Genomic DNA, 72,089 nt, shown 5'->3' with positions numbered 1-72,089 from the left:
GATCAATACATGAATATATGTAACGACCCTGGGTTTTTTTTTTTTACAACCAGTACGTCATGTGATGACCTAAAAGTTGACCCAGTAACGGATCTGAAATGCTGAAGCGAAAGATAAAACAAAGGTTTCTAGAGATATAAATCATCTCTAAGACTCTAAAGTAACCTTCCATGAAGTCACGGAACATAAGGAGAACGAAAGAGAAAATGAGAGTCAAAACGGGTAAAAACCGTTAATCAAGGGCAAAATGGTCAATTTACAAATAAAAAGAGAAACTTGACTCTAAACAAGTCAAATGAGGTGAATACAACCTGACCTAGTCATTTCACAACATTCCAAGATGTTCTAAAAATTTTGACTAAGAATCCCTTGAAACACTCATTTCCAGTGTAAGCAAAATTTGACACTATGTCACTAAAACATTAATCACTCCTACTGGGATTTGAATATGAGAATGGCATTGGTACCATTGGAAAGCTGACTCAAAATCCTTGAATTTAGGCTTAAGAATCACCCCATTTGGATTACAAATGAATGAGATATGACCATTTGAAGTCAAAGAAACAGTGCCGCTACACAATCTGAAAGGCTGGTGTGCATGAGGCATTTAGGTTGACCGAAATGGCATTTCGGTCGACTAAAATGAACCTAGAATGGCCAAAAATCTGAAAAATGAAATAAAATCACTTAGGTCAACCAAAATGAAGAACCGGTCGACCAGTGTGACCCAAACAATGCGAAAGTTACTGGAAAATGATTTTTACTACTCACATGAATCCCAAAAGCTATCGATCAACCGAAATGACTCGAGAAGGTGCTGAAAGACCTGTTATACACCATAATCAATGAGGCTTCACCCAAACCTTAAACCCCAACATGAAATGGTCCAAAAACAAAGTTTAAAGCTGTGTAAAACATGCCAACAAACGTGCTTTACATATAAAAATGTGTTACAATGGCCGATGGCCTCATTACGTATCATTTACTCCAAATCACTTGCCAAACCTCCAAAGTTAGAAAAATTACATTTCAAAGGCAAAACATGAAATCTAATTACATACACTTGAACTTTAAAGTTTGTGGCCTTTGGCCTCGTGTCATATATATCAAATAGGTTCCAAATAGTGCATCTAAGTACACTTTACATACCATAAGGCAAAAATGACATATTGAACCTAGCTAAGCATTACATCTTTATAAGCAAAACTTAAACATGTTAACACTTGCATGTGAACAAGAATACATTAAAAGTACTTCAATTTAATGAATCAACCTAGGGATGTTGTGCACCCCAAACCAAGGTATCCGTACCTGAAAAAACAATAACCCGATAACTTTGGGGTGAGTAAACAAGTTACTTGTGGGGAATGAACATGCAAAGACCTAATGTCCTACAAATTTATTAAGTTGATAATATCAATTCATATGGTCATGCCACCTAGCGTCTATGTCAGGGGTGAGACTCAAGGAGCATCTTACGCTACTTTAAATCATTTCTAGCATGAACCACATTATTCATGCAATTTAAACAACATAGAAACATGCGGTACAACACAACGAAATTTTTAATATACAAGTATACTTGGCAAGAATGAATCATGCAATTCAACAAAATTAGTACTTCCAATACATTACAATGATATATATAAATTCTCAAATTTATCAACTTGAAGTTTAAAGCTCAAAACCACAAAATGATACAATGCAACATAGTTGTAGTTTCCAACATAGCACATCAAAGTATAGATTATCAAAGTTACTAACTTGTAATCAAAATTGCAAAGTTAACCAAACTGCTATAATTAAACATAATTGGAACCTCCAATATAAAATATCAAGTTATAAATACTCAAAGTTATCAACTTGAAACTGAAATTGCGAAATCAAACAAAAGTGGATACTCGGATATCACGCCAGATCAGACCGACAACGTGGTTACTTTAGGGTTACTAGCTCACAGGTAACCGCCCTATGTGCGCACTAGACTTGTAGGGGGACAATCCCCCGTACTAGAACCATGCCCTAGCCGTAGTCATATAACGACGTCCCAAGTTTCCAAAATCAATAAATTGTGCAATAACGTAAATAACATCATGTATATACAAGGTAATAAACTATCTACCATGCACAACGAAATTTAGAAACGCATACAATACATACTCTAAGTTCACAACAATTATAGCATGAAAAATGTCAAATACTAAGTGTGCAACTCATCACACACGACAACAACATATTCAATAAGGGAAACATATTCTCATGAATATAAATATAACAACAATATTATCCAATGCTCAAAACATAACCAAGTGAATATACAACAAGTCCTAGTCCATGATTTAAACATAGAATCAACTTCTAAAACATAATTGAATCCATAGAACAATTATATAGAATTTATTTAAATAAAATAATTAAATTCTCTATATTTCAAATCAATCCCAAATAGCCTCAAATTAATATATGTTAAAGGACATAGCATGGTTATCACATATATCACATCAAATATCTAATTAAGTGATTAGAAAACTTAAAATTAAATTAATTAAGCTAATTAATTAATTTTCTCTAGATTTTTAAACAACTCCAAATGTCCTCAATTTAACATAGATTAAGGAACATACCACGGCCTATTTTAATATCACATTACAAGTTGATTTAATGCTAGTTACAACCATGTGAATTAAACTTTCATAAAAGAAAATTATTAAATAAAAGTTACAATACTTATTCAAATACTCCCAAATTAATATATGTTAATGAACATATCAAGGCCTAATTTAATAACATGCCACAATTTAATTCTAAGCTATATGCTTCCATGTAAATTAAATCTTATATAAAGAAATAATTAAGTTAATTTTTTAGATTTAATACAAAGGAATGTATACAAGTTGTATAAACATCAATAGCATGCAAGATAACAAAAATATAAACCTATAACATCCCCTACCTCAATTTGAGATGAAATCTCAAATCCCCACCAAAAGGAAACCGCTCTGAATTCGATGATACTCCTAGGTTATATCAAGGACAACAAGGTGAACATTAAACACTAAGGAGGTACCACCAAAATCCAAATCTAAACTCAAAAATGGTCGAAAACAAATTCTAATAAGGGGGAAAGGAAGATCTCACCAAGGCCTACAATAAACGCTAAGGCACTACAGCATTATCATGAGAGAATAGGCCAAAAAAAGAAGAAAAAGGGTGGCAGCCACTTGGCTGCCATGGCTACCAGCCAAGAGAGCAGAAAAAGATGAGAAAGTTTGACTTTTTCTTATGACACCCTTTATTTATAGGAAAACCCTAAAAGTGTCCCGAACAGATCCTACCAGGTCTAGAAAAGTGAAATTTGCGCAGACGCGCTCAAACGGTAAAACACTGTGAACAAAAGAGAACTAAAATGAGAAAAAATGAATAACGGAAGAAACGGCATTGAAAATCGAGTCTCGAGCAGAAAGATATGCTCCGAATAAGTTCGGCGGCAACTGGGGTCAGAAACCCTAAAACTAGGGAAAACGACCAGAAGACAATTTTAAGAGTACACGACTCAAGGAAAAGTGAAAATAAATCCCGTACGAGGATCCAGGCTCAAAACGAGGCATTTAACAATAACTTTCATTAATTGCACAATGGAACCTATAAAAAGTGATAATTGCAAAACTGGCCCCGAATGAAGATATTTTCTTAAAGACCCCTGAAATAAATATCTTCAAAAGATATTTATGAAAAATACCCAAAGAAACAAAAATGTTTCTGAAGAATCCTTTCATCCACGCCCCTACGAGAAAAGGAATCAACCGACGAACTTTTCTCCAAAAGTAAAGCTACGCGTTTCGAGAAAATCAACTGGAATGAAAACTTATGAAGTCAAAACTTAATTTCGAACACAAAAGTGAGGTTGTGCCGACAAAGTGCCAAATGGGAAAAAGACGAAAGTGTTGTGTCCAAAAAATAAAAATTTAGAAATGACTCTATAATGACCCAGTCTTTTTCCTCTTTTTCCATTATCGGTGGTTTTCTTTTTTTCGTCTTTATCCTATTTTGTCTTTTTACCGTTTATCAATTTTCCTTGCATAACCTCACTTGTTGTGCTCGAATTTGATTCCGGTTTTGCATGCATCCATGATACTTGGTTTCCATGATATTTGTATTTTCACTTTTGTAGGAATCATGCTAGTTGCTTTCATTTTCGTAAAAGGGCATGGATGCATACTTTATTGTAATTATTCTTGATTTTGGAATTTTAGTGTAATTATGTAAAATAATTATTTTTCATTTTAGGGACCATTTTATAATTTATTTTGGAAGATATTTTCAAAAAGGACCTTTTTGCAATTTTTGGAAAGTGTGACAAGTGTCACACTCTCATGGTGCCACTTGTTGGCAATTGGGTAAGGAGACTTGGAAGCATAACCTCTTAACATTTGGAGGGTGAAGATTCACCCACTTGTTGGCCTAGGATTGGTGCACATGTTGGCTTTGATTGTTGACAAGTGTGGGCTTAAGATTAAGCCTAAGAAGGAGCATTGGATTAGTGACAAGTGTAGGCTCATGGTTTAGTCTTGCATTGTGTGTGAGAGAGGTAGTGTAAGAGCACATAGTGTGTAGAGGATTACTAAACCCTCCACTCACCATTTTCACCTTCATCCTCTTCATTTTCACTTGTTCTTCAAAACCCTAACAAAGACACCATTGGAGAAAAGCTTGGTTAATAGCTTTCTTCTTCATTTTGGCTTCCCTCCATTCACCTTAGACCATAAACCTTGGGAGAGAAAAGTTTCTTCTCACTATCCTCTTCAATAACCCTAAACTTGTTTTACATTTTGAGCTTAGTTGCTTGGATTATAGAGATTCAATTCTCTATTGAGGTATGGGTGGTAGTATGTTTATATTTTAAGTGTTTTATAATCCTTAGAGTTTAATATATATTGTATACATGCTTTTAATATAATAGTCTTGCATATTATAGGAAACCCTCACAACTTGACATAGGTTTATTGATTTAAGCATGTATGATATGTATAAACCATGTGTAGAAGGATTATATACCTTAGTAGTATGCTAAATTCTTGTATTTTCACATGTAGTGATAATATAGAACTCTTGTAGAATTATTAATGTTATATGCAATTTCCATTGACTTGAATTGTTATATTTGTTAAGATGATAATTCTATATTCTTGTGGATTACTAATTGTAGTTACCTTAAAAGCTTATTACTATGATGTTGAGATTTAATATATAAAGCTTATTGTTGAGGCATGATTTAAATTGATAAGTTGGTGGTATTGTATTGTGCATAATAGCATGATGAGAACTTGTCATTTCGTATGCCAAATTAGACTTGGAACCCTAAGACATGGTTTGTGTGGTTTCAGAATACTTGTGTATGGAAGGTGGTTTATATGCCTTAATTATAGTGTATGAGATTTGAACTTGATTATGATTTTGGATTCTCTTGGGACATTATTACAATTACATGGCTAAAGTTTGACTTTATAGCGGGAGGTATGAGTTCTCCCCAATTGAGATAGTGCGCACTAAGGTGGTCTCCCCAGCGGGTTAATGCCCAAAATAACCATTTTGATCTTGGTTTAGTCCGAGATATGATGTCCAAGTCTTCCACTAATTGATTTCGCATTAAATTCCAAGTTGACAACTAATGTTTAATTATAACTTGTAATTCTTGTTATTAGCGAATTGATGTTGTTAAGTGCGTTGATGTTATTATGTGTTATTAAAGAATCATTTAAGTTAGTTTAAGATGATCCCTTAGAACATCTTAAACATAGACGTTAAGTGGAATGATCCCTTGTATTCGTCTATATTGATTTTGCAATGATATTGAAATTTTAGGGTATACGCATATGCTTCTTCCTATGAGTAACTTGATTACTCACCCTAGTGGTTTGGGTTGTTTTTCAGGTAAAGAGACTATGTTCTTGGATGCTCATCATCCTTAAAGGCTTATGAGCTATTTAAAACATTTTTGTGTATTGACATGCAAATGTTTAGCATGTCTTTCTTTTGATGTCACATTTTGTATACCATGGGTATATGGTACTTTAGAAGCTTATGTAGCTTTTTTGATGTGTAATGATACTTTAATATCTACTTTTGACATTATAAGCATGTATGTAAAGAGGCCAAGGGTCAAGCATGTGTACTTTTGTACTCGTACTCTTTTGATATCAAACTTTTGCTTCAAAATTTATTTGAATTTATTTTGGAGGTTTGACATATGAAAATCTTGGAATTGATATGTATGAGGCCATGGGCCATTGTTTTACATTCAAATATTCATATCAAAGTTGTTGACATGTTCACATACTCAAATCTCATTGAAAAATCAGTTTTCGACATTTATTTTGAACCAATTCATCCTAGGTTTCAAAGCATATGTTGAATCTTAACACCTTTGGCAATTAGCAGGTTTTCCAGTAGCATTTCGTGGTGTTTCGGTTGACCAATGGCAAATGGAATCATTAACGCACAGTAATTCATCATTCTAGTAGCCAATTCTACTGTTCAGGGCCTATTTCGGTCTACCGAAACTTTATTTCGATCTACTAAAACAACCAGCACTTAAATTCATGTTTCAGCAAAAATTTTGGTCATTTCAGTCGACCGAAACTCCATTTCGGTGGACCTAAATAGCTTTCATACTCCAGCTTTTTCAGTTTAATTTCAGCACTGCTGTTCCGACTTTGAATGGCCATATCTCCTTCATTTCTTATCCAAATGGGGTGATTATTGAGCCTAAATTCATGAATTTTGAGTCCGCTTTCCAATGGTACCAATTCCATTCTCAGATTCCAATCACAGTGGGAGTTATTCATGTTTTAGTGAGGTAGTGTGAGTTTTCGCTTAAACCGGAAAAGGGCATTTTGCGGGATTCTTGGCCAATGTTCTTATAATCTCTTGGAATGTTGTGAAATGACTAGATTAGGTTTTACTCACCTTGTTTAACTTATTTAGAGTCAATTTTCTCCTTTTAATTGTGAATTGACCATTTTGCCCTTTATTGACGAATTTTGCCCGTTTTAGCTCTAGTTTCCTCTTTTGCTCACTTTAACTTCTGTGACCTCATGGAATGTCACATTGATGTCTTAGAGATGGTTTTTATCTCAAGGGACTATGGTTTCATCTTTTACTTCCGCATTTCGGATCCGTTATCGGGTTAACTTTCGGGTCGTCACTAACGCATCGGGTTGAAAAACTTGGGCCGTCACAGACTCGGTCCTTAAAAGAAGTTGTCAATCCAAATGAAAGAGTCTCGGAAATTATTTCCGAGCACTTAAGACTACACCAAGTGACGAAAAACCAAATTTAGAAAAGAAAAGACAACAAAAAAAATTTATCCATAAAATTCGAGGAAAAAGGAAAGAAAAGAAAATGACCAGGTCATTACAATATAAATAGTAATCATAAATTGTTCATAGTCAGTAATTATGTACGGACTCATTTTTAACTAAGAGTTGAACTGGATCCACGTTAGGTTGAAATATATTGTGAGAGCCATCGTATACAATTGCTCCCTATCACTGTTATGGCATTTGACTCTTAAGCATGAGAGAAGTATACTCTTTTATTAATTAGTAATTACTTTGATTTGTTCAGCGGATTCTTCAAAATCCATAGACCGACACTTTGGGTAATTATGTAATTAATAGTTAGAGGGTTATAATTTCAATATTTGCATCACTGTTACTTGTACTTATTTTGTATTGATTATGGTTGATCACAAAATAAATTCGAAGGCCTTCGTGTGTTTTTAGACAAAATGATTTATTATATATTTATTTATTTAAATTATTATTTTTGTCAAACTAATGTTTTATTGTGATCGAGTCGAAAATAATCAAAGGTACCAAAATAAATATATTAATTAAGTAGTTGGATTGATGGCTTTATTTATCCGATAACTAATTATGCATAGAGGAGTCAAAGTACAACATTAACTTGGGGGTTATTTATTATTTAATTAGATTTCAATTAATTTCTTTTAGTGGAGTAGAAATTAATTAATGAATTAATTTAATTAGGTCCGTCGACCAAGCCAATTATTAATTCATTGTAGCCAAGAAAATAATAAGTCCAAAGAATTCTCACTCATAGCCCAACTTGATATTGAAGACCTATTAGATTTGAGATATCATGTTAGTTTTAGAGATTGAGAAAAATATAATGTCTTTAATTATTATTTTTATGTTGCCTATATATACATGGAGTCCATACATATTTAAGGTTACACTTGGTAAAATAATTTTAGAAGACAAGAAAATATTTTCTCTCTCTAGAATTTTAGGGTTAGTGTTCTCATCTAATGGAGGCTCCCACAAGATTAACTTTCCAAGGTCATTCATAGAAGCTTATGGGTGATTCCTAAAGGCAAGACCATTACCAAGAAGATGGAGATCCAAGGAGAAGGCATCTAGTAAAGGGATCTACAATAAGTGAAATCATTCATTTTAGAGGAGAGATTTAAGGTTTACTCAAACATTGATATAAGTTTTCTATCCCTAAATTGAATATATCATCATGTTCTTCATGCATAAAACTTGTCTGTACACATAAATTAAGATCTTTATTTGAAAATACCTCATAAAGTTTTAAAAACTTCCGTTTCCCCAACATAAATATCACGAACCACAGCCTGCCAATAAGCTACATTTCTAGCATAACAATTTCTAAAACTTTTGTATATACATACACACATACATACTTGACCACCTTTAAAATTCTATACCCAGCTTTCTTCTTCATCTCAAATTTCAGTATATTATTTTTCAATCAAAACCAAACCAACTTCTGACTCTTGTTTTTTTTTCTCTCTCTACAATCTTTCTCTACACAAATTTTAAAAAAGAGTGATTGCAGAGTATACTCATCAATCTAAAGCAACATCAGAGCTTTTTCAAGCTTCATGACATACACAACACAAGTTTATTGACAGTAGTGTCTAAAGAGAGATGCAGCTTACGATGCAAATAAATTTGAGATACTTAGGGATGTACGTCAGGAAAATGTTAAAATATAGATTAGGAAAATATTGGGTTGTACGTTAGAAAAATGTTGAGACAGTAGATATGTTCTAGCCGGTGAAGATACTTTGGGATATACGTTAGGAAAATATTAGATGTACATTAGGAAAATGTTAGGATGCTGGTAAAGAGAAAATTGGGATGTACATTAAGAAAATGTTGTGATGCAAGGCTAACGTCCCAACATTTTCCTAACATATATCCCAAACAAAAGAAAGAGATGAATAGTTGATCTTGGTACAAACTGATATATGTATAGATCTATTCTAGCTGGCGAGGATACTTTGGGATGTACATCAGAAAAATGTTAGGATGTACGTTAGGAAAATGTTGGGATTCTGGTAAGGAGAAAGTTAGGATGTACATTAGTAAAATGTTGTGATGCAAGGCCAACATTCTAACATTTTCCTAACATGTATCCCAAACAAGAGAAATAGATGAATAGTAGATATTGGTACAAACCGATATATGTATATCAATATGTGTTCATATATATATATATATATATATACACACACACATATATATGTATAAAAGGTTTTGTCATGCTCGGTAAAATCTTGTTACTAAAAATTTGTCTTTTCTTATTTAAGTGACGTGGCACAAGGAGGAACACATGTTCCTCACCGGCTGGCACCAGTTTTCCTGTAGCGTAGGAGAAGATTTTGTTCCTAAAATGTCGGGAATTTGCACGTAAATATATTAAGAGTGATGCATCAAATTTTATTCACATAATGGATAGTACATCAGGGAACAACAGATCAATTCGAACACATAAGAATTTTAATAAAATGAATAACACATCAAAGAATAATATATCAACATGAATTAATAAAACTTTCATTAACATGAATAATACGTCAAATTGAATATCATGGATAGAACAAAGAATCATATAATTTTAACCTAATAGAAATAATATCAACAATAGAAATTAAGATAGGAAAACAATGATACTAAAATAGTATGAAAGAACTGGTCTGGATATTTAAAGGCATGCGAGCACTATCCTAAAGTCGTAAATTTGTTTAGCCTCCCTACGTGTAGGTGATAATGGTCCAATACGACTCCAAGATACAATACATATCCGCCAATGCTCTTCTACATGCACGTCCAGACAAGTTTATACCAGCCTTGTCTTCAAAGTTGCTCCAAAAATAATACAAAATACTCTCTCTTAAGTATAGTAGTATCTCAACAAAACTCAAGGAAGAGGGAGATAGAATGATTTTTCTCAAAGATACTTCTCACACCCACATTGTCACACTTAAGTATATCATCTCATAGAATGATAGAAAACTCCCTTTTGTAAAGTTAAAACATGTAACATTTATGTATCATAAACATAGAATTAAGTGTGAAGTAATAATAAGAATAAACAAAATAATTATCACAATAATAATAATAATTTAATGATAATTATGATTTTTATAAAATAGTAGTAACACAAAATGTGTTAACCAATACTAAGAATTAGCGATACTTATAGTAAGTATAAACATAACCTTTGATATTACTTGCATAAAATATGTATGGCTTAATTAAACCCACATTATCGGTAAATATTCTCAAACTCTATTACTACAATAAAGTATCTTTAGGCTCTTAAACTTTACAATTTAATTTTCTATTACTAAAATAAATAAAATGATGACATACTGATGCTTCGTTTGGTTGGAGGGTTGGAAAAATAGATGGAAAAAATAGGGGGAGGGATGGATGAGGTATCCTAGGAAAGGGATTGTGTCACCCCCACTTTTTGTTTGGTCGAATGAAATAGATAGTAGAAAGGATGGATATGGTGATACTTTTTTGTTTGGTTGGAAAGAAGGGAAATAGAGTTTTTATATTCTTTTTACCAATATAGGACTTTATAAAATTATAAAAGGTAGATATCTATTTTAATTTTTTGAAAATGTTGAATTTGGAAATTAATATTTGTGGGTAGTTAATATTTTTCACTCTCCTCTCATCCCCCCAAAATTGGGCGGATAGAAAAACATAAAGAAATGAGGGATGAATCATCCCTCCTTAGTTCTTCTTTCTCATCCCTTTCCTCCAACCAAACACAAAAAAGTTCATCCATCCCTCCTTAATCATTCCCTCCAACCAAACATAGCATAAGAGAGAGAGACCTTCATTATCTTGTGTTCTCTCTTATTGAACTCTATTTCTTAAATTCTCAAACAAAGAAACAACTTTATTTCCATTTTTCCTTCTTCCTTTTGGGTTAAAAATCAAACAACTTAGGGTGAAATTGGACCAAGTATCGTTCATTTGCCAAAGCCCACTTCAATTTCTTTATAATCTATTATTGATGGCTATGAATAGTGATGACATTAATGCCTTTAGCATATATATATGCAAAAAATATTTAAGGCATATAGAACAACCAATAATATAAGTGTATAAATGATTGAGGTATTCTGATCAAATTTTAAATTTTGTTGCTTTCAAACTTACTGCTTCCATTTTGTGTGATTTAGGCCCATTTGGCATGCGATGTGTTTTTGTCATTGTGTTTTTAGTCAATATCAAAACAACCGTTTTATTGTATGAGTGTTTTGGGTAGTAATCAGAACTGTTTTGTTGTACGGTGTTTCGCCGGAATATCACTTGGTGGGTGGCCAAAAACAATGATGTTTCGCCGAAATATCATTAAGTGGGTCGTCGGAGAGAGTGTTAGAGAGATAAAGAGAGAAATAGGTAATAGGAAACTTTTTAAAAGGTAGAGGTAATTTTGCCCTAATTGTATTAGTATTTGTATGATTTTGTATAGATTTTGTATAAGTTGTTGTAATAGTAATTACATTATGTTAAATGGTTTTATACACCCATTCTTCTTTAATACCGTCACTTCTTGAATTATAGCCTAAAAAGTTGTCATTTATAAAATTTTCCCTATAATGATCTTCTTTAATGTACAATATTTAATTCTTTAATGCATTGTATCATAAAAACACATGTGAGTATTGGGGTTTTAGATCTAACAATGCTTGTAAACATGGTACAAAATGTTGGAACAAAATCCTCTCCTGCGCTAAAGGAGAACCAGTCCCATCCGGTGAGTTACAATGGTAAAGATTAAAAATTGAAAAAGTAAACCTTTTTTTTCCCCTAAATGACGGAAATTTTATAAATTTATAAAGTAAAAATACAATTACACACGAGGAAAAACCTCACAATATCCCACAGATAGAGGGATACACTAAGAGAAACCCTAGAAAACAAAAGAAAATTCAAGACACTATAATATCCTGGAGGCATATCCCTAAGACATCTATAGCATCCTAAATAATACATTTAACCAAGACCATGGGATCTCTAGAGCCCTCATCATGTAACCTACGATTCATTTCATTCCAAATGAAATACAAAGTGGCAGAAAACACCATCCTAAGCAATTTATTCCTAAAAGAATTTGTCTTCAAATGTTGCACCAAAACTATCTTGAATCTCTCGAAAGAAAGCCAATCTCAGTGTCCCAACTCAAAAGCTCCCCCAAACCATCTTAGTAAGCACACATTGACAAAAAACATGCAAAGTACTCTCCATATTCACCAAACATAAAGCATATCTAAAAGCTAACTGAACTCCTCTTCTTTTTAGATTTGAATGAGTTAAAACCCCTTCCTAAAGTGTTAACACTGCAAGTGTTGACCATCTAGGTCACATCTAGAAGTTAACTGAACTCCTCTTCTTTTTAGATTTGAATGAGTTAAAACCCCTTCCTAAAGTGTTAACACTGTATGTGTTGACCATCTAGGTATTCCCCCATTGCAACACAAATTAACCCAACTAACTTCTGGTTTAGAGACCCATCAAACCTCCCATGCAGCTCTGAAAGTAAAATCAACCTTCTGCCATAACACTTTATCTGAACCACCAAGAATTTTAAACTGACGACAGAACTGAAACACCTCCTGAAGATTAGCAGAAAATTTAGACTCATCCCATGAGTTTTTAGAAATTAAATAACTTAGGGTTATGTTTTTCACATGATTCAAAACTCTCAACAGCCTATAACTAAATCTCTTAAACAAAAAACCTTCACACCAAGGATCTAAGAACCATTTAATAGAAGAACCATCACCAATTTTGTAACTACATCCCACCAACATCATCTCCCTTATTGCAACAATATTCTTCTAGGTTGATGAGTAAATATCACGAACCACAGTCTGCCAATAAGCTGCATTTCTAGCATAACAATTTCTATAACTTTTGTATATATATACACACATACATACTGAACCACCTTTAAAATTCCATATCCTGCTTTCTTCTTCATCTCAAATTTCAGTCTACTATTTTTTCAATCAAAACCATATCGACTTCTGACTCTTTTTTTTTTTTTTTTTTCTCTCTCTCTACGATCTTTCTCTACACAAACTTTAAAGAAGAGTGATTACAGAGTATACTCATCGATCTAAAGCAAAACCAGAGCTTTTCCAAGCTTCATGACAAACACAACAAAAGTTTATTGACAGTAGTGTCTAAAAAGATATGCAACTTACGACGCAAATAAATTTGAGACACTTTGGGTTGTACGTTAGAAAAATGTTGGAATGTACATTAGGAAAATATTGGGATATACATTAGGAAAATGTTGGAATGTACATTAGGAAAATATTGGGATATACGTTAGGAAAATGTTGGAACAGTAGATTTGTTCTAGCCAGTAAGGATACTTTAGGATATACGTTAGGAAAATATTAGAATGTACGTTAGGAAAATGTTAAGATACTGGTAAAGAGAAAGTTGGGATGTATATTAAGAAAATGTTGTGATGCAAGGCTAACGTCCCAACATTTTTGTAACATATATCCGAAACAAGAGAAAGAGATGAATAGTCAATCTTGGTACAAACTGATATATGTATAGATCTGTTATAGCTGGTAAGGATACTTTGGGATGTACGTTGGAAAAATGTTGGGATGTACATTACAAAAATATTAGGATACTGGTAAGGAGAAAGTTGGGATGTACGTTAGGAAAATGTTGTGATGCAAGGCCAACGTCCCAACATTTTCCTAACATATATCCCAAACAAGAGAAAAAGATGAAGAGTAGATCTTGGTACAAACCGATATATGTATATCAATATGTGTTTATGTATATATATATATATATATATATGTATGCATATATAAAAGGTTTTGTCATGCACAGTAAAATTTTGTTACTAAAAATTTGTCTTTTTTCATTTAAGTGACATGGCACAAGGAGGAACACATGTTCCTCACCGGCCGACACCGGCTCTCCTATAGCGCAAGAGAAGATTTTGTTCCCAAAATGTTGGGAATTTTCACATAAATATATTAAGAGTGATACATCAAATTTTATTCACATAATGGATAGTACATCAGGGAACAACAAATCAATGCGAATACATAATGATTTCAATAAAAATAATAATACATCAAAGAATAATATATCAACGTGAATTAATAAAACTTTCATTAACATAAATAATACGTCAAATTGAATATCATGGATAGAACAACAAATCATAGAATTTTAACCTAATAGAAATAACATCAACAATAGAAATTAAGATAGGAAAACAATGATAATAAAATAGTATGAAAGAACTGGGCTTTTTTTTTTTTAGGGAAAAAAAAAAACTAGTCTGGATATTGAAAGGCATGCGAGCATTGTCTTAAAGTCGTAAAGTCGTTTAGCCGCCCTACTTGTAGGTGATAATGGTCCAATATGACTCCAAGATACAACACATATCCACCAATGGTCTTCTACAGGCACGTCCAAAGAGAGAAAAGTTTGTACCAGCCTTGTCTTCAAAGTTGCTCCTGAAATAATATAAAATACTCTCTCTTAAGTATAGTAGTATCTCAACAAAACTCAAGGAGGAGGGAGATAGAATGATTTTTCTCAAAGATACTTCTCACACCCACATTGTCACACTTACGTATATCATCTCATAGAATGATAAATATAAAAAAAAAAATAATTAAAAAAAAAAAACTCCCTTTTATAAAGTTAAAACTTATAACGTTTATATATCTTAAACATAGAATTAAGTGTTAAGTAATAATAAGAATAAACAAAATAATTATCACAATAATAATAATAATTTAATGATAATTATGATTTTTATAAAATAGTAGTAACACAAAATGTGTTAATCAATACCAAAAATTAGCGATACTTATAGTAAGTATAAACCTAACCTTTGATAGTACTGGCATAAAATATGTATGGCTTAATTAAACTCTCATTATTGGTAAATATTCTCAAACTCTATTACTACGGTAAAGTATCTTTAGGCTCTTAAACTTTACAATTTAATTTTCTATTACTAAAATAAATAAAATGATGACATATTGATGCTTCGTCTGGTTGGAGGGTTTGAAAAATAAATGAAAAAAATAGGGAGAGAAATGAATGAGGAATCCTAGGGAAGGGACTGTGTCCCCCCTCATTTCTTTATGTTTCCCGTGCATTTTTAATATACATTTTTAAGAAAAAAATATATAAATGATATGAGAAAAATATATATTTTAAAAATATATATAAACAATAATAAAGTTGTCATTGTCCAGTATTTTATTTATTTTTCCTTCTCTTTAAATCATAACAAATAATTTATATATTTTTATACAAAGAGAGACAGAGAGAGGCGGGGTGGGGGAGAGAGTATTAATACATTTTAACAAGGCTTATAAAATAAGAACATGTGGGTCTGTCTCTAAGAATGTATTTTTAATTTAGCTAGGCCGACCTCGTTGCCATGTCTAAATTAAGAGAGCGGTTACCCCTAAACTAGGGCTTAGGGCGAGTACCCCTAAACGAGTTGGCCCGCCACAAGCTTAGTTCAGGTCAAAAGTTCAAAACCCTCGGTTGGGCTTCAGGCCTTGGGCCTTTTTTATTACTAGTAAAAAGAAAAACACACCCACAAAAGATTAGCTATATAAACCATGTTGAGTAGGTTTGAATAAAATTGACGACATATTGTGAGTGAGTTTGAATTGAAACTGGAAACAAGGCCCAAGTGAACGTCTCTCTATCAAATCTCTCACGCAAACACATTGCCATTTATTTCTTCACCTTTGCATCATCCCAACACCAATTGATTTTTTTTTTTTTTTAACCCGTAAATAAAAAAAGGTTCGGTAAATGTCGTAACACCGAACTTTGTTTAGAAGGATTGGGTAATTGTACTAAATAATTTATGCTCCTTTTAACTAACTGCTTCTTTTAAATAATTTATGCTTCTTTTAACTAACTGCTTCTTTTAAATAATTTATGCTTCTTTTAACTAACTGCTTCTTTTAAATAATTTATGCTTCTTTTAACTAACTGCTTCTTTTAGTAAGTGGGGGAAGTCGATGTCAAAAAGGTAGCGTAGTAACAACTTTCAAAAATAATGGGATCATGAACGATACTTTTAAGAGGAAAAAAAAGGCATAGAACATAAGCAAAAGACCCACAGTTTTACATGGTTCGTCACAATGAGTGACTACGTCCATGGGCAAAAATAATTTCAAAGCTTCCATTAAGTATAAAAGAAATCTGTATCTCCCTATTCTCTACCCTTTCCTCGGTGCTTCACTTCTCTTATCTCGAGCTCAAAAATCAGAAATACAAAAGAGGGGGCGATTACGTCCACCATAATTTTTCACCAAGTACAATTTGGTGTACAACAGAAATCCATATCTACGGATTTCTGTTGTACACACCAAATTGTACTTAGGGGAAGCTTTCAAATGAAATACAAATGAAAACCAATTGGAAAGCAAGCTGATGTATTCATGGTGCTTCTATCTTGAGCTCAAAATTCAGAAATACAGAGAGGTCGTGTTTAGACGTTTAATGAAAAACCAGTTGGATACAAGCCGCCGTATTCACCATCTATCTGCAAGAAAATTAGAAAAGATGTGTTAGTCAACAATAACATAGTCTCTCTTTTATGCAGAATTGCAAAAGTCTAGAAGATATATGGTTTACCTGCAACTAGTTTAGTTTGAGAATAATACGAGATTACGTTTGCCATCATCATACAAAACATTAATGATCTTCAACGAATTCGGTTTAAGTGAGCTGGTTCCAGGTTTGCCTCGTGACTTTAATATACAATGATCTTGTGTATGTCTCCTCAACCAAATCTTTTCCAATGACACTCAACGAATCCGGTTAAAGCGAGCAAATGGCTCCGGGTTTGCCTTTGGTGCAGGTTTTGCCACTTCAGGAGTCCCAAAAACATTCCAAAATCTCAGTGTTTCATCCCCTGCTGCAGAAGCAACTGTACATCCATCCGGGCTCTGAATTATTAAACAAGAGAAATCAGAATATGATATACAACAAAAGAAGAAAAAAAAATGCTAACTGTTAAAAACAAACTTTCTGAAAAATAAAAATTTCAGATTAAGTTATTACTTGAGCCATGAAAAGAACTCTGGATGTATGACCAGTAAGCTCTGCTACTTTCACCATTGATGGGTATTTCCAAAGAGTGAGCTGATTCTGAGTAAAACCATGAGAACTAAGCAGCTCACGCTCTTTCTTATTCCACAACAGAGAGCAGACCTGAGAGCCTGTGTCAACCGAATTCAAGCATGCTCCAGTGTGGGTGTTCCAAAATTTTATACACCTGTCACCTCCTCCTCCACCAGAGGCCAGCAAGTTAACCTGGAATGGGCACCAAGCAAGTGCTTTCACGGCAGATGTGTGGTCTTCGAGCCTGTGAAGCCACTGTGTTGGGGAATTAGACGAAGCCACTGATCTGTCCCATATATGGAGGAGATTGTCATTTCCCCCACTTGCTAATTTCTGGCCTGAGGCTGACCATTTTAACCCACAAACTTCTTGATGGTGTCCCCTATAGGTTTCAACTATATGTGATCTGACTCTTACATCATTGTTGATGATTTGACCATCCATTCCTCCGGTTGTCAAAATATGATTGTTCCAATCCAGGGACCCAACTCGTGATTGATGACCACCTCTCAAAGTTCTCAACTGCAGAAGTTACACCATAGTTAAACATAGTATTAGCAAAACAGAATTTTAAAAAAGAGCTAAAAAGAATAGGTAACAAGAAAATATGTAAAAAGAGTATAAACCTGTCGATTGGCTGTAGAATCCCAAAGATGTACTTCAGAATTGTTTAAGCCAACAGCTATGTGTCGGCCATCAGGAGCCCATTTTACGCTTGTCACTGGTCCATTTTCATCATCAAGGGCGACAAGTTCTGAGGTAGAACCATCAGAAGCATCCCATAGATATACCGTGTTTCCAAGAGCAATGGCAAGAACATTGCTGCTACCCCAATCTAATAAATTCAAGTAGTAATCATCAACCAGATCGGGAGCATCTAATGTCCTCTCAGAAGTCTGCAAAACCACATTAACACCATTCAAAATCAATTATAAGAATTATGCCTAAGAACATCCATTCAATAAATCCTAATTGCAAAAACAAAAGACACAAGGAGATTCTAATTTAAAGCAGGGGTCCAAGCTATCAAACCAAACTTCTTAGTTCACCTTAGCCACTTCAAATTCAACAATCCACACACTATCCAACCAACAACATTTCTAACTAAACAGGTAATAAATTTGTGTAATTGGTAATGTCCCAAATATCCTTATAATTGATTTTGATAATTTTCAAGTTCACTCAATATTAAGAGCATCTTGTACACTTTCCAGTATCCATTCCAAATCCAAATTCAACTAATTCTTTAATACCATGAATTTCAAAAGGCATTACATATCAATAAAAGATTAGAATATGTATCCACCTGGGGAATGTACCGACAGGGCTTTGTTGGTTTGGACTGGTGAACAGATGAGGAGAAATGGTAGGGAATCGCCTCAACAGGAGTGGGGGTCTTATTCTTAAAAGCCAGTATACGGGTCCGGTTCATGTTGAAGGTTTCTGCCAGTAGCTTCTGGTATGCTTCACTGGATGGAGAGCTCACAGCCGGGTTCTCTTTGCCTTTCCTCCCCTTAGTCAGCATGTAATGCGCGTAGTCGAAATCCATTGCAGACCGATTTGGTATGAATCTATCCAACTGTTGACGCAAACAAGAAAATTACAATGAGTTCCACATAAACATGTGAATTTCAGGAAATGTATTAAACAAAACCATTGATTCATAAATCCAATTATGAAGAAAACCCTATTTTCAAGCAAATTAAGCATGAAGAGAATTGCAACAATGATAAGGAAGAAACTCACAATAAGAACCAGTGAGGCCTACAAATATAATTAGAGCTTGTATTAAAACAGAACCCTAGCTAAAGAAATATAATTATGAAAGAAAAACCCCTAGTTCTACAACCAAGCAAGAATCCTTGTTCTATATACTTACCCTAATTTGGATATGAAATCAAGAGCAGATAAACCCTAATTTTAAAATCATGTCCAAAATTAACCCTAAATTTACATATAATATTGAGAAACCAAACCCAAAATTTGATGCAGGTGAAAAACCCATCTAAATTTAGGTCATAAAGCAAAACGCATGCCAAATATGAATCCTTGTTCCCTATTTTGGATATGAAATCAATAGCAGATAAAGCCTAATTTCAAAATCATGTTAGAAATAAACCCTAATTTTACATATAAAATTGAGAAACAAACCCCAAAATTTGATGCAGGTGAAAAAAACCCCATCTAAATTTAGATCATATAGCAAAACTCATGCCAAAAATATGAATCGTTGTTCCAAACATTTACCCTAATCTGGACATGATATCAAGAGCAGATCAACCCTAATTTCAAAATCATGTCAGAAATAAACCCTACATTTTCATATAAAATTGCGAAACAAAACCCAAAATTTGATGCAGTTGAAAAACCCATCTACATTTAGATCATAAAGCAAAACTCATGCCAAATATGAATCGAGTACATATGACTATATGAGAGAATATGTCTGCTTTACATACGTTTTCTCGAGCATTTCTCCTTTGCATAAACTGTTCTTGAAGAGGGCATCGAGACTGTGTCTTGCAAATTAAGCGTGAAGAAGAGATCCTCCTAGATCCTGCATCCATAACGTTAGCACAAAAAAAAAAAAAGAAAGATACCTACAAAATCAAAAGGGAAAAGAAAAAAAAAAACCCTGCAAAACAGAAAACCAGATTAAAGAAATAGAGTTTTAGAGAGAGAAAACAGTGAGATAAAGAGAGAGAAGACGATGAAAAATCAATTTCCGGTGGCTTCGTTGATTATTGAGAGAGAAAACACCGATGAGAAATCGATGCTAGCTTCGTTGATTATTGAGAAAGAGAACACGATGAGAAATCGATGGTAGCTTCGTTGATTATTGAGAGAGAGAACACCGATGAGAAATCGATGGTGGCTTCGTTGATTTTTGCGAGTATTGATCAGAGAGAGCGATGGTGTAGTATCACACTGACTAGACAATATTTCTATATTTCAAAAATTAGGGTTTCCTTTTAGCTTGGTGTGCCCGTTGCTTACAGAATATTGCAACGGCCGGTCGATCTCGAGTTTAGAGCCGTTGGAAATTGGTTTGACAAAAATACCCTGGGTGAGGACGCTGGCTAAATTAAGATTCAGCCTTCACGGAAGGGCAATATGATAATTTTATTGGGTCTGAGAAAGATTTTTGCTCTCTTATTCAAATGTGTGTATATATATATATATATATATTTGAACCTTCAGTTTAGGTCCTATATAATTGGGTCAAGTCTGATTATCTCTCAAACCCTTATAATGTACAGTGTTTTTTGGGGTGTTTTATAAAGACCTTCCCAATGGGTATTCTGTAATCCCACTTAATTAAAATAAATATCCGTAACTCCTATCCCTACCAATTAATGTTTTTTCCTATTCGATTTCTCTCTCCTCTCTGCCTCCTACCAATGCTTAGATGAAATGAAGGTAGAAGATTGGAATTGAGGTGGCCATGGCATGAATGATTCATTGGTTCTTCATTTCTCTTCAATTTTCAGATATGTTTGTGGGTTTTGATTGAATTTTAATATGAGATCGGCTTCTGAATCTATTTATATTTAGATTTCTTCATATACGTAACCAAATTAATATGAGATCGGCTTCTTAATAATTTTATGCTTCTTTTAACTGCTTCTCTTGTTCCACCATTGAAGTCTCTTTTTCCTCACAGTAATGTGTTTCAACAGTTTCAATGTCAAAAAGAGGTTGCCCTCAGGTGTAGCCGGTAGCGCAGTGAGAACTTCAAAAAATAATGGTATCATGAATGATACTTTTAAGAGGAAACAAAAGGCATAGAAAGAATCATAAGCAAAAGACCCCCAGTTTTACATGGTTCGTCACAATGTCTGACTACGTCCATGGGCAAAGAAGAGCTTCCATTAAAGTACAATTTGGTGCGTACAACAGAAATATGTATCTCCCTTTTCTCTACCCTTTCCATGGTCACTTCTCTTATCTCAAGCTCAAAAATCAGAAATACAAAGATGGGGGCGGCGACTACATCCACCATAATTTTTCACCGAGTACAATTTGGTGTACAACAGAAATTAGAATCTCCTTTTCTCTACCATTTCCATGGTGTTTCGCTTCTCTCATCTTGAGGTCAAAAATCAGAAATACAAATGAGATCCAGTTGAAAGCAAGCTGCTGTATTCATGGTGCTTCTTCTCTTATCTTGAGCTCATAATTAAGAAATATAAAGAGGTCGTTTTTAGACGTTTAATGAAAACCAGTTGGAAACAAGCCGTATTCACCATCTATCTGCAAGAAAATTAGAAAAGATGTGTTAGTCAACAATAACTTGGTCTCTGTTTTATGCAGAATTTCAGAAGTCTAGAAGATATATGGTTTACCTGCAACTAGTTTAGTTTGAGAATAATACGAGATTATGTTTGCCATCATCATACCAAACATCAATGATTTTCTTCGGTTTAAGTGAGCTGGTTCCAGGTTTGCCTCGTTGACAAGTTTAATGATCTCCAATAAATTCGGTTTAAGTGAGCTGGTTCCAGGTTTGCCTCGTTGACAAGTTAATGATCTTGTGTATGAGACCTCAACCAATTCTTTTCCAATGACACTCAACGAATGCGGTTTGGAGCAGGTTTTGCCACTTCAGGAGTCCCAAAAACATTCCAAAATCTCAGTTTAGAAGATATATGGTTTACCTGCAACTAGTTTAGTTTGAGAATAATACGAGATTATGTTTGCCATCATCATACCAAACATTAATGATCTTCAACGAATTCCGTTTAAGTAAGCTGGTTCCAGGTTTGCCTCGTTGACAAGTTTACTGATCTTGTGTATGAGACCTCAACCAATTCTTTTCCAATGACACTCAACGAATCCGGTTTACGTTTAAGTGAGCAAATGGCTCCGGGTTTGCCTTTGGTGCAGGTTTTGCCACTTCAGGAGTCCCAAAAACATTCCAAAATCTCAGTGTTTCATCCCCTGCTGCAGAAGCAACCGTACATCCATCCGGGCTCTGAATTATTAAACTAGAGAAATCAGAATATGATATACAACAAAAGAAGAAAAAAAAATGCTAACTTAACAACAAACTTTCAGAAAAATAAAAATTTCAGATTAAGTTATTACTTGAGCCATGAAAAGAACTCTGGATGTATGACCAGTAAGCTCTGCTACTTTCACCATTGATGGGTATTTCCAAAGAGTGAGCTGATTCTGAGTAAAACCATGAGAACTAAGTAGCTCACGCTCATTCTTGTTCCACAACAGAGAGCAAACCTGAGAGCCTGTGTCAACCGAATTCAAGCATGCTCCAGTGTGGGTGTTCCAAAATTTTATACACCTGTCACCTCCTCCTCCACCAGAGGCCAGCAAGTTACCCTGGAATGGGCACCAAGCAAGTGCTTTCACTGCAGCTGTGTGGTCTTCGAGCCTGTGAAGCCACTGTGTTGGGGAATTAGAAGAAGCCACTGATCTGTCCCATATATGGAGGAGATTGTCATTTCCCCCACTTGCTAATTGCTGGCCTGAGGCTGACCATTTTAACCCACAAACTTCTTGATGGTGTCCCCTATAGGTTTCAACTACATGTGATCTGACTCTTACATCATTGTTGATGATTTGACCATCCATTCCTCCTGTTGTCAAAATATGATTGTTCCAATCCAGGGACCCAACTCGTGATTGATGACCACCTCTCAAAGTTCTCAACTGCAGAAGTTACACCATAGTTAAACACAGTATTAGCAAAACAGAATTTTAAAAAAGAGCTAAAAAGAATAGGTAACAAGAAAATATGTAAAAAGAGTATAAACCTGTCGATTGGCTGTAGAATCCCAAAGATGTACTTCAGAATTGTTTAAGCCAACAGCTATGTGTCGGCCATCAGGAGCCCATTTTACGCTTGTCACTGGTCCATTTTCATCATCAAGGGTGACAAGTTCTGAGGTAGAACCATCAGAAGCATCCCATAGATATACCGTGTTTCCAAGAGCAATGGCAAGAATATTGCTGCTACCCCAATCTAATAAATTCAAGTAGTAATCATCAACCAGATCGGGAGCATCTAATGTCCTCTCAGAAGTCTGCAAAACCACATTAACACCATTCAAAATCAATTATAAGAATTATGCCTAAGAACATCCATTCAATAAATCCTAATTGCAAAAACAAAAGACACAAGGAGATTCTAATTTAAAGCAGGGGTCCAAGCTATCAAACCAAACTTCTAAGTTTACCCTAGCCACTTCAAATTCAACAATCCACACACTATCCAAACCAACAACATTTCTAACTAAACAGGTAATAAATTTGTGTAATTGGTAATGTCCCAAATATCCTTATAATTGATTTTGATAATTTTCAAGTTCACTCAATATTGGGAGCATCTTGTTCACTTTCCAGTACCCATTCCAAATCCAAATTCAACTAATTCTTTAATACCATGAATTTCCAAAGGTGGTATAATTATCAATAAAAGATTAGAATATGTATCCACCTGGGGAATGTACCGACGGGGCTTTATTGGTTTGGACTGGTGAACAGATGAGGAGAAATTGCAGGGAATCGCCTCAACAGGAGTGGGGGGCTTGTTCTTAAAAGCCAGTATACGGGTCCGGTTCATGTTGAAGGTTTCTGCCAGTTGCTTCTGGTATGCTTCCCTGGATGGAGAGCTCACAGCCGGGTTCTCTTTGCCTTTCCTCCCCTCGGTCAGCATGTAATGTGCGTAGTCAAAATCCATTGCAGACCGATTTGGTATGAATCTATCCAACTGTTGACGCAAACAAGAAAATTACAATGAGTTCCACATAAACATGTGAATTTCAGGAAATGTATTAAACAAAATCATTGCTTCATAAATCCAATTATGAAGAAAACCCTATTTCCAAGCAAATTAAACATGAAGAGAATTGCAACAATGATAAGGAATAAACTCACAATAAGAACTAGTGAGGCATACAAATATAATTAGAGCTTGCATTAAAAACAGAACCCTAGCTACAGAAATATAATTATGCAAAAAACCATAGTTTTAACAGAACCCTAGCTACAGAAATATAATTATGAAAAAAAAAACCCTAGTTCTACAACCAAGCAAGAATTCTTGTTCTAAATATTTACCCTAATTTGGATATGAAATCAAGAGCAGATAAACCCTAATTTCAAAATCATGTCCAAAATAAACCCTAAATTTACATATAATATTGAGAAACCAAACCCAAAATTTGATGCAGGTGAAAAACCCATCTAAATTTAGGTCATAAAGCAAAACGCATGCCAAATATGAATCCTTGTTCCCTGTTTTGGATATGAAATCAAGAGCAGATAAACCCTAATCTCAAAATCTTGTCAGAAATAAACCCTAATTTTACAAATAAAATTGAGAAACAAACCCCAAAATTTGATGCAGGTGAAAAACCCATATAAGTTTAGATCAGAAAGCAGAACTCATGCCAAATATGAATCGTTGTTCCAAACATATACCCTAATTTGAATATGATATCAGGAGCAGATCAACCCTAATTTCAAAATCATGTCAGAAATAAACCCTACATTTACACATAAAATTGCGAAACAAAACCCAAAAATTTGATGCAGGTGAAAAACCCATCTAAATTTAGATTATAAAGCAAAACTCATGCCAAATATGAATCCTTGTTCCAAACATTTACCCTGATTTGGATATGATATCAAGAGCAGATCAACCCTAATTTCAAAATCATGTCAGAAATAAACCCTATATTCACATATAAAATTGCGAAACAAAACCCAAAATTTGATGAAGGTGAAAAACCCATCTACATTTGGATCATAAAGCAAAACTCATGCCAAATATGTCTGCTTTACATACGTTTTCTCGAGCATTTCTCCTTTGCATAAACTGTTCTTGAAGAGGGCATCGAGACTGTGTCTTGCTTAATGAAGAGATCCTCCTAGATCCTGCATCCATAACGTTAGCACAAAAAAAAAGAGAAAGATACCTACAAAATCAAAAGGGGAAAAAAAAAATCCCTGCAAAACAGAAAACCAGATTAAAGAAATAGAGTTTTAGAGAGAGAAAATAGTAAGAGAAAGAGAGAGAAGACGACGAAAAATCAATTGCCGCTGGCTTCGTTGATTATTGAGATAGAGAACACGATGAGAAATCGATGGAGGCTTCGGTGATTTTTAGCTAGTATTGATCACAGAGAGCGATGGTGGAATATCACACAGATTAGACAGCGTTATATAGTGCAAAAATTAGGGTTTCCTTTTTAGCTTGGTGTGCCCGTTGCTTACAGAATATCTGAACATTGCAACGGCTAGTCGGTCTCGAGATTGTAGCCGTAGGAAGTTGGTTTGACAAAAATACCCTGGGTGAGAACCGCTGGCTAAATTAAGATTCAGCCTTCCCTGAAGGGCAATGTGATAATTTATTGGGTTTGATAAAGATTTTTGCTCTCGTGATATATATTTGAACCCTCAGTTTAGGTCCAATATAATTGGGCCACAAGTCTGATTATCTCTCACACCCTTATTATAGCGAAGGTTTTATTTATTTATTTATTTTTATTTTTTTGAAAACACCAACCATTGTTTTTTTTGAGATATTTGACAAAATAAAATTAAACAATAATTTTTTTTTTTAATTGCTCAACTTATTAAATCCTTTCCAAAAGTTATTATAGTGGGAATATTTGAATTCACCTTTTTATATGTATCATCCACCTACAAAATATTAACTATCCAGCTAGATCTAACATTGATTTATTATTAAAAATATACTTATTTTTGGAGTTTATATATGTATGGTGGTTAATTATTGAATGTTTTAAGAGGTTGTATATTATTATTATTGACAAAAATAAAAATAAAAATAAAAATAAATAAATAAATACAATCGTTTAATCGTTTGATATGATAAAATCATAAATACAATGATGACGACCCATAAGTCACAACTAAGGGTGGCAAAATGGGTCATAACCCATCAACTCGTCCATATTTGTCCGCTTTTTAATAGTTTTGGGTGAACCATATTTAAAATGGATGGGTAATTTTTAACCACTTAATTTGAGGAGTAAGATGGGTTGAATATGAATACCGATATTCAACCCATATTTCACCCATCACATAATAAACACACATAACACAAATTTATTCTATATTACACTCAATTCATTTCTCCCTCTCTAAAATTCTCTCACTCACGATCCTCTGTCTCTAAATTTGTCTCTCATCAATCCCCTCTCTTTAAAAATTTCTTTTATATCTTTTACTTCTCTCTCTTTAAAACAAGTCGATAAATATTGTTGAGTTTGAGATTTTTTTTTTTTTTTATTTGTTATTAAATAAATTTTAAAACCTTTCGAAAAAAATAAATTAAAAAATAATTAAAATAAATTGAAAATAAAAAATAATTAAAATTTTAAAAAAATTAATAATTAAAATTTAAAAATAATAATTAAAAAAATAGTTAAAAAATAATAATTACTGGGCTCACGGGTCATAACAGGTTGGCCTTATACATTTTTGACCCATCCATTTTCAACCTGTTTTGAATGAGTTGAATATTAGTATTGATCCATGCTTGACCCGCCCATTTTCAATCCAGCCCAACCCGTCCATTTGCCACCCCTAGCCGTAACCTATGGTGTGGGAATACTTGACATGTGGGCCCCAGGTCATAAAAGCAATCAAGGCGAGCTCGCTAGCAAGAAACAAAAGGCTTAATTTAAAATTTAAAAAAAAAAAAAATGAAAGGGCTCTTGCACTCACCCTCTGCCCAAACAATCTAATGAGCCACCTTTGCTCATTTATTTATTTTTTTTTCTTTTTTAAAAAAGTGCTCTTTTCCTTTTCTTTTTCTTTTTTTTTTTTTTTTTTTTCTCTTTGCTTCATTACCTCATGATTTTTTTTTAAAATTTTTAAAAGAGCACTTTTCCTTTTAAAATATATATATATATATATATATATATATATATATAATCTTTAAATTTGTCAACAAATATATGACAAACAAAAAGTTAAAAAATAATATTTTATTCATCACAAACAATAAGAAAATTACATTTTTTTCAATATTAGCTAAATTTATTCCACAAATATTTCATGAAATTCACAAATAAGTTTTAAATTTATTTTATAAAAAAAATTTATAATAAAATAAAATAATAAGAAAGTGGTTAATACCATAGAAGCTCTCTGCATTTGTGGAGAGCTATGTCAGCCCAATTTGCTGATGTGGTTCTCCGCATTTACAAATTTAAAGAGCCTAATACCCATTGCCCTAACATAATTTCCTTGCTTTTGTTTCCGACATTATGCTAGTTGGCTATATAAGATGGTTTTACACAACAATTTAATTTATGATTATTATTATTATTATTAGTATTATTTTGTAGAAAGTAGTAAAAGATCTCAATGGGAGATGAATGTGTTTGAAATGTCAAGTTCTGATTAGTTACCTAGTGAAATTGACAAATGTGTTTGAAATGTCAAGTTCTGACTAAAGTTACCCTAGTAAAATTGACAATTAAATGCACACGCTTATGAATAGATTCAAAAATAGAAATCAAGGCCTTGTTTGGTATGTGTTCTGTAATGTTTTGTTTTGTTCCAAAAGTGCTACAATGACAATTTTCTGGCCAAATCATGTTTGTCTGGACTTGTTTTATTCCCAACAGTATCAGAACAAATCCATTATTTGGCCTAAAAACTGAAACACAAAATTGGTGTTTTATGTTGTTCCAAGCCCATTTTTCATTGTAATGGGGGCAAAAAAAAAAAAAATTAGGGCAAATCATTTCTTCCTCCCGATCACCTCCATCTCTTTTCTCGTTCTCAACTCTGAACTTGCCCTCTCCCTCTCTGCAACTGCAAACTACAAAGTCTACAAGAATTAGAAGTTCAAAACCCGCCTCCATCTCTATTCTTGTTCTCAGCTCTGAACTTGCCATCTTTCTCTCTCTGCAACTGCAAACTATAAAATCTACAAGAATCAGAAGTTCAAAACCCGCCTCCATCTCTATTCTCATTCTTAACTTTGAAATTGCCATCTCTCTCTTTCTCTCTCTGCAACTGGAAACTACAAAATGTACAAGAATCAAAAGTTCAAAACCCGCCTCCATTTCTATTCTCGTTCTCAACTTTGAAGTTGCCCTCTCTCTCTCTCTGCAATTGCAAACTACAAAATCTACAAGAATCAAAAGTTCAAAACCCATATATTTCAGTTTATCTATCTGTCTGCAAGAATCAAAAGTTCAAAACCTATTACCTATATCAAAACCCATATTCGCATATCATTTCAAATTGTTCAAAAAATCAAAACCCATATCTTTGAATTTAGGGATATTTTTAGAAAGTATAAAATACTACCAACCATGTTATACCATGTTTTTGTTCCAAAATTCTCATTGCAAATTTTAGTCGCCAAACATATTTTGTTCTCATTTCAGAACACCCTATTACAAAACACTTGTTCTATTCTAGGCTAAAACAAAATGCCCGAGAACACAACGCATATCAAACGGGCCCCAAGTCTCTCTCTCTAACTTTCTGTGTGCAAAAGTCCTCTTCTTTTCCTTGTTTTTCTTCTGCTCCTACTCCTTTCCATGGGAGTGGGGAGGTGCTACCTTTACCTCCCACAACTTCAATAAACTCGGCGTGTGTTAATAAGTTTGCTTTGAGTGTGTTTTTCACGCCGTTTTTACTTTTGTTTAGGTAGATCTACTCATATTGGGCTTGTTTCCGACTAGTATGGATGGATCTGTTGTTTTCTCTTTGGCTAGATCTTTGATCTATGTCAGTTTTGGCTGTTCCTGACTTGATCTGATTTTGTCCGAGTTTGGGTGGTTTTTTCCCCGTTGGAGGCGCCTTGTGGTTGTAGCTTTGGAGTTGTTGCCTTATGATGGCCAAGCCTTTGGGTCTCTCCAGTTGCTGCTCTTCTCTCTTGGTGGTTTCCGTTCTTGAGCTTTGGCTTTTGTTCTTAAGCTTTGGAGTTTGGGTGGTTTTTCCCCCGTCGGAGGCGCCTTGTGGTTGTAACTTTGGAGTTGTTTCCTTATGATGGCCAAGCCTTTGGGTCTCTCCTGTTGCTGCTCTTCTCCCTTGGTGGTTTCCATTCTTGAGCTTTGGCTTTTGTTCTCAACAAATTTGGAATCTGTTCGCCATTTTTTCTTGTTTTGCTTCAAGATTTGTATACCTTTATCTGGCTTGACTTTTGCCTCTATATGTTGGCTTGACCTTTGTGCCTTCGCAATGATAAAAATAAAATAAAAATAAAAAATAAAAAAGAGAAATTGACAAGTCACAAAAAAATTGATGAGGTCCTTTTCACTAAAAGTTTCATCTTGTTTTTTCACTTGCTAGTTTGAAATTGTTTGGTTATAAGAACAGTGATTGTGTTAATTGGAAAATAAATTGAAATTTGGTGGCAATTTCAAACAATGTTTTGTTCACCTTTCTATAATATGTACATGCCTCTGCAGACCTAATACTTCATTTGATTAGAGTGATGAAAAAATGGATGAAAAAAATATGGGGACGGATGGATGAGGAATTCTATGGAAGGGAAAATGTCTCTCCAATTTTTTATTTGGTTTAATGGATAGATAGTAGCAAAGGGTAGATGAGATGAATTCTTTTTTTTTTTTTGGTTGGAAGGAATAAAAAGAGAGTTTTTATATTTTATACCAATATACCCCCCGTATAAAATAATAAAGGGTAGATATTCATTTGAATTATTTGAAAAGGTTAAAATTGGAAATTGTATATTTGTAGGTAGTTATTCACTTTTTTTCTCCTCCCTTTCCCAAAATTGGGCCGATAGAAAAATATTAAAGAAAGGAGGTATACTTCATCACTCCTGCTTCCTCCCTCTCTTCCCTTCCCTCCAACCAAATACGAAAAACTTCATTTATCCCTCCTCAATCCATCCCTCCAACCACATATAGCATAAGTCCCAAGATCAACGAAGAAGTCAAGAAAGAGTCTGCTCTTCATTTTTTTTTTTTGTTTTGTGAACCATTTGGAGAGTCTAAAGTGGCTTGATTTTTTGTTACCAAAAATATATATATCAGTTTGATTTTTTTTTTTTTTCCCAGCCTTCATGAAAGCTTTAAATAGCTCATTTATAGTAAAACTAGTATTTTCTAATCAAATTCGAAAATCAGATTCCACACAACAACACATAAACAACCACTCCGCAAATATCTTACTATTCTCAAACCTGGATAAAGACTGCATATATCTTGCCCTTTTCAAACCCCGGCGATGGTAGGAGCCTCGCACACTAAGTTGGGTTTGTCCTTTTAACTTCCACACAACACATTTAACATTAGCAATAATTTCAAGTGATGTTTCTCTTTTAATTGATAACTAGTTGGGCATCATCAACAAGAAATAATATATAACGACGGACAATTTTTTTAAAATATCCACTTAATTATCAATCAACAACAAGCACACACTACAAGATTATGCTTAACAAAATTCCATTTTTTATTTATTTTTTTAGTTTTAATTTTATTTTATTTTTTATTTTGACTGCTCCATTCAAAGGGACCAAAGATCTAACATCCACTTCCCAAATCAATGTTCCATAGTGCAAAATGCAGCTTAACCATTTCTTCAACCACAAGTAGAACCAATACATATGACTGGATGCAAGGCTAGTGATGTTATAAGTGATGCAAACAATGATAAGAATGTAGCAGTTGAGTTTTATATTTTTAGAGAATGAATTCCCATATAAATTTTGAGTAACTATCCTTAATGTCAGAGAAGTTATGATGATATATATTATTGAAGTGATGCAAATTATGAGACGCATGAAGCAATTTCAATTAAGAGAATGAATTTACTAACAATTTTGAGCAATTATCCTCATATTAGAAGGTAGAAGAAGCATAGAACTGATTGTTGAAGCCAATATAGCCTGATTAAATTGCTAAATGGCTAAACGGGCGTGCTGACAGATTTTCTGAACCGTTCCCGAAGTGTCTGTTTTTCACTTTTTGTTTTTTTTTTTTGGGCTAAAAATGGTCTAACAAGCAAGACTCACTGCTACGTCGTGATGTACGCCGTTTTTCGACCGAAATACATCGTTTAGCTGTTAATTATTTCGAAATTTTTGTTCATTGCCTGAACGAACTCGGATTGCTCTCAATTGTTATATTTAGTAATTTTTATTGGTTAAGTTTCTTACTCTATTTTTTTCAAACTTTATTTTTAGGTTTATGCTTAAATGTTAGTTTCCTTTTGATATTAGGTTTCCTGATGAACACTGAAAAGTGCGCATTTAAACCCGTTAAGCTTAAGCATTCTAGTACCTTTATCTATCTTACTTTGCCGTTTTAAACTTATTACGTGTTATTTATATTTTCAGGCACTAATCCCAAAATTAAGCTAACTCAGCCAAATAAGAGCTTAATTGAAGCAATCCTGAGATAAACTAAAGGAGGGAGCAAAGTGGAGAAAGAAAGGAGCAAAAAGGAATCAAGTTGTGTAGCTGAAAAGTTCGATCGATCCAACTTAGAGTTCGATCGATCGAACATCTATGATCGATCACAGTACTTCTTGATAGATCCAACCTTGGCCTTTGCTGAAATTCCAAGTTCGATCGATCGAACATCACCTTCGATCGATCGAACCCTATTTTGTCCTATTCAAATGATTGATCTTATTCACAGTTGTACGCCTACCAACCACTTTTGTCTTTTTCCCCATAAATATCTTGAAAATATCCCAGCCTTGTCATTATCCGGAGGAGTCAGACCACTTCGATTGATCCAAGATGTAGTTCGATCGATCGAACCCATTTTCGATCGATCCAAGTTAAGGTTCGATCGATTGAACTTCCTCCAGCGAGAAAAAGTTAAAGTCCAGCTCATTTATTCCATCCTTCATCCAATCATTGGAGAATATGCCTTGCACGACCACAGCTCATCATGGGATGTATTTGACCTACCTATATAAGGAATATGATACACTTTTTGAGGGAGTCTCTTGTCACACATTGAAAATCATCTTGGAGGCTATTTTTGAAGAAAAAGAAAGGAGGAAGCTAGAGCAACCTTTGGAGGAGACCTTCATCATCAAGGAGCAGATTTTCACCATGGATTTAGCCCTTGAGGGTTGGAGCTTCATCATCATGAGTGGCTAGACATCCTTTTGGGGCTAGAGTTAGCCCCAAACATGCTTTCTTTACCTAATCTTGTGTAATTTTGAGGGATTTGTATTGTAATGCATATTTTGACTCTTGAACTTATTAAGATCTTGATTATTCATTGAGTTCTATGGATTAATGCTTCTAATTGATCATTTTCTCTATCTATATGTCTATGTATGCTAGAGTAGATGCTCACCTCTAGATTTAATGTTAATGATACATGTCTATGTGTATTAATGCCTTTAATCTTGAGATTGTCAAAATATGAAGTTCTTAATGTAATGCTCTTGTTATGTCTCTAGATGGTTCATACTTATTCTTTGATGGATTGTGCTTCTCTTTTAAGTAGTGTAGTGTTAGTTGGGGAAACAATTCATGCTTGTTCTTTGATGTTCCATGCTTTTGAATGCAAGAAGCATATGCTCTAATATTGTATTGTATGTGGATTGTGAGCTTAATGAAGGATTAATGACTAGTTATGATATGTTGTATCTTTCACATGTGTTTAGACAATTTATTCCTCTCCCAATAGATATTTTGTACCTCTCACATGATGTTTAGATAATGCATGTTTAACTAAATCATCCTTATGGATTGCTTGGACTATGAGCTTAATGAAAGGTTCAATGACTTGAATTGTTATTTTGTTATCTTCACATGATGTTTAGACAATATATTCCTCTACCAATAGATGTATTGTGGCCTCACACATGTTGATTGAGACAATTTGCACTTGTTGAGTCACCCTTACCAATTGAATGTCTTTTACACACACAACATTGTTGGAACACATTCATTTCCCTCATTAGTCACTTGATTATGGTTTGGAATAGTATTGTTTGGTGGTGATCTCTACACCCCAAGACCTTTCCTTCGTACTTACTCTTTATCTTATTGCATTGCTTTATTATAGTTTAGCTCATTTAGTATAATCAACCAACCTAATTCTTTTTTGCAATTATTTGGTACGCTAGAGTCGAAGTTGAAATTCCAACACGTATAATCCCTTGGGACGATCCCTACTCACCCTATCTATATTTTATATAGAGAAAGGTAGTAGTGGCTTTCTATAAATGTAAAACTTGGCCACCTCCTAAATTCACAACTCTTCAAGCTTGACTTGGTATCGCGACCCTTGTAGAGGACCCGGTCAGTTTTTGGCGCCGTTGCCGGGGATTAACGGTTTTATTGGAATTAAACTAGACAATAGTGTTCATTAGATTGTTTCTATTTTTATTTTATTTTCCATTGTATATTCTTTTCTCTTGATTCTCATTATTATTTGTTCAATTAGGTACTTGACTACAAGGAAGGCGAACTTTGGAACTTAAAGCAATCATTGGAGCTTAAAAGCTAAATTTGGAGTTGAAGTGCTAAAGGACCGTTGTGAGCAATTCTTGGAACTCTTGTATTTTAATTGTTTCACTTCTTTGTATGCGTGTGATAGCCCTTGTTGAGGCTCATTTTATTGCTAAATTTTTGTCCAAGCATAGGCCCTTGTTGAGGCCAATTTTTTCTTGCATTTGGGTTTTAATTGTGAATGGAGGAATTGTTTGATCCAAGTTTGGGGGGGAATTACATCCCTTCACCTTATGCTCCTCCATCACATTTTAATTCTTATGAGATTGAGTCCAATTCATTTCATGCATCATCTTATTATGGACTTGATCACTCATTTAATCCTTCTTATAACTATTGCCCTCCACCACCATTTTATGATGAATCAATTCCACCACCTTCTAAGTATTCACCCGGATTTGAAGAAAAAGTGTTAGCTTTACTTGATGTGCATATTTCACACACTTTACTTATTAATTCTCATTCTCAAACTTTAGCCAACTTAGAAGCTCAAGTTGAACAAATTACAAATACTCTTTCTCATCAAGAGGAAGAGGAAGAGGCAAATGAAAAAATGGCAAGAACTTCAATGTATATAGATGAGGATAATGAGAGTGAGGAGAATGAAACAAGTGAGCTAATGCCTAGCACTCTATCTTGTATAGAGGAGGAAGTGGCAAATGAGTTAGTGACTAATCCAATAGAACATAACATGATTAATGAGGACTTTCCTTGTTTTGATTATGATTTTATCTCGGAGATGGCTACTCTAGAGAGTGAGGAGATGTTGACCACACTTGAGGTAAGAGAGAAGGAGGAGGAACTTGTTGAAGAGGGCCTTCCTTCTATTATCTCTAATGACCCTCTTGAGGAGTGTCTTTTGGAAATGTATAAAAATTGTGGTTTTGACTTTAAAAGCTCTAAAAATGAAATAAACTCTCTAATGGACTCCTTAGCTTACTTAGAAGGTGAGGAAATGGTAATTTATAAGGAGGAGAAGAGGGATGAAGAGAGGGTGTTTCTTATTAATCCAAATGAGTCTTTGAAAGACAATGCCTCACCAATTATCAATATGGATGATCATTTGAATGTGTTTCAAGAACACAACAAAGAGGCAAGCCTAACCATGATTGATTTTATTTTCAAGACCGTGGATGAAAGGAACAATATCATCTCTTTTATTTCTTTTCAAGTCATTCTTTTGGAGGATGATTTTATTGTCATAAGTGGGACATTAAATGAGAAAAGTGAAAAGAGGGTCAATAAGGATGTTTCATATCCAGTTTTTGATTCATTTGATTAGTGAGTTGACCTAACGTCTTGCTAGAGACGTTAAACACTAGTATTCGTAGAGTTTCATAACTCTATTCCTCCCTCATTTCTTTTTATTTTTCATTATTGTGTACATTCTTCCATCTATTTTTCAAATTTTCATTCTTGTTACCATCATTGGGGCTTAGCATAGGATTTTCTGCACTTTTAGTTCAAAATTAGGCATTTGGTGCCAGTTCGATCAATTACAAGAGCACCTTCGATCGATCGAATTGTTCTTCGATCGATCCAACTATGGATTCGATCGATCGAACTCCACTTGAGTCCCAACACTTAGAAAAAAATTTTGAGCTTTCATCAATTTTGAAAGTGCATGCTCTCGGGATCTCCAGGATTTTCACTGTTCGATCGATCCAACTACAATTTCGATCGATCAAAGAACATTCGATCGATCCAACTTTATAGTTCGATTGATCTCGAGCTTCAACACTTAGAAAAATTTTGGACATGTTTCAATTCTGAAAATGCATGCTCTCGGGATCTCCAAAATTTTACATGTTCGATCGATCGAACTTTATCTCGGATCGATCACAGCTATGTTCAATCGATCGAACTTCATCTTCGATCGATCACAACTTTGTCCCTTTGACCCTTTCACTTTTTGACTTTTTCCTATTTATTTTTTTATTTTATTTTATTTTTTTATTTTATTTTATTTCATCTAGTTACCTCTCTCTCTTGACTAAAAAAAAAAAAAAAAGAAGTTTTTGGAAATTTGTTAAAAACACAAAAATATTTTTGTTAATTTTATTTTATTTTCAAAAATTCAAAAAAGATTTTTATTTTATTTTCATTTTTACTTTTATTTCTAAGCTTTATTTTTTATTTTTATTTCAAATATTTAAAATTAAAAAAAAAAAAAAAACTCAAATCCCAAAAACATTTTTCTTTTATTTTATTTTATTTTATTTTATTTCCAAAAATCCAAAAATATTTTGTTAAACTTTAATTTTTAATTCTTCTAACTTATCAAAAAAAAAAAAAATCTTTGCATTCCTTATTTTCTTACATTTTTATTTACTTGCCTTTTTATTTATTTTTTTATTTGTGTACATATTTGTTTTGTCTAAAAAAATAAAAAATAAAAAAATAAGACGATTTTTCAAAGAAGCATTCCGTCTTGCTAGAGACGTTAAACTTAGCACCCATTTTGCATATTTCTTACATTTTTCATTTTTCTTTGCATGTTTTCACATATATATTAAAAAAAAAAAAATGAAAAACAAAAAGTAAGAAAATTTTGTATATACTTGCATTGTACATATTCTTTCCATTTTTTTTGCATTATACATGTTCCTTTTCATTTCTTGCATTGCACATATTATTTTTCATTTCTTACATTGAACATATTCTTTCATTACATTTTGCCTTATTTTATTTTCTTTTTATATTTTGTTCATGCATTTTATTCTTTGTTTTTCTTGCATTTTGTATATACTTGCTTTCATTAAATGAAAAATATAAAAAGATTCATCATTGTGCCCTTATGTGTAGTCATGCATACTTTATGCTTTAGTTAGGGCTTGATCTTATATCTCTCTTGCATCATGTGTTACATTGCCTTAGACTGCTTGATTTGATTATTCTTATCCCATTTGATATTTGATGTGAGTTTGCTAGCGTGGTTATTCAAGTAGGTTGTTGATTCCAAGTTTGGGGGAGATGTCTTTCGAATTGGATCATGACCGGGCTTCATGTCTACACCACCACGGTATACTCTTTCCACTTTTTTTTCCATTGTTCTCATTGCACATTGAGGACAATGTGCGGTTTAAGTTTGGGGGTAAGGTGTCTTGTTGCATTATACTTAAGATTTGAACTTTAAATGCATGATTGAGATTTGAGATTGATGTTAGTTATGATTTTGATCTTTTGAGGACTATATTGCTTAAAATTTAAAAATTGCTTGACTTGAGAGTCCAATACTCCTTGTATGCCTTGAGGATGCCATTTAGGAGTAAATTTTTCAAAAGATTGATATCTTGCTTGCATTTGTGGTCCACATCATCCTAAATTTGTGATTGTTTTGAGATTCATTTTAGGATTCTACACTAGCACCGGTGCACACTAGCATTCATTTGTGGGGTACATGCTTTGTTGATTATTGAATTGGTTATATCCCAATTGGGCTAGTAGTGCATTGAAAGCTTTCATTCTTGATAAAGGTGGATGACAACCCCTTTTCATTGAGTAGCCGGGATTCTTGCCTTATTAAGCAGTGAACTTCTCGCGCCGAAAGGTGGAGGGCCCAAACTTTAGGTTAATAATTGATTTAAAAAAAAAAAAAAAAGTTGCAAAAGCAATAAAAGTGAGGACTTCTCCCAAAAGGCGAGAAGTAGGAAATGATTAGATGGTTGTTGTCTTGATTTGTAGCCTAGTTGATTTGAGTTTGTAAGTCCGTAGGGGTGTTTTAACACCTAATGCCCTAAAGCCATCTGGTTTGGGAGTCATTGACCTAAAGCTCGCTACATGAATCTTCTAGAAAGCTTAAGAGATCAACACATTGCACAATATTTCCATCTTTAATCCTCAATAAAAAAAATAAAAAAAATAAAAATAATAAAGAAGAAGAAAATGAGTGAAAAGAATAAACGCACCTAGAACAATAAAGTTTTAATAAAAGGTTCACTCTCTTATCTTGATGATCGGTACTAGATTTGTGTGCTAGTTTGAGGGTAAGGATGTGATTACTTCTCTAGTTGGCTAAGATAGCAACACACTTGATGCCAGATCTCTCACATGGATTCTAGACTTGTTTCGATTTTCATGATCATTTTCTTGATATGTGGAGGACCATACTTGCTTGCTTGATATTGAAATTTTGGGAGATTGCTTAGAAACGGTTGAAAAATTGCATACTTGAGGTAGTTTTCTCCCAAAGCTTGTTTGCAATATTGGTGCCTCTTTTGAAAGAATGAGCTTAATGTTTGTGGGTATCCTTTCTGGAAACCCTCACGAGACTTTACTCGTCCACTAGGGGTAACCTAGGGGTTTAAAAGGCTTGTTGCATATGCTAAATGCAATCGTGTTCCCTACGAAAATGGTGTTATCATTTTACTTGCTTTCCAGTTTATACTTGTAAAGTTGTTTATTTCATTCATTTACTTCTTAGTTCATTGCTAGGGACTAGCAATATTTAAGTTTGGGGGTGTGATGAGCACTGAAAAGTGCGCATTTAAACCCGTTAAGCTTAAGCATTCTAGTACTTTTATCTATCTTACTTTGCCGTTTTAGACTTATTACGTGTTATTTATATTTTCAGGCACTAATCCCAAAATTGAGCTAACTCAGCCAAATAAGAGCTTAATTGAAGCAATCCTGAGATAAACCAAAGGAGGGAGCAAAGTGGAGAAAGAAAGGAGCAAAAAGGAATCAAGTTGTGTAGCTGAAAAGTTCGATCGATCCAACTTAGAGTTCGATCGATCGAACATCTATGATCGATCACAGTACTTCATGATAGATCCAACCTTGGCCTTTGCTAAAATTCCAAGTTCGATCGATCGAACATCACCTTCGATCGATCGAATCCTATTTTGTCCTATTCAAATGATTGATCTTATCCACAGCTGTACGCCTACCAACAACTTTTGTCTTTTTCCCCATAAATATCTTGAAAATATCCCAGCCTTGTCATTATCCGGAGGAGTCAGACCACTTCGATCGATCCAAGATGCAGTTCGATCGATCGAACCCATTTTCGATCGATCCAAGTTAAGGTTCGATCAATCGAACTTCCTCCAACGAGAAAAAGTTAAAGTCCAGCTCATTTATTTCGTCCTTCATCCAATCATTGGAGAATATGCCTTGCACGACCACAGCTTATCATGGGGTGTATTTGACCTACCTATATAAGGAATATGATACACTTTTTGAGGGAGTCTCTTGTCACACATTGAAAATCATCTTGGAGGCTCTTCTTGGAGAGGAGGAAAGAGGGAAGCTAGAGCACCATTGGAGGAGATCTTCACCAACAAGGAGCAGCCATGGAGTTAGCCCTTGAGGGTTGGATCATCACTACCATGAGTGGCTAGACATCCTCTTGGGGCTAGAGTTAGCCCCAAGCATGCTTTCTATACTCTAATCTTGTGTATTATTGAGGGATTAGTGTTGTATGATACATCTTGATATTCATGTATATATAAATCTTGATTATTTCATGGTTTGTATGGTTTAATGCTTCCAATTGACTATTCTATTCTATCCATATGTCTATGTATGCTAGAGTAGAATATTCATGTGCTTATCCCTAGATTTAGTGTTTTTGATGCATGTCTATGTGTATTGATGTTATAGATCTAGAGATTATTAAGATGATATGCTTAATGAATGCTATTTTGGTTCATTTGATGGTTTATGCCTATTCTTGATGGTTTGTGCCTCTCCCCTAGTCTAGATAGCTTTATTTTCATGTTAGTAGTGTAGATTTAGTGTAGTGGTAGTGTAATGTTAGATGGAAGGATAATCTACTCTTGATGTTTGATGTTCTATGCTTGTGAGTCCAAATAGCATATGCTCTAATATTGTGGTATAATGGAATTTTGAGTTTAATGAATGATTAATGACTAGTTATGATATGTTGTATCTTTCACATGTGTTTAGACAATTTATTCCTCTCCCAATAGATATTTTGTACCTCTCACATGATATTTAGATAATGCATGTTTAACTAAATCATCCTTATGGATTGCTTAGACTATGAGCTTAATGAAAGGTTCAATGACTTGAATTGTTATTTTGTTATCTTCACATGATGTTTAGACAATATATTCCTCTACCAATAGATGTATTATGGCCTCACACATGTTGATTGAGACAATTTGCACTTGTTGAGTCACCCTTACCAATTGAATGTCTTTTACACACACAACATTGTTGCAACACATTCATTTCCCTCATTAGTCACCTGATTATGGTTAGGAATAGTATTGTTTGGTGGTGATCTTTACACCCCAAGACCTCTCTCTCTCTCTTGTTTACTTCATATTATTTTATTTAGTTGAATTCAATTTAGCTTAATCAACCAACCTAATTCTTTTTTGCAATCATTTGGTACGCTAGAGTTGAAGTTGAAATTCCAACACGTATAATCCATTGGGACGATCCCTACTCACCCTATCTATATTTTATATAGAGAAAGGTAGTAGTGGCTTTCTATAAATGTAAAACTTGGCCACCTCCTAAATTCACAACTCTTCAAGCTTGACTTGGTATCGCGACCCTTGTAAAGGACCCGGTCATTTCCCTTATAAGGTTTTACAGTAGTTAGTTTCCTTATCATTAGGCTATTCTTTCATTATAAATACATATAATGAAGAGAGTAGAATCATCTATTCAATTATGAACACAACATCAAATTTTCTCCGCGAATATATCTCATAACTTTATGGATTCAAAATTGTTTATCATTGCTCGTGAACATTCATAATTTCTGCTTAAATCAAGAATCAATCAGCAAGTTCAGCTGTTTTGTTTAGACAATGAGATCATATCAAAAGCATTGATGGCCATTTCAATCGGTGTTGAATTAGCATATTCTATGAAAGATTGAACCGTGGAGAAAATTAGCCTATATTTCAGAATTTATGTCACAAGGACTTGTAAAAGAAAAAAAATATGATTTTCTCCTTCATTAATCTGCTTTTAACAAAGTCAATATTTCTTATGCTCGAGACAAGATAAATGACTCCAAAGTTTAGGATTTTAGGATCAAATTCATCAAAGTATTTATTTCTCAGGAATCATTTTCATTTTCTACATTAAATAAACCAAAGACACCACTTCAACATGATCCTTGGGAAAAAAAATCATTTTAATATGGTAACAAATTCTCACCTGTGGTAAATTCTTGCTTCAGAAAATCAAAGCTCTTATGGTGTCCACAATTGTCTGAGGACTTAATGTAGCATCAACCTTAAGTATCCCCTCAGATTCATTAATCTGAAGCAAATCGAGTTGAGATTGCAAGAGCGAAGCAGGCATGAAATGCTTCCCTTCTGCTGCTCTTTTCTCTAGACGAGCAGAGAGAACCTCAGCCCGAGCATCCAACAAAACAAACTTCACAACAGAAACATAGCTTCCCGGTTCATAGTTTGTGTGAGCAGATCTAAGAATTTCTCTGTACCGTTTCTGCAGAGCAGAACACCCAAGAATTACATTTTCTCCACCAATTAAGCTTGCTCTTAGGACATCTCGTAGCGTTTCAAGCCATGGAGTACGGTCTTCCTCTGATAAAGGGATTCCTTTATGCATCTTTTCTGTCTTTTTTGTTGCACAAATCACCAATTCAAAAAAGTTGAACAAGAAAAAGAAAATAAATGAAATTTTTTTTAGCAGAATAATAAAACTCCGATTCTAAATAAAATCACTAAAATTAATCAATTATTACCTTTGCTTGATTGAGAGTGAAAATCATCCGCGTCAAGAAAACTGCAATTTATAACTTTTGCTAGCATCTCACCTATTGTGCTGTCGAAGTACAAGCACAACACATGATTTCATAAGAAGAAACTAGAATTATTGGAAGTAAACAAACAAAGAAATGCGAAGGAAAAAATAATCTTTGTATTTAATCCAATATCATGTCACCGAGGCCGGTTATTGTCTTTTTAGAAATTAGTTCCTTGAAAGAAGGGGACCTTTATGAAAGGTTGCAACAATGAAGATAATATTTTATCAGCTCAAAACCTAAACCAAACAAATAATTATACGCCACTTGATGGGAAGGAAGCATCTTTTTTTTTTCCTTTCTTTTTTCAATGGTATAAAAAAAAATACAGCATACTAAAGCCGTTTTAAGTATTTTGCTAAAATCCAATCCAATTTTATGGGTGAATATGGTTGCGTTGTGCTAGAAGCTGCTAGTTTTTGGTATTGACCGCAGAAGCTCATTTACAATTTTGTTATTGATTTTACAGGCTTCTTCTACCTCTCTCAGCCTGCTAGGATCCCTTTTTTAGAGAAACAAATTACAAAAAAGGAAAAATAGCAAGAAATTATACTGAAAAGAAAACTTAAAACTTCTCCTTGCTGTATAGTTCTGTATAAAACGGTAGAAAGCGTGTGAAAGGGAAGCATTTCTAATTTCTTTCAACAAAAAGTTTTATGACAAGTTCATTGTTCATATAGCAACCAAATACACCCAAAAGTAACCCGTGGCACAGTAAACTGGTGTAAACAGTAAACTCGAACATAAATACACCTGAATTTAAATGATGTGTGATTTGTGGTGATTGCACACATCCAAGGTATCCCTCACCACCTTGTGTACCACAAGGTCACTACGTTGAAAGGGTCTTTGGTTTCACACACACAAAACCAATCTATTATATACACACACTATGCATAATGACTGTTGGATATAATTGCTACGTTCTTTTGGTATCCAAAAGTCATTACGCTTGGTGTGGATAAATTCCATGCACACCGGTCAGCAAGAAATTATTTTCCTATTCTTTTTTTATGTCAGTTAAAGAATAATTTCACCAAAAAAAAAAAAAAAACCAGAGGAATGTTGATTGGAAAATGAGAAAGACAGCTAAGAACACGTATAAGATGATTATATTACGTAAAAAAAAAAAAAAAAAATTTTAATAAAAAGGATTCCAAATCAAACAATTTAAGAGGGGGGTTTATAAGAACTCACGATTTCCCAGCGCCACTAACACCCATAATCACAACAGCTGTTCCTGTAAATGAAAAAAAGAAGGAAATTTATAATCCAATCCATACACAAATTACAGAGAAACGAAGGGAAACGTGTGCAATAAAGAGAAGAAAATTGTGAATTGAGACACAGATAGGAAGTTGTATTTGAGTAATCAACTCAATTAACAAAGAAATAGAAAAAGAAGAACCTTTGAGATCAGAAGCCATAATTGGTTGAAGGGTGAGGAAGATTTAAAGCCGCCTCAATTTATGACAAATGATAGGTGAGGAAACTAGTCCTTGCCCATATCTGTATTCAAGTAACACACGGAAACAAAGTCAAAAAACCATCTAGGGGATCTAAGATGGACTAAATACAATGTGAGCATACTGAGTATAAATATAAATTATAAATATATAAATATATATTTATAAATCGGGTGGCATGCTTTGGTAGCTCTTTCGAGGTCTGGGCTTGGGTCGGTTCAGCTGTTGTCTTCTCTTCCTACTTCCGTCATTCCTTTTGTTGTGGCAGATGTTGGGTCTTAGCTGGTTTTTGGTTGTTCTGTCATCCCTTTTGCTGTGGCGATGTTGGGTGTTGGCTGTTTTTGGTTGTTTTCGGGTCCCTTGTGCCTTGTTTGTCTTTGCCAGGCCCCAAAAAAAAAAAAAACTCCCTTAATACACTCTATGGTATTAGGTGGTGACACCAATTTTCAACCAAAAAAAATTGTTAATTTGTTGTTGTTTGATGAGTGTACTTTCTAAAAGTCATTTTACTATTAAATAAATTTTTGTTTGACAATTATACCCATCTCATATATACCATTTCCATTCAAACCCATCTCCTTAATACCCAATTTAAACTCATCTCCATCGTCACTGTTTGACCAAGGTTGAAAAAATACCAAATGAAAATGCGGCAAAAACAACAAGATTAGTTTATCAAAATGAGAATGCAGCAAAAACAGCAAGCCCTGTACTACGAATTTTCATACCCATTTCAATTTCTAAAACAACCTTCAACATATAAATCATTTTGCTTGACAAATTGCCCATAAGAGTTGGTATGGAAGAATTTTAGGTGAAACGTGATTGTTAAATAATATTCATCTTTTTGTACTTTAAATTTCAAAGTCATTTTTGAATTGGTAAATAGAATATATATAATTAATTTGTAATCTTTTTTTTTAGTATATATGAAAAATTATATATCATGCTCCTCCTAAATTTTTAATTTCTAAAATTATCTTTAACTGTTTTTTTTTTTCTTTTGTTCTTTAAATTCCTTAAATTTCTTTTAAAAAAGTCAAATTTCTCTTTTTGAATCATACTTTAATTTTTTTTCTTTCAAATATATCTCAACTTTTTTTTTCTTCTTAAAATTACTTTTTGCGTGTTATATCAACGCTAGTTTAATTTTTTATTTATTTATTTTTTAACTGTGCCCCATCTGAATTAAAATCCTTGTTAAGCTCCTGTAAGGTCCACAAAGAAAACAGAATTACAACCTGAAGAGAATGCACACGCAACCCTTGCCATAAGAAGTCTATATACCAGTCAACCTCACTGGCTTTTTTTGAGCTCAGAGAAAACATGCTCTTGATTTCTGGTTAAGAGAAAAGCACTTATTATAAGGCTACGCTACACCCACCTGCTCTCCTCTCCTGACATACTGGAACCATTTGTCTTCTCTCTATTTTTTCCACCCAACTCCACCTTTATTTATAGAGTTTTTAACCCATTTCTTCTTAACAAGGATTTTCATACCTAGTGTAACAAGACGTTACCAAATCCATCACAACTCTAAAAATAAAATCCTATTAAGAGACATATTCCTTAATTACAAAGGAACAACTTAGGTTAGCAATTTTTCAAATAAGGAAACAAATCCCGCACATGTCAAGCGAGTGCTACCGGTTAGATTCCTCCAGAACCTAGATCTTCACTTCTTCAATAAGTTTGACCGGTTTGCAAAAGTACAACTGGCGGCTATACTCCTCCAAAATCTGATAGAATTTGAGTCACTCCTAAGTGCATTGTGGGTGTTAATTGTCAGGAAAAAAAGAAAAGAAAAAGTGGAATGCTTACGGTGGAATACCCAAGTTCGAATCCCCATTTCATTAATTATTAGTTGCTTTAACTTCCAAACAAAAAAATAAAATAAAACTACTTGAAATATCAAGTTAAAAATTGCATTTTTAAAATCTTCCCAATTTGAAGATGTCATTTTCAATCCCTTATTTTTTTTTTTTGCAAATGTTTCATTAAAATTGACTAATAATTCATTTATCAATTGTTCTTTCTCCCACTTCTTATAAGGACGTTTGGGCAATTCGTCAATAGAATATCGCATTTAATTCTATGATGCAACACTCTGATTGGTACAACCTTCATCTTCATCTTCATTCAAGGGTTCATGTTCCTTTAAAGGTTTCCGAGGAGTTCCCCACCCCCATTCTTGCAGCACAACCTTCATTTGCAAATCTAAAACTAGACCTTCTAGTGTCTCCTTTCCTAATTTATTTTCGACAGGGGAGGCCAGTGTGTTTTTGACAATATATAAGGAAGGTAATTGTAATAATCTTTATTTATTTATTTATTTTTACCAATCTTTATCTTCTTATAATGCGTGCGCGCGTGCACACATATATAAAATAAAATTTTAAAATAGAGATAGAGAATTACAGTATAATTTAGAGTTATTTATATGTTTGTGTATAGAATTAAATTGTCTTTCCTCAAGTGACCCTGGTTGATCCGGACGTATTAAATGACTATTACACTCATTGTAATGTTTCGTTAAAATATATGGACACTAGTTTTTTAAAGCTTTCTAAGGATATTTTCGGGTTTTAAGTAAATTTGAGCAGGACATTAACAGATAAGAGTGTCAGATTTTCATGACGGAGAAAGGAATGTTTCTCGAATCTGAACTAAAAGGGAGGTCCGTATTATATTTGAAACTAAAGGAGAGATTTCTTTATTTGAACAGTCTACAAATGAGGCAAGTATAATTATACAAAAAATAAAATAAAATAAAATAAAATAGAAAAGATAATACCAATAAACAAAGCGGTGGGATATCAACATCACTAATTTTCACTACTTAATTCAATATTAAGAGAATATCAGCTATCAACCCTTTTATACATACAAGTCTTTTACCATTTCCAAAAAGGTACAATATTCAATTTGTATAATTAATGTCCTCCTCAAATTTGGTAAGATGCTTTTGATAAAGATGATTATACAATCCAATGGTAGTTGTATTAGTTGAAAATAATAAAAATAAATATAAAATGACAAAATATAAGAATTTTTTTTGCCCAATTTGAGATAATCTTGTTAAGAGCGTCTCCAACATTATGTTAAAATAGTCTTTTTTTATAAAATATACACTGTTCAGTATGTTAAGATACACTTCATCAATGTATAAAAGTGTTGTTGTGTATTTTGCACAACCTTTTTACACAGCCATATAACATATTTCATTTTTCCTCCCTATTTCTTATTCCATTAACGAATCAACCTTATATTAAGTAGGTTTGTAAAAATTATGCGGAGTTAGACATGATACTAGTTGATTGTTATTGGGGGATATATTTTTACACAAAAGATATAAAACAACCTGTAGAGTTAAAAATAAATAATCCAATTTTTTTGTTTTAATCTATTATGACCCATCATATTTACAAAAAAAAATATATATATATACACAACGGTTGAAGATGCTCTAAGAGTACGTTGCAAATATGTGTTTCCTTAATTTTTTAAGAACAAAAAAGAAAAATGCTCCACAAAATTACGAGAAATAACATTTTATAATCTTGTAACGATTTTGGGATGAAAATTAGTTGAATACATATAATAAATAATTTTGTTGTACATCACCATTATTTAATTTCCTAGTGACTTCAAGTACATCCTTATTATACACCAAAATGCTGAACAATTATTTTGTTTTCTTCATTATGGATGAAAGATAAGCATACTACTTTGCGATCCATCCTTTAATGATCTCGACCTCTCTCGTGTTGCTTCACCAACCAATCTGGATCACTTGGCGATTCTCCCATTACGTCCATACAATGAGCTCCTGCACATTAAAATGCATGTTGTAAATCTCGTGAAACATTAATACTATTTTAATCTAAGTAGTAAATTGAGTAATTATTCATGCATATATATATATCTATACTAGTAAGAGACACACGTGATGAATATTTTCTAACTTATACTATTTTCATATTTTTTTAATTGTTTATAGTTTTATAAAAAAATAGGCAAAATAGTTTCGGCCCATAATGCCCTAGAGAGTAATAATTGTCACTTCAAAAGAAACAAAATAAGGTTTTCTATTGATTTATGAATAAAAACTATAAACACTTAAAAAATATATGAAAATAAAATTCTATTGTTGAGGCTGAAATTCGCGCAGTCCGATACGATACCGTTTTCCTGCAAGGAAGAGAGGAGAAGATCGATGAACCTTGACGGCACCGGTGTGGTGCCTACCAAGAGCTCTCCGACGATCAAATTAGTCACGGAGGTCTAAAAAGAAGGTAGGGATTAATAATAGTTTTTACGTCGTACCTTCTTTAATGGCTTGATGCCCTATTTATGGCTGTCGATTGGAATCAAAATCGTTCCGCTGAAATCGATGGTTGACCTTATCTTCCGCTTGTGCGAAATCATAGGAGATTTATTACCAAATTTGTCGGGATATGATTTAATCATTTTGACCTCCTCTAGTTATAGTAGGATTATTATTACTTGTTGAACCACGTCAGATTTGATTTCATTATCCTTGATAATGAAATCTAATCAATCTTATCCATTGATGATTTTGGTCCTATGATGCTCAATGATAAGTTTTTGTCTTAATTGTACCTATTCTGATATATATAAATATGTATATATATTATCCGTTCAAACTGGACATCTGTTCTTTTATTTTTGCTTTGCTAACTTTGCAAATAGAAAGAGAACATTAGTGTTCCTTGTACGCGAGAGGCAAGCTTGGGAATGGGGGTAGAAAGTTAACCTCTCTTATTAAAAATACGAGCTCACGAAACTTTAGAAAATCAGTTACTCACGAGGATGAACCTCCCATATTAAAAGGATAAGTTCATGAAGCTCGTAATTGCCATTCCCCGTACTATAAAGGATTGATATAAAAGTGCCCCGTACTATAAGGGCCCGAGCTGAATAAAGCTCGTAATTGTTGTCCTCCGTATTAAAAGGGGTTGAAATCAACTTGTAAAATACACTTCCCTTTTTAAAGGGCGAGCTGAGTGAAGCTCGTAAAATATATTTTCCTTTTTAAAGGACGAGCTGAGTAAAGCTCGTAAATATACTTCTTTTTTTTAAAAGGTAAGCTCATTCAGCTTAAAGAAAGCCTACTCCCTCAACTCATGAAGTTCGAACAAATCTTAAAAGATCAACCAAAAAAGGTCGCCCAACAAGGGTTAACCTAAAAAAGAGATTGATTTATGCCAAAGAGACGTCACTCAAAAAAACACTTTTGACATTCTCGATACTTGACAAGCAAGCACGAGAATGGGGGGCAACTGATAAGCATAAAAATAATAGGCAGCTCAAAGTCAAAAGAGAAATAAGATAAGGGTAAGGGATATATCTTACCCAAAATCTCCATGGAATCTAATACCATATGTAACCAGAGTTACCATTCCTGTAAGAAGGGAACGATATCATCTTGGATCAGGGAGAATCTCGCTTGAAAAACTACTACCATTAATGCTTCTATAAAAGAAAGGATCAGTCAATCTAAAAAGGTACGTCATAAATTTCATATTGAATCCTTGTCGTATATTTAATCGTCAAGTACTAACTTGACCGTCGGAGTGCACCCGACCGGCACCACGCCAGTCATCACTCTCTTGTCTTGCAGGAATTGTCACAAACTCCGGAGCGTGTAAATTTTTGGCATCAACAGTTGGCGCCGTCTGTGGGAACGTATATTAGTCCCAACAAATTATGGTTCGTACAAGGGAAATCTACAACAAAACTTAAAAGCAATTCAGTTCCTTTACAATCTGGCTTTCTCTAAAAGAAAGAGAACAGTTCATGGATTGCATGGCCAAGAGTAAGGGTACAGTTGCTCAATCCTGTAAAATTGCTAGAAAGTCCCGCCCGACCGTTAGCAGTTGTTTTATCATCGCTGTTAACCGGGTAAGTTTCATGCATTACACGTATATCAAAATATATGTGTACACTTCTTCACACGATTTAAAGAGAAACAATTTCTTATGTGTTTCCAATTGTCTGCAAAATATTGTTCACCTACATAATGATGTAGTTCACCTGGGGACCTTTCGATAAAATACTACGCTTTGAGGGTAGTATTATTATTACTAAAAAAATATATATATATTATTATTACTATTCATGAACAGTACTCGCGGGTACTGTTCATGAACAGTACTCGCGGGTACTGTTCATGCACAGTACCCGAGGGTACTGTTCCCTCGGGTGCCAAAAAAAAAAAAACTATTCAGGAACAGTACCCTTGTTCCCTCAAGTGCAAAAAAAAAAAAAAAAAAAAACCCTGAGTTACTATTCACATGAATAGTGCCCGCGGGAATAGTACCCGCAGGTACTGTTCACAGGGGTATTAAAAAAAAAAAAAAAAAAAAAAAATTCCCTAAGTTACTATTTATGTGAATAGTACCTGCGGGAATAGTACCCGCGGGTACTGTTCACCGGGGTTGAAAAAAAAAAAAAAAAAAAAAAAAAAGAAAAAGAATTATTATTATTTATTACATTCCCAAAGCTAGACGTGCAAGCTTGGGAATGGGAGGCAACTGATAAGGAAAAATATAAACCTACCCTACCCTCGATAAGATTGATTAGATTTCATTATCATCTATAATTTATAAAATATTCATAAATAAATACTATATAAAAATTCTATACATTATAAAATTCGAAAAGGTACCAACAATTTTTAGATTGTAATAATTGTCACCTCAAAAGAAATAAAATATATTAGAAAATCCAAAACTATAACTGTTTGAAAATAAAAAGTATTTCTAAATTATTTATTTCTCAATCTTTATCTTTTTTTTGCATATCTCATTTCTTCATAAAATGAATCATTGTCAAGTGTTAATTCTTTTAATTCTTCCATCGCAAAATAAGTTTTCACGACTTGTTGTTGAGTATTATCTATCTTCACCAGAAAAAAAAAAAGACTTTCCTTTGCAAGTATAATTTAAAACTATTGAGAATTTAGAGCTATTGTGAAATTCAAGTAAATAAATATTTTTTAATTTAATTAAAATTTTATGAATAATGGTGAAAAATTACCTCAATTTGTAATTATAGTAAATCATCTAGTGAATAATTTATTAATGTTTGACAATCATTCAACACTATTTGGGTTGTAAGTGTTCCAATATGTTCCATATTTCGCACTTTAATTATCATCATGAATCTGCACAGTAAATACAAAGAATTATGTATTTGTAATATTATTAAACCGAATTATGTATTTGTAATATTATTAAACCATTGAAATAAATGCAATAATGAGATTTTAAGATATAATAATACTTTTAAAAGCATTTTTGGTTTGTTGTGTTGCATTGAGGACAGTATAAAAATTTAGTACTATACCGAAAAATGTGTGATTATTATTTCTTTAGGTTTATAGTTTTATAAGAGGTTTCTATGTAATCATTTTTACTTAATACCAATGTAGGACAAGAAAAATGAATTTTATTAGGTAATTTGTAATTTGAATTAAATTCTTTTAAAAAAAATTTATAAATTTTATTAGGTAATTTGTAATTTGAATTAAACTCTTTAAATAATTTTTAGGTAATTTTTTGTTTCTAAAAACTCTTTTTTATATTCATAAATAAATACTGAAATACTGAAACTTTTTCCACATTCAAAAGACCGAGAAGGTAGTACTACACTTGATCTTAACTAAAACGCCAAGAAAGATTAGTCAAAAGGCTGAGAATATAGTACTACACTTGATCTTAGCCAAAATACCAAGAAAGGTTAGCTAAGAGGTCGACCCAAAAAAATTTAGTACTATACTTAATCTTAGCCAAAAGGCCGAGAAATGTGTGATTATTATTTCTTTAGGTCTATAGTTTTATAAGAGGCTTTCATGTAATCCTTTTTACTTAAAACCAATATGGGACAAGAAAAATAAATTTTATTAGGTAATTTGTAATTTAAATTAAACTCTTTAAAATAATTTTTATAAATTTTATTAGGTAATTTGTAATTTGAATTAAACTCTTTAAATAATTTTTAGGTAATTATTTGTTTATAAAAACTCTTTTTTTATATTAATAAATAAATACTGAAAGGGCGAGAAATGTGTGATTATTATTTCTTTAGGTCTATAATTCTATAAGAGGCTTCCATGTAATCTTTTTTACTTAAAACTAATGTGGGACAAGAAAAATAAATTTTATTATGTAATTTGTAATTTGAATTAAACTCTTTAAATTAATTTTTATAAATTTTTGCACAAAGGCCGAGAAAGTAGTACTACACTTGATCTTAGTCAAAAGATTAAGAAAGGTTAGCCAAAAGGCCGACCCAAAAAAATTTAGTACTACACTTGATCTTAGCCAAAAGGCTGAGAAATGTGTGATTATTATTTCTTTAGCTCTATAGTTTTATAAGAGGCTTTCATGTAATTCTTTTTACTTAAAACCAATGTGGGACAAGAAAAATTAATTTTATTAGGTAATTTGTAATTTGAATTAAACCTTTAAAAATAATTTTTAGATAATTTTTTGTTTATAAAGACTCTTTTTTTATATTAATAAATAAATACTGAAAGTCAAAAGGCCAAGACACCCAAAAAAATTTAGTACTACACTTGATCTTAGCCAAAGGTTGAGAAAGTAATCATTTTTACTTAAAACCAATGTGGGATAAGAAAAATGAATTTTATTAGGTAATTTGTAATTTGAATTAAACTCTTTAAATAATTTTCAGGTAATTTTTTGTTTATAAAAATTCTTTTTTTTATATTAATAAATAAATACTGAAAGCTAAAAGGCCGAGAAAGTAGTACTACACTTGATCTAAGCCAAAAGACCAAGAAAGGTTAGATAGAAGGCCAATTCAAAAAAATTTAGTACTACACTTGATCTTAGCCAAAAGGTCGAGAAAGGTGTGATTATTATTTCTTTATGTCTATAGTTTTATTAGAGGCTTCCATGTAATCTTTTTTACTTAAAACCAATGTGGGACAAGAAAAATGAATTTTATTAGGTAATTTGTAATTTAAATTAAACTCTTTAAAGGAGTCCTACACTTGATCTTAGTCAAAAGACTAAGAAAGGTTAGTCAAAAGGCCGACCCAAAAAAAATTTAGTACTACACTTAATCTATGATACCCCCGGATTTCCGGATGCGGGTTGGCCAGGCCCACGCCCGATTACCCGAGAATATCAAACCAATTAGTAATAAACGAACACAGAATACAATTAAGGAAACAAGAATAAATAAACATTTGCTGAAAAGAAATTAGAATGATAATCCAAATACTGAAACCTCAGAATAAAATTAAATTAATAAAGAAATATTTTGATACATCCAAATTCTCCATTTCTAATACAACTCCGGAATCCATCTAGTGAACCCCTAGAAACTCCAACACTGAAATCATTACTGAAGAACTCCACTGCTAAATCATAAAGAAGCTCCTACGTCGTCGGAAGAATGAGAAGCCGTCTCTGCTCAGCAGGAATAAGATCTAAGACCTGGAGCCGTCCGTTACCTAAAAAATAATAGTGGGTCAGGCCCACGAACAAGTTTTATCCTAATTACAATCCAAATAGAGACCCGATACGCAGATACATCCTAAATGTCTCAACCATATCTATATAGTCTATAATTAGATATACACATATAACCACACTACAGGACTCTCACTAAGCTATGCTGAGGGTCTCAACCTGAATAGAAGGTGACATGCAAAGACGCACCTGAATAGGCATGACTACCTAAGCCTAACAGGGTATACCTCAACCAACATAGCTAACTACGCATCCTACTGCATATACACTCCCTAACTGTCGACTATGAGACTCAAGCTTAGATCGCGGTACCATAATTTATATATATAAATTCCCATCCAAACCAATGCAGTGCCGCTCAACAGTTCGTTGCCATGACACGACATAAAATTAGGATTTCAGTGCTTTAATTAAATCCCTACCCTTCCTATTAACGAAAAATATAAATAACCATCCAGTATGTCGTTCAACCATTTTGATTGACAGGACATGAAACCATGTAGGATTAACTGTTTTAGTTAATCCATTCCATACGTATGAATAGGTAGGAATTAGTGTTGTGACCAAATCTATCCCTCCGTATACCACCGTCCCATAACGGTGCATATATGCAAATGATCTGTAAATGATGCAATATTATAAGCAGTACAACAAATAAAGTCCACATTATCCATACAGTTGATAAACACAGAATTTAAACAAGTCATCAACTAAAAATCTAGAATCCATCCATGTAATTAAACGAGACAAAGTTTACTAATTCGTCAAGTTATAATCCAGCATCCATCCAGGTAATTGACAGAAAATATATTTAATTCTTCAATTAATTCCAAGCCAGCGTCCAATTAGATTGACCGAACCTAAGTACTAGTTCAACAATTTAAGTCCAAACTCTAATCCAAATAATTGCAGTGTAATGCTTAAAATTACCGCAACCAAAGTTCCAAGTTTAAATCCATGCATTGCAGAAAAGTATTTAGTATTTCAACAATTAACATCCAGGATATGCATAGATCACACTTGTTAATTAAATGATCCTAGCATGCACCTACAACCAGATTTATAAAGATATACACATTCCGTTAAATTACTAAAAATTAAATTAGGCAATTGAACTCCTTCCATCCGTTAACCGCCTGTACCGTTGTAAACTTCCCTACGGTTAAATCCATGAGTACAGAGACATTAATTTATCAAATGTGGCTCTAATATAGCATGGTACAATGTTTAGAATTCATGTTCCAACCCTTTTAAATTTCTAGACACCGTTTGCGCAATTAAATCCTTCCGGTCCGTCAAGTCCGTAAACAGCCTGCGACTTGCTTCAGATTTTTCCACGGGTTAAACCATTAGCGTATAAATAAATTAATACACCCTAGGCCTTTAACACTCCATGAATTAATGTTTAAAACCATCACATTAACCCAAACACAGTGGAGCAGAACACAGTTTGAACCAACAACGCACAAACAAGCTTCAGTACACACTTAGGATTACAGAGCCTGCTCTTAAAAACCTGGAGCAGGCTCTAAAACTACCTAGAGCCGGCTCTCTCTCCCTTGAGAGCATCTGTTTCGTTCCTTTGCTGTTTCCGATGATCGGCTTCATCTACGCCCCTTTCCTACCCTTCTCTTCCTTCTTAAACCTGGTCTTAAGAGTCCTAGAAACACCCAGTAGCTTTCTAGGGGTTTGATTATACCAGTTGGACTCAATTACAGAGGTTAAAAGTGCTACCGATTTAACTTGCTTAATGAACAACTTGAAACCCAGTTATTCGCAAACCATTACAGAACGTATTGAATACTTACAGATCATCAATAAAACATGTAATAAACATGTAAAATTCAGTTAATAATCAGTTTAACCCTAGAGACTATCTAGGTGCACAGAACACAGGTCAAATGGAAAGAGGAAGGAAAGAACTTGCCTTAACCGTCTCTGAATTTTCCGATGAAATCTCCGACGACCGTTCCACCTCTGTTGCTCTTGGTTTTACCCACAAGCCAACCTCTGCTCCTCCTCCTCCTTGGTTCAGCCCTAGCCTAAGGCAAAACCCTAGACTTTCTCCCTTTATCTCTCTCTGTAATTCCCTCTGTAACTCTCTCTGTTTTACAACCATTATACTCACGTCTCTAAAACCCTAAACCACTGTAATGCTTATATTTATAAGCTTATTACCGTAACCCTAGTCCATATCCAATTAGAGACTAAGCCTTAATTCCAATCCAAGTCGGCCCATAGAAACAAAACCTCAGTTATCATCTACGGCACCTACATACGTGACTTCCAAAAGACTGTAAATAATTAACGCAATAAAAATACTTATTTAACTTAATTACCCAATTATAAAAAAAAAAATAAAGAAAAATTATAAAAACACTTAAGGACACACCATCACACAAGTTAAATCCACTAATGTAATAAATGCAACTAATTCAAATAATGACAATTAAGTCCTTAAACACTAAGTCCATAAACACAATTAGACAATTAATGTAACTACAGAAAAGCAAAAATCAAATTTAAACAAATCAATCAATTCAAATAAACACAATAAAAAAAACAATTCATTTAAGTAAAACAAAATAAACCACTATTCAATAAACAATTTGACACGTAGAAACAAATTTAAATTTCAATCTTATCCTTTTGAAAACTAGGGGTATTACATAATCTTAGCCAAAAGATTGAGAAATGTGTGATTATTATTTCTTTAGGTCTATAGTTTTATAAGAGGTTTCCATGTAATCCTTTTTAATTAAAACCAATCTGAGACAATAAAAATGAATTTTATTAGGTAATTTGTAATTTGAATTAAACTCTTTAAATATTTTTTGGGTTATTTTTAATTTATAAAAACTCTTTTTTTATATTAATAAATAAAAACTAAAATACTGAAAAGTTGAGAAAAGTGCATTTAATATTTGTTTAGGTCTAGCATAAATTAATCGTCTGATACACTGTTAATCAAATGTCAATTCTCATGTAAAGATTGATCAATATCTTTGTGGTATTTTTGGTCATTACAGAATGCATGCGCATTAAGCATTAGTAAACAAGAACAGAATCATAATCTTTCCTACGTGCTTTCAACTTCTTCTCTTTTATTTTTTCTCTTCTTTCGAATCATAGTGCACAATCCTGCCATTGAATCCACCTATGAAGAAAATTGTACCAAGTAGAATGCAATACTTTGATCTACAGCAACGTCCTCAACACATAACACCAATTGTGGGATTAAACAACCACCGAAGAGATACCCCTGATTGTCTCTATCAAGCAATTAGATACTTGTTTTTATTTTTCTTTTTTTTTTCTTTAATTTTTTCCAACTCAGAACCTCCAGTTCACCTGCAACTCTGTGAAAAACGGCATAAGGTTCAGAATTCTTGGTAACGTTATCAAAAGAAGTTACCAGGAGGCTAAATGATGACTCCATGCATCCCAAAATTGTATGTGCTAGTGCATGTGATATGTTTTGATGAGATTTTTAAAAACATGGTGCTTTTAATTATGAAGAGGAAGTTGTTGTTCGGACTTCTATTATTCTAAACAAGAATAACAATAATAATATAGCAAAAAAAAAAAAAAAAAAAACAGATAAATTGACTATGAAAATTCTAAAATAACCCTCCAGAGTCTCTATCTTCCTGAACAGACTTGTGCTAAGATTGAACAAGTAAATGCAAAAGAAGCTTGTTTGACCCAAAAAAATTTAGTTATTAGGTAATTTGTAATTTGAATTAAACTTTTTAAATTAGTTTTTATAAATTTTATTAGGTAATTTGTAATTTGTAATTTGAATTAAACTCTTTAAATAATTTTTATGTAATTTTTTGTTTATAAAAACTCTTTTTTATATTAATAAATAAATATTGAAACTCTTTGCATAAAAGCCGAGACAGTAGTACTACACTTGATCTTAGCCAAAAGTCCAGGAAAGGTTAGCCAAAAGCCGACCCAAAAAAATTTAGTACTACACTTCATCTTAGCCAAAAGGCCGAGAAATGTGTGATTATTATTTCTTTAGGGTTATTGTTTTATAAGAAGCTTCCATGTGATCTTTTTTACTTAAAACCAATGTGAGACAAGAAAAATGAATTTTATTAGGTAATTTGTAATTTGTAATTTGAATTAAAGTTTTTAAATTAATTTTTATAAATTTTATTAGGTAATTTGTAATTTGAATTAAACTCTTTAAATAATTTTTAGGTAATTTTTTGCTTATAAAAATTCTTTTTTTATATTAATAAATAATACTGAAACACTGAAACTCTTTGCGCATTTAATAATAGTATAGATATAGATATAAATATAAATATATATATAAATTTTAAGAAATTGTAAATACCCCTTGTTTTTAAAACAAAAATCCCTTTTCTCAAATTGAGTAAATAAGGACAATTCTTCAATTTGAAGACTGAAACACCAAAAATGCCCTTAAGCCAAAATAAAAATAAAACTAATTTCAAAATTTTCTGTTTTTTATAAATAAAAAAATTGGATTTTGGGGTATTTTGAGGTTTTTATAAAATTCTTTGAAAATTTAAGAGTTTTGTATTAAAATAAATAAATAAAGATTGAAATACCTAAAATGCCCATAACGGATTTTTGGGATTTTATAAAACAAATTGATCAAATTTGACAATTAGGGATGATTTGCTACAAATTTTAAAATATTGTGCTTTACATGTGTTTTTTAAAAATGGAGGTGTTTTTTGCCCATTTCTTATATAACAGGGTGCTTTTTTTTTTTATATATAATCTTCTAGATTTCTTGAATAATATATATGTAGACACGTAGAAGTACATCGTATATATATAAAGAGTGATGCTACACGACCCGACTGTATTGCACCCGACATCTACCGACTCATCTACGTGGCTGTCCACGTTGCCATCTTCTCTCTGACTCATCTATAGCCCTCGCCGCCATCTCTCCTCAACCAAAATTGCCGCTATCATCTCCCTCCTTATACCGCCACCACTTCTCAACCACAACCGCCGCCGCCGCCATCACTTCTCCTCCACCACAGTGGCCGCCGTCATCTCTCTCCACACAGTATCACCCCTTGGGTTCCATAACCACCACATCTTTTCTCCCTCTATTTCTTTTGTGTTTTATATACATACATATGTTTATATACACAGGCCCATACACACATATATCCAACTGAAATCATATACTGCCCAAACGGAGACGATGGATTCTTTGGATTGCTTTGATTACCACTTGCTGGGTTTGGCTTCAGCTTTAGCGAGGACGTGAGCCAGATCATGAAGGCGCTGCCAGCGAATGCGAAGATCTCGAAGGTTGCAAAAGAGACGGTGCAAGAGTGCGAGTCGGAGTGCATCAGCTTCATCACCGGTGAGGCCTCCGACGATTTGCTTTTTGCTTTCAGCTCATTTGTTTCCTCAATTTGAACATCAATTTCAACAAGAAGCTAGCTCGATTTCTTCTCCAACAACCCAATTTCAGACTCTCTCTCTCTTCCCCTTCTCAATCTCACTCTTCTCCCTCACAACTTCCCTCATTTCTCTCTCTAGTTTCTGCAATCTCCCCTCACTCTCTGCTCTTTCTCTCACAAACCCATTTCTCTCCTCCGCAATCACTTCAACCTGTTGATTGACATGCATAGAAACAAATTCAGAAACCAAGTTCCTCTCCAACTCCGGTCCTTTTTTCGTTTTAGACCGTGTTATCTCCGATTCCAAAGACCATTTTTCCTGGGGGAGTGAGTCCAATTGTTTGCGGCTCTCAATGGTCTCCTTGAGAAGAATACTGTTTGGGGTGGTTTGGTGGAATTAGTGGTGGCTGTGGTTGAGGGCTGTAAGAGGAGAAAGAGAGAGAACAAAGAAAGGACAAATGAGAGAGAAGAATTGGACGAAGCTCTGGCCTCTGGGATCAACCCGTGTCGTCCTTTTAGCGCAATCCTCGGCGTGAAGCTCGGACTGATCTGGAGTACTGTGAAGGCAGAGAGATGAGAGGCGCCACAGGAGAGAGAATGGAGAAAGACGAGAGGATTGAAAGAGATGAGAGAGAGTAAAGTTGTCTGTCTAGCTGTACCAATCAACATTTGACAAGTGGTTGTCGGTTAAAGTCGGGTGAACAGTAATCGGGTCATTTAGCATTTCTCATTTATAAATTGTTTGCCCGATGGGGTCCACCTACCTTTAGTTGTTTTGATGGCAATAATGGTGTCTGATAAAAAAAAATAATGGTGTCTTACATGTCCTCCAAAGCCCTAAGATCAGAGGAAACAAGTATATTAAGTTAACTAGACTAAGAGTGCTTAATTTATTTTATCTATTTACAAAGGATGAAAAAGAAAAAAAAAAAAAAAGTATATTTTAGATGGATATATATACTCGCCAATACTCTCAGTCCATTGGAGAAAATGATGTTGCTACCAAACCTTTTGAGATACAATTTTATATCCTACAATGAGCCATTGAAAAACAATTTGTAACTTTAAAAGTGATTAATTAGTATATGACTAAATTGAATTTATAGAGAGAGAAAAAAAAATGAAAGTACATACATGGCCTCCTTAATAGGTTGTGACCCAATCCGGTCTTGGTGGGTGTAGACACTAAAATTTTAGTGAACTTTAATTTGGACAAATGGACCCATTAAATATGGGCCCAATGTTTAATTAAGTTATTTAATTGGCCCAAGTATGGTCCACTTAAATTATTTAATTAAGCCCAGTCTAGAGTCTAGATGGTCAAATAAAAAGAATAATTATTCCTAATAAAATATATTTGGAATAATTATTTTTAAGGATAATTATCATAATATATCCAGCCCGGCCCAATTATAGTTTTTTTCTTATCAGGAGATGACACATGTCATCATCCTATTAATCCAAGAAGCCTATAAATAGAGGCTTGGAGGAAGAAAAAGGGGAGTGGATTCAGAATTCAGAAGTCTACAAATTCAGACACAAATTCAGAATTCAGAAGTTCAGAGACTCAGAAACCCAGAGACTCAGAATTCAGACACAAATTCAGAATCGAAACCCAAAAGCGAAGAATATCAAGCACATCCAACAACGTGCCGTTCTTCATCAAATTCCACAGTGATTCAAGAACAAGCTCGTGCAGCCCTTGGATCCAACCAACCAAAAACAAGGAGATCGAATCAGAGGACCATTCTTTTTTTGTAAAAGATATTACAAAGGACTGTACCCCATCTTTATTTATTAATAAAATTCTATTTGCTCCATATTTTGTTTCTATTGCAGACTTACAAAATTTGTGTGTACAAATTTGTGGCACGCCCGGTGGGACCACCTTTGCCTCTCATCTCTTTCTCCTACCATCAAGTTTCTTCTCTATCAGATTCTATGACTCCCCCTAAGATTCAGACAGACAAGAAAGCCCAAAAGAACATCGCTATTGCAAAGGTCGATGCTAAAGCCACCATGAAAAGTGGCACGAAGACCAAATTAAGCGATGGAAGTACCTTGACGGGCCCTGTGACACGTAGCAAGTCCCAGACGATGGCGTTATTCAAACTTCAGCAAGATGTGGTGAAAACTAATCCTGCAACACCGGCGAACGTGAAAACTCAACATGTCAAAAACCTTGACATTGTTCCGGAGGAGGCTCCACTACCAGATTCACTTCGTTCGATCTATGATGCTCACTCTAGTGTCGGTTCACCCCCAGAGTCACCACGTCAGACTTCGGAGCAGTCAATCACTTCAAGGAACGTGGATTCTCAAGGCCTATCATACTCAGATGTGGTTGCTGCTATAATGACTGGAGCTGCTACGGTGGAGGAACAACTAGCAACTATGGCTCATTCCATTGAGAACCTCACAAAGACTATTGAAGAAAAGGACTTGCAAATCGCTACACTAATGAATAAATTGGAAGTTCAGACCTTCGGTGAAACACCAATGCCATCCGGGAATCGTGCAACTTTCACACCACCACCGTCTGGGAAACCTACATCTTCCACAGCAATACTAACGGAGAATCCTAATTCTACAGCACAAGGTACTCACAGGGAGAATCCCAAACAGATGCCAGTGACAGAACAAGCGACCAGTCAAAATCAGACGCCGGGGATAGAACAGGCAACTGGTCAAACCAATCATACCTCTTCTTCAGTCTCTTCATTATCTGTCGAACAATTGCAAGATATGATAACAAATACAATCCGAGCTCAATATGGCGGTGTCTCACAGAGCACTCTCATGTACTCAAAGCCCTATACAAGGAGAATCGACAGTATGAGAATGCATGTAGGATACCAACCTCCGAAGATTCAGCAATTTGACGGAAAAGGTAACCCCAAGCAACACATTGCCCATTTTGTCGAGACTTGTAACAATGCCGGAACAGAGGGGGACTTACTAGTCAAACAGTTTGTCCGGTCCCTTAAAGGAAACGCGTTTGAGTGGTACACTGACCTAAAGTCAGAATCAATTGATAGTTGGGACCAGATGGAACGAGAATTCTTGAATAGGTTCTATAGCACTCGTCGTACTGTTAGTATGATAGAGTTAACTAACACGAAGCAATGGAAGGATGAGCCTGTAATCGACTACATTAATCGGTGGAGAGCCCTCAGTCTTGACTGCAAGGACCGTTTGTCAGAAGTATCTGCTGTGGAGATGTGTATGCAGGGAATGCATTGGGGCCTGCTCTACATTCTGCAAGGCATAAAACCTCGCACATTTGAGGAATTGGCTACGCGTGCCCATGACATGGAGATCAGTATGAAATCCCATGACGGCAAAAGTCCCATGACTATAGAACCACGCAAAGATATAAAGGATTGGAAGAAGGGCGACAAGTCATCAAAAAATGCGGCTAAAGATTCAATGGCTATCTCAACCACCCCAATTAAGATATCTGTTAAAGATGACAAGAAGGATGATAAAAAGTCTCGCCAGTTTCAAGAGAGGGAGAGACAGCGTCCTACGCTAAAGGAGTTAGAGAAGAAAGAATACCCCTTCCCCGATTCCAATGTTCCTGGCATCTTGGAATGTTTACTTGAAAGTAAAGTTATAGAACTCCCTGAATGCAAACGTCCTCCAGAGATGGGACGTATCAACGATCCAAAATACTGCAAATATCATCGCATTATCAGTCATCCAATTGAGAAGTGTTTTATCTTCAAGGAGGTGGTGATGAATCTGGCAAAACAAGGAAAAATCTTGTTGGATACAGACGAAGTTGTAACTTCAAATCATACTACTGCTACTTTGACAACCTCTGTCATGGGGAGTGCTCGTTTTCAACCTTTAACTTCGGAGGTATCTTGCACAACTATCCAGTTTGGTTCATTGGAACCAATCCCAATCTATATTGGCCAAGGGAGTGTACGTGACATTTCAACATTTGGAAGGGTTTTTCCTCAGGATGATGAAGAAGGATGGACTCTGGTGACAAGAAAGAAACCACGGAAGCAACAAGCTGATATTTTTTAGACTAATTATTCTGACAGAGGGCAAAGGAAGAAGAAACCCCAATATCACCATAAACAGTCTGGCCATAACAGAAAATGGGTCAAGAAGACACAGTCAACTAAACACACCTCTATAAGCAAAAAGAGTCAGAAGCCTATTACTTTGCAAGAGTTCTTTCCAAAAGGATACCTAAATGACGAAGTTAAAACAACTTACATGGTTTCAACTAAGAAAACAAGCCTTAATGATGAGAAGAACGAGGATTAAGATGAAGTCCAGACTGTAGAGAACCATAATACAACCATCATTGAAAAATCTGATGATGATGAAGTGGTCAGAGGTACGTTTGAGTCATGTTGTGCACCAATTGTTTTCACGGACGAGGATCTTCAGTTGGGTTCGAAGCCACACAATTGTCCTCTCTTCGTCTCCGGTTACATAAAAGAACGAAGAGTTACTCGTATTCTTGTTGATGGTGGCTCGGCGGTGAATCTAATGCCAAAATTTACGATGAAAAATCTTGGCATCACAATTGACGAGTTATCGCGTAGCCGTCTTATTATTCAAGGTTTTAACCAAGGAGGACAGAGAGCTATCGGCATGATTCGGGCAAAGCTAACTATTGGCGAGCTCTAAGCAGAAACCTTATTCCATGTGATTGATGCAAAGACGTCCTACAATTTGTTGTTAGGAAGGCCTTGGATACATAGTAATGGCTCATCCATCGACTCTTCATCAGCGCTTCAAATTCTACAAAAATGGCGTACAAACGGTTGTGGCGGATCATAAGCCATTTACAGAGGCAGAATCTCATTTTGCCGATGCCAAGTTCTATATCGATCATGATACACCTTCGGAAGTGCCCATCCCAAGCCTTCCATCTACACAAGAGATTCAATCTATAAAAGCAAAAGAAGCATTAAGTGATCCACTAGACGTTTCAGTGACAGACATTGTAAAGGTAGCTAAAACGCGAGGGGTCTCGATAAAAGCACATCGGACGAAACCTATTTTAAAGTATGTTCCAAAATCTCAGCGACAAGAAGGGCAGGCACCTGTTATTGAGATAATTGAAACTAAGGAATTTAAATTAAAGATATCACAAACCAAGGAAAAAGAAGATATGCAAAAGCTTAAAGGAGAGTTAACTCTTCCTCTCCCTAAGATTCAGAAGTCTTCGCCTTCCAAGTCTCCATTAAAAGGGTTCGTGCGGCCTTCTCAATCTATGGTTGATCATTTATCACTTCCAAAACAAAGGACCGACGAAGGGTTCGATCCTAAAGCATACCAACTCTTGGCTAAGTCGGGGTATGATTTTACAAATCCTGTAAGCCTTGGAAAACTGAATGCTAAGGTCACCGGTGAGAAGGTGCACGGCCTCAATGAGACACAGAAGAAGTTGAAAGATCAAGGGCATAAAATCATTTCACCTAAGTCTGGTCTCGGTTTCGTAGCTTCTGAGCCACTTCGAATTCAAATCACAAAGAGGGATAAGAAGTCAAGTACCTCATACATTGGGTTTGAAGAAGTTAAGGATGAACAAGATCAGCAGACTGGGCATCAAAAATCAGTCTTTGACCGTATAAGAGCTCCATGCGATCGAACATCTGTGTTCAATAGGTTGTCAAGCCGAGAATCAAATGTTTCAAGTTCTCATATCAGCAATTTGCCTCGTAACTCTGTTTTTAACAGAATGAGCTTTCATGACTAAGGAAGAAAATCTGCACAACTTCAATCTCAAAAGTCAATATTTTCTCGAATTGGTACGATCCATGATGCACCACTAAAAAACAGCAAGATTGTGAAGTCAGAAGAAGCTAACATCGACGTGGTGAATAATAATGAGGTTCAGAGCCTAGTGCCTTCGCGAATGAAACGTAAGACAGAGATAGACGTCACCAATGATGTTAGATTGAAAGCTCGAAGGCGAACCATTGTATTTAGTAATCAATCAGCAGAAGTGGATAGAATAGAAGGCACTGGCGAATCGTCTTGTGTTACTGCATACCACATCACTGTTGAAGAGGAACCTGACTGTGAACAACCAGATGATATCGAGAAAGCTCCACCAACACTAGAAGATGGGGGGTAGGCTACTGTTGATCAACTCAAAGAAATCAACTTAGGAACTGACGATCAACCCAAACCAGTTTTTGTTAGTGCATTCCTAAACCCCTCAGAAGAAAATGATTACTTTCAATTATTGTCTGAGTACAAGGATGTCTTTGCTTGGACATACAAAGAGATGCCCGGTCTTGATCCTAAAATTGCGGTGCACAATCTCGCTGTCAAACGTGGGACACGTTCGATTAAGCAGTCTCAACGTTTCTTCCGTCCAGAGCTAGTTCCAAGGATAGAGGAAGAACTCAACAAATTGATTGAAGTAGGGTTTGTCCGTGAGGTCAAATATCCAACATGGATTTCGAGCATTGTTCCAGTGCAGAAGAAAAATGGACAGATTCGAATCTGTGTGGACTTTCGTGATTTGAATGAGGCATGCCCAAAAGATGATTTTCCTCTTCCCATCCCAGAGCTCACTGTAGATGCAACCACTGGACATGAAGCTCTCTCTTTTATGGATTGTTACTCTGGGTACAACCAGATAAGAATGACTCCAAGGGACGAGGAGTTAACTGCCTTTCGCACTCCTAAAGGCATATATTGTTACAAAGTTATGCCTTTTGGACTAAAAAATGCGGGAGCAACATACCAGCGCGCTATGCAAAGGATCTTCGACGACATACTCCACAAGATTGTTGAATGTTATGTTGATGACTTGGTGGTTAAGACGAAAGAACGAAGAAATCATTTACAGGATTTACGTACTGTCTTTAATCGCCTTCGAAAATATCAACTTAAGATGAATACCCTTAAATGTGCATTTGGTGTTACTTCAGGGAAATTCCTGGGATACGTCGTACGTCATCGTGGTATTGAGATTGATCATAATAAAATTGAGGCCATTCAAAAGATGCCGCCACCAAAGACTTTACGTGAACTTAGAAGTTTACAAGGTCAACTTGTGTTCATTCGTCGGTTCATTTCAAATTTAGCGGGTCGTTGTCAGCCTTTTAACCGACTCCTAAAAAAAGATGTTCCATTTAATTGGGACCAATCATGCCAAAATGCTTTTGCTAGCATTAAAAAGTGCCTTCTCAATTCTCCGGTATTGGGAGCACCGGTACCTGGAAAGCCACTCATACTTTACATTGCTGCGCAAGAAGAATCGCTGGGTGCCTTACTTGCTCAGAATAATGAAGAACATAAAGAGAAGGCATTGTATTATTTAAGTCGCAGACTCACCCCGACGGAGCGAAATTATCCTCCAATTGAAAAAACATGCCTCGCACTTGTCTTCGCTTCTAAGAAATTGAGGCATTATTTCTTGGCTCATACGATACATCTTGTTGCAAGGGCAGATCCTCTCAAATATGTCATGTCTAAGCCGGTCCTTTCCGGACGATTGGTGAGGTGGTCAATTTTGTTCAACGAATTTGAAATTATTTATGTGCCTCGAAAAGCAATAAAAGGACAAGTCTTAGCTGATTTCTTAGCTGACCATCATATTCCAGCCAATTGGGAAATTTTTGAAGATTTTCCTGATGAAGAAGTCTTCCTTGTGGACATCCTCCCTCCATGGATGATGTTTTTCGATGGGGCAGCATGATCAGATGGGGCTGGAGCAGGTGTAGTTTTTGTTTCTCCAAAGAGACATGTCATTCCATACTCTTTTGCACTTGCTGAAAACTGCTCAAATAATGTAGCTGAGTATCAAGCCTTGATTATCGGCCTTCAAATGGCGAATGAGATGAACATCACGGACCTCGAAATATATGGAGACTCTAAGTTGGTGATCAACCAACTTCTTAAAGAATATGAGGTTAAGAAAGATGATCTAGTACCGTACCATCGTTACGCCTCTCATTTGTTGGAACGGTTTGATAGCATCATACTAGAGCACATTCCAAGAAAAGAAAATCGGATAGCTGATGCTTTGGCAAATTTGGCTACAATATTGGCGTTAACTGATGAAGACCTGGTTGATATTCTTGTATGTCAAAGATGGGTCTTACCACAAGTCTTGGAGGATAAATTTGAAGAAAGTAATGTAGTTTCTTGTTGGACACAAGAGGAAGAAGACTGGAGAATCCCTATAATTGATTATCTGGAACATGGAAAGCTTCCCGAGGACCTACGCCATAAGACTGAAATACGAAGGCGAGCACCTCGTTTCATCTATTACAACGATATATTGTATAGGCGTTCCTATGAGGGCCTTTTCCTTCACTGCCTTGGAAATGATGAAGCAACGCATGCGATGAAGGAGGCACATTCCGGGATTTGTGGAGCTCATCAATCTGGTCCAAAGCTGCACTTTCGCGTCAAAAGAATGGGTTATTATTGGCCCACCATGGTCAAAGATTGCTTGGAGTATGCAAAAAGGTGTCAAGCCTGTCAAATCTATGCCAACTTCATACACCAACCACCGGAACCATTACACCCTATTGTGACGTCATGGCCGTTCGATGCATGGGGATTAGATGTAGTTGGTCCTTTAGAAAAGTCTTCAAAAGGCCATTTGTATATCTTGGCTGCAACTGATTATTTTTCAAAATGGGCGGAAGTTGCACCCTATAAACATGTGAAAAAGGAAACAGTGGTTGACTTCATCAAGTCCAACATTATTTATCGATATGGTGTCCCTCGATACATCATCACTGATAACGGGACGAATTTTAAAAACAGTTGGGTAACTGACCTTTGTGAGAAATTTGGATTCAAACAACGTAAATCCTCCATGTACAATGCCCCTGCAAATGGTCTCGCAGAAGTGTTCAATAAGACTCTATGTGAGCTATTGAAGAAAGTAGTCAACCAAATAAAGCGAGATTGGCATGAGCGAATGGAAGAAGCATTATGGGCATACCGCACTACGCATCGGACACCTACTCAAGCAACTCCATATTCTCTGGTCTATGGCGTAGAAGCAGTTCTTCCATTGGAACAACAAATCCCTTCATTAAGGATAGCCATACAAGAGGGTCTTACAAGTGAAGAAAATGCCATCGTACGTCTTCAAGAACTGGAAGCATTGGATGGAAAGAGATTAGAAGCTCAACAACAGCTAGAGTGTTATCAAGCTCGACTTTCTAAAGCGTTCAATAAGAGAGTTCGACCTCGGTCATTTCAAGTTCGAGACTTAGTATTAGCTGTTCGTAGACCGATTGTCATAAATCGCAAGGGAAATAAATTTGTATCCAAATGGGATGAACCATATGTTGTTCGCGAAGTTTATACTAACGGCGTATATCTCATTATTGATGAAGACGGAGTAAGAGTGGGGCCCATTAATGGCAAATTCCTGAAGCGCTACTACCCATGAAGGCAATGCTCCTGATCGTACGAGCTTAAACTGCACTATGCTCCTGGCCCGCATGAGCTAAAACTGTGTACGGCCCAAAAAAAAAAAAAAATTCTTTATAAACTCCTGGCCCGCAAGAGTATAAATTGTGAACGGTGAAACAAATAAATAATGATAACATCTTTGTAAATAAAATGGAGATAATAAATCATTTGTTTTATTGCTAAAATTCAAAGTTACAACTTTGTTTTTGAAAAAAATGATGATCAATACTAAAATTCCATAGCGATAATTTCGTCACGTTCTTGCCATAATATCTCTTCCAATTGCTTCACTACTTCAAGATCGTGATTCGAGATGACGTTAGCTTCTTCTATTGATTTTCGATCTTCCCAAAGTTTGGTGATGGCTTCCTTCTTCTGAGATAACTGTGCATCCGTTGTCGATATGAGGACTTTAAGCCCTTGAGTCTCTTCCCTGGCTTCTTGCAATTCTTTCACTAATCTAGCTTCTTTAAATTCAGCTTCACTCAAACTAGATTGAAGTGATTCTATACGCTTAGCACCATCATCTTTTATAGACCTAGCGTTGGTGAGCTGTGCATCAATACTGGCCAATCGTTGGGATTGAGAGTCTGAAGTCATCATACAGGCATATGAAGAAGATGTAGTAATATAATTGGCCGCATTATTGGTATATGAGTCAATTCGCTTCTTCAAAGCTGAATGATCTCCAGGGAGTTTTGCGAGTCCTTCATAAAGTGTTTGAAGTTTAGGTGCTCGAGACGGTATTTTATCGGTAGGAGTATCGCGTATGATATTCTTTATGAAATCAATAAAGAATAAAGCAGCACGACGATGAACATCAGGAATGATCTCTTCCGCATTGAAAATTGACATTTTAGAAGGGGCAACACGATGCAAGAGTGGACCCTGTTCTCTTAAAATCAAAGAAGGGATAACTACATGATCTTTACCAATATTTTCAACCGTCTCCATAGCTTGACTAGTCACTTCAGCAACCCCCAAAACATCCGAGTGTTGACTAACTCTACTTCTTTGTAGTGAAATCTCTGTACCTTTTCCTATCGCAGTGGCCAACTCTAAGGCAGACGGTCCATAAATAGATTCTTCACTACATGTTGGATTAGCAACAATGACGACATCTTCCCCAAGAAATCCCTTGCTGTCTTTTATCTATTAAAAAAATAATAATAAATAATGGTAATTTGCAGTACTAAAAAAAAAAAAAAAAAAAAAAAAAAAAAAATTTATATATATAGGAAAGTTCAATTTAAATACCAGTTACCTGTATAGGTTGTGAACTGCTAGGTACCCTAGTAAAAAATTGATCAAGAGAAGTGGCAACACATTCCTGTACTGAATCAAGTCTCATTTTGTCGGTGACTTGCTTCCAGTTACGATCCTCATCATATGCTTTCACATCCTCCTCTAACGCCATTAACAACTGACGACAGCGACGGTTATTGATTAGTGGTGGGACATCTTCTGCTGTTTGGTGATGGCTACTAGATTCTCCAACAACGTCACAATCATTATGAGATTTGATGGTTAACTTTGGCACTGGCTTAGATGGGAGATTTGACTTCAGCCCCTTAATTAAAACCTTTCTGATTTTAGTTGGTTTCTCTGGTGGGGAAATCGTGCGTTTAGATTACTTTGAGGTAGTTTCTTTCTGTGTAAATGGATCAATATATACGCTGGACCACCATTTGGTATATGCTCTGGTAACTGAGGATTTTTGGTGGCTGAAGGTTGAAGGAAGCAACGCATCACAACCAGAAGAATAATGAACGGATGAGTTCCAATGCTTTAAAAATTCCTCTAAGGTGCAAGTACGAAAGTCATTTTTTAATTTTCCAGGAATATCTTGATGGTACCCAAATTGTCGGCTAAATCTGTGTGGACTATACGGCTCAATGATAAGACGGTCATTTTGGCGCAATGTCAAATAACATGATCGAAGATTGATTAGGGTGTCAAAGTCAGCCTTTTTCATCTCGCCATTATCTACAATAAGTCACTCTTTTGAAGATCTTTTAGCCATTCGAGTTAAGTTTATTCCTTTACATGATCTGAATAAATTTTGGGCTTCAAAATGGTCAAAGTATCTTCCTCCTCCTTCGCCTGCATATAATGTCATTCTAGGCCAATAGTTGGTATTAGGAATGGTGAAATTAGTTCTGAAATATTCACTCAACCATCCGAATACATAGTGAATAGGAAATATTGCAGAGCAGCTTCCAAGATCTGGTGAGGAAACAATCTCGTTCAAGCCTCTGTAAATACTGGCCAGAACCGGGATGGAAAGACAAATGTTGCAGCCATCTGCTAACATGCTTGCGACCTTGAAAGTCCCAGGACGAATTATGTTGCCAGGGTGTGCAGGTAAGGCAAATTTGCAGAGCCAACAAGCTAAAAAAGCAGCTAGATAAGTGGTGTCTCTCGATGTTTCATCTACACCAAGGTTGATAAATACTTCTTTCTCTTTGGTGGACATCGACCGGACAGGAGGGATCACACCAGCCGGATTTTGAGTCCTCATAGGGCGGTGAACTTTATTTTTTGTTGATTTCTTTGAAGGTTTGGCATGTCTTGATGCACCTTTAAACCAGAAATTAATCCAGTCAGATATCTTCACATTTTGATCTCCTTTATACTTCTTGGAAAGTCTGTGGAAGGCCAAAAATAGGTGTTGACAACTCAAAGGGATAGAATTTTTGTTGTTGCCAGCTCTTGATAGTTCATCTGCACAAGGAATAACTTCATCATAAATAGTTCCTTGCTGAGGGAGACCACCTAGCATATATAGATCTCGAAGAGAAATTGATAGCTCGCCAATAGAACAATGAAGTGTATTAGTGGCTGGGCACCAACATTCAAGGAATGCTTTGAATACATCTTCATGATGATCATAGGAAAATAGGGAGGCGAATAAAGCACCATATAGTTGTTGTTTTGATAGAAAGTCATGGAAACGCGCAAAGACATCTTCTAACCACTCCCAATATAGTTCGGTGTATAGCAATTCAGCAGGAAGTTTATAGGGAATACTCCATGATATTTCCTTCGCCTGAACATTAAGACCCAATAGTGAAAACTGGTTTTCTTCAACAACTCTCTCATGAAGTGAAAAATTTAGTATCAAGGCTTTAGAGACAATAGATTCTTCATTAATCTAATCAGGACCAAAGTCGGTGAGTTCGCATGTGGCCGTGCATGTCCAATGAGATGAACAATGTTTATTGTTAGAATCAGGCACTTGAATAGCATTGCGACCAAAAAGTGAGTCATATACACTTAATGTCGTTCCTTGGACTCGTTGATTATTTTCGCTCTCTAAGATAGTCAGTTTTTGCTTTGCGAAACACTTGAACACCACCATGATGGATACCAAAGCTTGATCGATGTTGTTTAGAAAGAGGATTTCAATTTCTGTTATGGTTGACAAAACCAATTTGCTATACCTTCTCAAGTCCTTCAAAAAAACAAAAAAAAAAAAAAAAGAAGAAGAAGAAGAAGTTAGAAAGCGTGAAAAAAAATCCTATAGTGAAGTGTGAAAAAAAAAAAAAAAAGGAAAGAAAAGAAAAGGAATTTAAAAAAAAAAAAAAAAGAGGAGGAAAGAAAAAAAAAAAAAAAAAAAAAAGGAAAGAAAAGAAAAGGAAATTTAAAAAAAAAAAAAAAAATTGCAAATCTCAATCCTCCAGGAAACGTGGAGAAAAAAAAAAAAAAATGTTGATTCCTCCAACAACAACAGGCAACGTGGAGGAGAAAAAAAAAAAAAAAAAAAAATTTGATTCCTCCAACAACAACAGGCAACATGGAGGAGAAAAAAAAAAAAAAAAAAAAAAAAATATATATATATATATATATATATATATATATATATATATAAATTGCAAATCTCAATCCTCCAGGAAACGTGGAGAAAAAAAAAAAAAAAACGTTCATACCTATGTATTCAAGCAGATGCCGCAATCCAACACAATTTTCAGAGGCCGCAATCTTACAAGTTCTTCAGAACTGATTGAAATTGATGTCAAACCCTATGACTTGGGTGGTATATATAGGCAAGGGATTTGTATAAATTGGAAAGTAAAAATCCAATAAAAAACAAAAAAAAAAAGTTGGATACTTCAAGTCCCACTTGAAAAAGGAGACAAGTCCTGTTAAGCGTAGAACTTGAAGTGGGGGCAATTTGTAGACACTAAAATTTTAGTGAACTTTAATTTGGACAAATGGACCCATTAAATATGGGCCCAATGTTTAATTAAGTTATTTAATTGGCCCAAGTATGGTCCACTTAAATTATTTAATTAAGCCCAGTCTAGAGTCTAGATGGTCAAATAAAAAGAATAATTATTCCTAATAAAATATATTTGGAATAATTATTTTTAAGGATAATTATCATAATATATCCAGCCCGGCCCAATTATAGTTTTTTTCTTATCAGGAGATGACACGTGTTATCATCCTATTAATCCAAGAAGCCTATAAATAGAGGCTTGGAGGAAGAAAAAGGGGAGTGGATTCAGAATTCAGAAGTCTACAAATTCAGACA

The 72,089-nt window shown here is 34.5% G+C and overlaps 3 protein-coding genes across 4 annotated transcripts; all 3 read right to left on the bottom strand.

Moving 5' to 3' along the window:
* Positions 1 to 16,446: 16,446 nt before the first annotated feature.
* Positions 16,447 to 20,659, bottom strand: LOC132268199 (cell division cycle 20.2, cofactor of APC complex-like). Its single transcript, XM_059768986.1, has 6 exons — positions 19,967 to 20,659; positions 18,814 to 19,086; positions 18,134 to 18,403; positions 17,448 to 18,029; positions 17,019 to 17,332; positions 16,447 to 16,926 (listed from the first exon to the last, which is right to left on the bottom strand). Exons 1-5 carry the CDS (start codon positions 20,072 to 20,074, stop codon positions 17,192 to 17,194), a joined length of 1,374 nt encoding a protein of 457 aa, XP_059624969.1. The 5' UTR covers positions 20,075 to 20,659; the 3' UTR covers positions 16,447 to 16,926; positions 17,019 to 17,191.
* Positions 20,660 to 21,271: 612 nt separating this feature from the next.
* LOC132268200 (cell division cycle 20.2, cofactor of APC complex-like) lies at positions 21,272 to 25,763 on the bottom strand. 2 transcript variants are annotated; one of them, XM_059768989.1, is made up of 7 exons: positions 25,318 to 25,762; positions 23,965 to 24,237; positions 23,282 to 23,551; positions 22,596 to 23,177; positions 22,220 to 22,482; positions 21,854 to 22,110; positions 21,272 to 21,761 (listed from the first exon to the last, which is right to left on the bottom strand). In XM_059768989.1, exons 1-5 carry the CDS (start codon positions 25,414 to 25,416, stop codon positions 22,336 to 22,338), a joined length of 1,371 nt encoding a protein of 456 aa, XP_059624972.1. In that variant the 5' UTR covers positions 25,417 to 25,762; the 3' UTR covers positions 21,272 to 21,761; positions 21,854 to 22,110; positions 22,220 to 22,335. The 2 variants fall into 2 exon arrangements, with proteins under 2 accessions (XP_059624972.1, XP_059624971.1); XM_059768988.1 differs by having other exon boundaries at positions 21,854 to 22,482; positions 25,318 to 25,763.
* Positions 25,764 to 40,963: 15,200 nt separating this feature from the next.
* On the bottom strand, positions 40,964 to 43,563 carry LOC132268198 (gluconokinase-like). Its single transcript, XM_059768985.1, has 4 exons — positions 43,137 to 43,563; positions 42,926 to 42,968; positions 41,669 to 41,748; positions 40,964 to 41,537 (listed from the first exon to the last, which is right to left on the bottom strand). The coding sequence occupies exons 1-4, from the start codon at positions 43,153 to 43,155 to the stop codon at positions 41,134 to 41,136; spliced, it is 546 nt and encodes a 181-aa protein (XP_059624968.1). The 5' UTR covers positions 43,156 to 43,563; the 3' UTR covers positions 40,964 to 41,133.
* Positions 43,564 to 72,089: the final 28,526 nt, after the last annotated feature.

Source organism: Cornus florida, unplaced genomic scaffold (assembly GCF_030987335.1).
Source record: "Cornus florida cultivar Cherokee Brave unplaced genomic scaffold, ASM3098733v1 CherokeeBrave_3.0.0_Hap2_Chr08, whole genome shotgun sequence".
Lineage (NCBI taxonomy): Eukaryota > Viridiplantae > Streptophyta > Magnoliopsida > Cornales > Cornaceae > Cornus > Cornus florida.
The sequence above is the reverse complement of the archived record's forward strand: the minus strand, read 5'-3'. Positions and strand labels throughout refer to the sequence as shown.

Coding starts and splice junctions, on each gene's coding strand:
- LOC132268199 (XM_059768986.1), bottom strand. CDS start 20,074: ATGGATGCAGGATCTAGGAGGATCTCTTCTTCACGCTTAATTTGCAAG. Junction 18,404..18,813: donor CCTGTCGGTACATTCCCCAG/GTGGATACATAT, acceptor GTGGTTTTGCAG/ACTTCTGAGAGGACATTAGA. Junction 18,030..18,133: donor ATTCTACAGCCAATCGACAG/GTTTATACTCTT, acceptor TAACTTCTGCAG/TTGAGAACTTTGAGAGGTGG.
- LOC132268200 (XM_059768988.1), bottom strand. CDS start 25,416: ATGGATGCAGGATCTAGGAGGATCTCTTCATTAAGCAAGACACAGTCT. Junction 23,552..23,964: donor CCCGTCGGTACATTCCCCAG/GTGGATACATAT, acceptor GTGGTTTTGCAG/ACTTCTGAGAGGACATTAGA. Junction 22,483..22,595: donor GAGTTCTTTTCATGGCTCAA/GTAATAACTTAA, acceptor TTAATAATTCAG/AGCCCGGATGGATGTACGGT.
- LOC132268198 (XM_059768985.1), bottom strand. Junction 41,749..42,925: donor GTTAGTGGCGCTGGGAAATC/GTGAGTTCTTAT, acceptor GTACTTCGACAG/CACAATAGGTGAGATGCTAG. Junction 41,538..41,668: donor TCACTCTCAATCAAGCAAAG/GTAATAATTGAT, acceptor CAAAAAAGACAG/AAAAGATGCATAAAGGAATC.